This window comes from Lepisma saccharinum, chromosome 30, assembly GCF_977018435.1.
Source record: "Lepisma saccharinum chromosome 30, izLepSacc3.1, whole genome shotgun sequence".
NCBI lineage: Eukaryota > Metazoa > Arthropoda > Insecta > Zygentoma > Lepismatidae > Lepisma > Lepisma saccharinum.
The window spans coordinates 24179340-24251428 of NC_139258.1; the positions used below are offsets into that span (position 1 = coordinate 24179340).

The 72089-nt window shown below is 38.5% G+C and overlaps 2 protein-coding genes and 1 long non-coding RNA gene across 4 annotated transcripts; 2 read left to right on the forward strand and 1 right to left on the reverse strand.

The window, feature by feature from the left end:
• Nucleotides 1-2066: 2066 nt before the first annotated feature.
• Nucleotides 2067-5677, forward strand: LOC145981898 (uncharacterized). The gene is made up of 2 exons (XM_083115390.1): nt 2067-2263; nt 4774-5677. The coding sequence occupies exon 2, from the start codon at nt 4788-4790 to the stop codon at nt 5625-5627; it is 840 nt and encodes a 279-aa protein (XP_082971516.1). The 5' UTR covers nt 2067-2263; nt 4774-4787; the 3' UTR covers nt 5628-5677.
• A 1736-nt stretch (nt 5678-7413) lies between these two features.
• On the forward strand, nt 7414-24913 carry LOC145981875 (uncharacterized). 2 transcript variants are annotated; one of them, XM_083115349.1, is made up of 4 exons: nt 7414-8614; nt 14473-14541; nt 21141-21230; nt 24579-24913. In XM_083115349.1, exons 1-4 carry the CDS (start codon nt 7535-7537, stop codon nt 24639-24641), a joined length of 1302 nt encoding a protein of 433 aa, XP_082971475.1. In that variant the 5' UTR covers nt 7414-7534; the 3' UTR covers nt 24642-24913. The 2 variants fall into 2 exon arrangements, 1 of the variants encoding a protein (XP_082971475.1); XR_014440997.1 differs by lacking the exon at nt 24579-24913 and having other exon boundaries at nt 7414-8594; nt 21141-21228.
• Nucleotides 24914-30014: 5101 nt separating this feature from the next.
• LOC145981953 (uncharacterized) lies at nt 30015-36298 on the reverse strand. Its single transcript, XR_014441005.1, has 4 exons — nt 36220-36298; nt 34100-34249; nt 32688-32759; nt 30015-30178 (listed from the first exon to the last, which is right to left on the reverse strand). It is a non-coding gene; the product is annotated as an uncharacterized LOC145981953 (long non-coding RNA).
• Nucleotides 36299-72089: the final 35791 nt, after the last annotated feature.

The following is a 72089-nucleotide window of genomic DNA, read 5'->3' on the forward strand; positions in this document are numbered from 1 at the left end:
ACACTTTTTGGAAAAAACGCGATTTTTATCAAAATGAAGCACGATAACAAACATCAATAACTGCCACTAGAAACCTTATTATGTCCGTAGCAATATCCAATAAAAAATATATGTAAATGTATTACACGTAATCAGATGGAGCTTGTTAAATTAACCCTTGCACTTGTGGCATCTCTCCCATAATGTGTGGAAGACATGCCTCTTTTAACGGGGTGAGATGCCACATGGAGTACAGATGCCACACTTAGTGAAAATGTGAAAAAAAATGTGATCAAAAACATCAATTTAAAATATAAATGAGTGGAAAATATTAGGTTCCTTAAATACTAAACTTCTTTAGAACTAAAATCCCTATATATAAGTAAAGGAATATGGTAAATGTAAAATGAATCAAATTTGTACATCTACCTTTTAAATTCTCAAGAATTTTATTTAGGAAACTAAGGCTAACTGAAAAAAAAAATTGGCAAGTCTTCTTTAGAGAGTACTGCTTACTTAAGAATATATCATACTGAACAAATAAATTCTCGTTAAAATAATATAGCCTAATTATCATGACAAATACAAACTCTGGATAAAAAAGATCCAGCAATTAGAAAAGGAAATCTGAATTTCTGAAATGTGAACACAAATAAATGTTTCAGTGAAATCAGATCCTAAAAATACTTAGCCTATGTAGCTAAATTTATCAAAGATATCCTGCTGTTTAACTCTGCCTAGTTATGTTTTCTATTCTTTCTCAAAGCTTATCTTTTACAAGCAATGCATGTCTCAACGTATGGAGAACATGTTTCATGAAACCATCGAGAACAATAGGTACACTGAATCCACTCATCTATTTTTTGGTCTCTTCGTACTTTTCCCAGCATTCACAGCACACCCAATCATTCCCAACTGCTTTCTTGCTGAAGTTGACCTTTTGGACAACTGTGGAACAGGACTTATTTTCATCAATATTTTGGAAGGTGTTTCTTGATGTTGTGGTGCAGAATGTGGCATTGGATCAGGGCAGGACGATGCGCCAGTAACTGGCGATGGAGCCTTGGACAAAGGTCTTTTTGATGCCTTGTTTCGTCCATCATCTGAAGATGCTGATGTTGTCCCTCTTGTCTGCTCTTCTCCTTGTGATGTCTCTTCCACTGTGGATGGTCGAACTTCTGACATGAAGTATTCATCTGGAATCTTGTTCGGGTTAAAGGAAAATAATCCTGTTACCTCCCATCAACTTACAGCATTTCCCACTGTTGCTCCTGCTTTCCAAGTATTTCCAACCAGCTGGCCTATGTCAGTTCGCTGAATTTTACGTTGCCGGTTCTGGCTGCTAACCATCCAGGCATGGGCCTCTTTCTAGAACCTTGTCATCAAAGACTTAACCAATATCACCCTTGCTTAGTCTAGAGACAGCCTCCTTTAGAGTTTCTTCTGTCCATTTTCCCGGCTCTGGGCCAGGTTTACGAACATATACAGTTGGCATTTTGATTCTAGGATCAGAAATAAAGAAAACTAAATAATAACTCATACATTTTAAGAGTAACACAAATATTTCAACGTTTTTTTAACCTCATTTGATATTTAAATTTTTACTTCAGTATTGGAAGTGTGGCATGTAAGTACGTACCTACATTAAAAGTGTCATCTCTCCTTTTTGCAGGGGAGAGACGCCACACACCGTGAAAAAATTTGAAGATCTAGAATTGCCACTTACCTCACAAAATCACATATTGAATTACAACGAAACGAGACACTCTATCCTCCTTCCGTGTCGCAACTACAACTAACTTAGCGCACACACCGGTAGCAGTGCCATCTGGCGGACTGTTTTGTAAATAACGTTTTCAAGTAGTGTGGCATCTCTCCTGAAATTACCCTATATAGTATATATACAGTAGTATATACGTATAAACTATATTTTGGTAGTATATCATTTTTATTTTTTGTAACATAATTGTGGAATATAATTTCCTGGCATTTGCTCTGAAGGCGTTAGACTTAACATTGTTGCTAGACCAAAAGGAAAACATGTAGCATTGTTAAAATGAGATTCTGTTTCACGGGAACAAGAAATGCTAAAAGTTTATTACGCTAGGGAAAAATTGTAACCGAACTAACACAGGGTCTTATCTAGTTTGTAGTATTTTGCTTTATCATTGTACTGTTTCAATGTTAGGATTTAAATTGTAAAATTGCACAGTTGTAATTACTTTTTACCAGGACATCTTTTAAAGGCGAACTTAAAAAACTCAACGCAGACTTCTTGTCCCAGGTAGGATTAGAATTAATTATGTCGTACTGATAACAGAACGAGAAACAGATTCTAGTCGATCTATAATCCTAAATATTGAAGCATAGAATTTATATGAAACTCTTAAATTTATTTTGAATGTATAGGATTCTTACTTATTAAGGTAATCTGACTCAAAACCCTTAATAAATACAGAAGAACGCCTTAAAAAGTAAAATAAGGGGGGTTGTCTTTGTCACTTCACTAAATACGTAATCCTGGGTATAAAGTCCGTCAACAAAGTGGTCTTCTTCAACCCTTAACAGAAATATGGGCTTGTCCGAAAGGTGAAAGACCGTAATTGAAGCGAACATCCTCTGAGAATGGTCTCGCAGTTCGGTCTTGAAGTCGTGGACTGGAAGTGAAATTCTTTCGAATTGCACTTCGACTGCAGCGCCAAATACGATCAGTAGATAAAACTGAGGACACCTTGTTTTTCCCGCGTTTTAAACACTTGTTATTCACCATAGAAATCACACAACATTTAAAAATGTTCTTATACATAGATACATTTCCGAACATTAGAAGTAATTCAACTAACAACTTGCTGGCTTTCTAACAAACAACGAGTGCAGGAGTCACGTGATCAAGCCAGCAACGATCCTTGCTCCGAGCCGTGGTCTCGATTGCTTGTTTAATTGGCGCTTTCGAAATGCTCTACGTGACGTCACTTCCGTCAAGATCATAATTCAAGCCTGTTCTTTGTACCTTTCGGATGCAGCCTATGTCATCAAGCACAGTGCCGGATCTACAAACCTTGGGCCCCCCGCAAAATATTAGCAAAGGCCCCCTCTGCCTAATTACCATATTATATATGTATATATTTATGTATACACATAAATAATGTGTGTGTGTAATTCTTGATCTCATGTTGTCACATACAAGGGCCTACAAGTTGATTCAAAAGTCCCTATGAAAAGTAATGGATTTAGGCTGGGTACAATTGAGGCGTTGTGGATTCGAAGGGTGAACTCAACAAACGTACTTTCTGAGGGAAATGAGTTTCAAGTTGTCAGGCACAGTGCGAACTCCACTTAAACTTGGTAACAGTAGATCGGAATGTTTCATGCGTGATTTCCAAAGTTTTTTGTGGAGTTCGCACTGTGCTTGACAACTTGAAACTCATTTCTCTCACAATGCACGTTTGTTGAGTTCGCCCTTCGTAACCGCAACGCCTCAATTGGTCTGATAGAAACAGGTTACACTATTTTTCAATGGGAAGAGCATGAAGACTACAGTATTTCCATGCTTCTTCCTCTATTCTCGCACACATTCATTCAGAATATACCATGAGTTTTCCTTCATTCATTGTCGGATTGAAACAGTAAATACTGAAATAGTAGACGCACAAGCACAAGAAAGATACTCAAACTGAGTTATAGTTCCACATTATTGAATTGATTGATCAATTGAATTGTTGGTTTAAGTCCACTTTATGTACAGAAAGGCTAATCGGGACTGGACTTACAGTTTAAAGTATGATCCAAACCACTGTGCCATGTGCCTCCAACGGGTATCGAACACGCGACCCCTTCATTACAAGGTGACGACGTTACCACTACCCCATCAGAGAGGTCTCCCTCTATATTATTGATTTTGCCCATCTCAGAGCAAAATCCTGCGTAAATTTCCAACGTGTTGTGTGCGAAGTTTCTGTGTGCAAAAGTCATGTAACATGTTGAAAGTTATACATTGGGCCCCTTATAGGTGGGGGCCAAACGAGAGCTGGAGGGGCACTGGCACCCCGTCCTACCCCCTCCCCCAAGGTTTCGTCGCCCGTGGTGATGTGATATATATATGTTTTCTCACACCTGGAAAATGATACATTTGTTACAATCATGCAGTCATAACTTTTCCTGATTAAAGATAGCTTGAAGAAACCTTCGCCGCTGTATTTCTCATGAAATTCTAGCCTGATTTGATTCTAGTCAGACTACCATGCGGGAGACAAGGGGTGGGTGGTCTAAAGTCGGAATTTGTTCCGGATTTGTCCCAACATAAATCGGCTTCATGGCCCAACCAGCCTCAAAAAGGCGGCCGGAGCATAGTGCTGATCACATCACCTCCAAGATGTCCGATATCGAAAATATGTGAGGCGCCTTCATGGTACGGTGCTTATATGCACAGGGAACTTGAAATTCACCTTTACCTGTATATATTGCATTCGTTTCTGTACCCCTGAGTAACTAAGTTTATTTTTTACATACGCATATACGAACCCTCTACTATGTCGATGGCTGAGGGCCTCCCAAAAGCTTACTTGACTCCGGGCAACCCCCACACTGCGGGGTTTTGCGGCTTGTAGATCCGGCACTGATCAAGCATATGGTTTTGTAGTTATAACACCATGAGTCATTAACTAGCGCCACTTCGGCGAGAACTGAACACGCAGAAAACCTAGACCAATGCATGCAAATTGTTTTTCTAAACTATACTGACGGGGGAAGAAGAAACATGTAATCGATACAAAGTGCCTGACTGTTTACTTTCAGGTTGTCTGATCGATATGACGTCAAGGAACATGGTAGATTTTGAAGAAACAGAAATGGACGAAAAGGCACACGGGAAGGAGTTTATTAACACCGTCATCTTCTACATGCAAACGGCAGCTTACAATTGGCTCGTGGGTCTATCCTCCTTCTCATTTCTTCTGCTCATGCTGACTCTTATATCTCTGCTAGTTTATCGCAATAACCACTCCGACCGGCAGAGCATTTTCTTCGCCCTGTTCGAGGATCGCATCCGACGAGTGTTTCGCTCCCAGTCGGAAGAAACCCTGACAACCATCAGGACCGGAATCAACAGCATTTTGAGGGAGGAACCGGAAAGACCTTCGGTGATACTTCTTCTAGCCCCAAGCGGATGTCTTCTGACGGCCAACTGTCTGGCGAAAACACTTGCGTCGTCGGTGGTCGAAGTTTTCCTCCAGTTCCCAACTCCCCTGGACGATATCGTCCTCAGAGGCTCGGAGTTCTCGAACTTCGAGGATTACTGGAAACTCTACGAGTGTCTCAGCAACGCCATGGAGGAGAGCAAAGTGGTCGTGCTGCTGGAGTTCGAAAGGGTCCACCCCCACACCGCGTCCGTCTTCTGCCACTTGGCAGACGACGCTTACTCTCCTTACCCGCAATCCGTGGTCTTCGTCGTGTGCAACGTGTTGGAACATTTCTCGAAGGATCTGCTTAAGAAAACATCTCCTGTTCTTCTTGCCGAGTCTTTTCTTAGCGACACCTGGGAGTTGCGTTTGGAAAAAGATCTTCTGGCTGAGCTATTGTTGCGACTGACCGGAAGGACAGTCATTGTTGAGGAGGAGAAAATGGAATTGCTGTTGCAAGCTGGAGTTTGAATGAGACAATGCTGAAAAGGGGAAACCCATTTTGTAACAACTAAATAAAAATGAAGGTTAAGTTTGTATAGAGTCGGTACTGTACTCTTAAGCCACTAAACACGCCTAAGCTTGTGTCTTCGTTATTTGTAATAATCGGTTCAGATTTAACACTTGTGCAAAGTTTGGTGAAATAAACACATACCAAAAATTTTAAAGTATAGAAACAAATAAGAGAAAACATTTTGAACACTTTTTGTCACCCTGTATGAGGTTTGCTTTCATTATCCTGAGATAAAAATGGATTTTATATTCCTCGCAACCAATATTTTCAACTAGCGCAAATCTTGTGTAAGAACAAGTCCATGCCTATTCACGTAATAGTTCAGCTTGAACACTCTTACCAATTAAAGCAAATTTGAGTGACAAGACGACTTGCTGTGAAATTTTGTCCATGACAATATAAAAATCTTCCTCGTGTTCCTTCTTGGTTGAACCAAATGCACAAATATTGACAATTTTGTTGGTATAACTGAAAACTCGACAATATATTTTTGATGTCGGAAGGCTCAAAATCATAAGGAAGGCTCAAAATCATAAGGGATTCCTAGCGCGCTGCGACGCCAGGGGCCCAGGTTCGAATCCCGACCCTGGACATGGGTGTGAATGACCTTTCATCAGTTCCATCCTATCGTCAGCCATATCATCGTGGATTAGCCAAAAGTAGCAGAAAAGCGACACTAAATCATAAAAATCAAAATCAGAAGGAGCGTCAGCTTAATGTTTACATCTTTCAGTTGTCTCCTGCTCTGAAGATCCTAATTACCAAAAAACATTGGGTGATCTCAAATACTTGAGTTCTTATTAAAAAAATCTATAAATCCTTTCTTCCATATATCATGATATTAATGTGCACCAAGAATGTATCCTTACTTATTATTTATCAAAAAAAAAATGTTATTCCCTGATTTCAATAAGCAATCCATCACGAATCACTACAACAAATATAGGTATATATAGAAAAATTAATGAAGATAGTCATGGATAATTTGTACGGTAAAACTCATGGATCCCACTGTACAAAACCTAAACATCCAGTAAACATCAACAGTAACACAATTTGCTTCTAACAAAAATGCCATTTACAATAACACATTAACCATCGAAAGATCTTTTGGTGTGCTCTCTCTCTTGTCCACACATTACCTATCTTCTTCTTCTTATTATTTGAAGTTTCTTTGCAACACTCATTCATACAGCATTGTACAGTGGGATCCATTAGTATTACCGTGCAAATCGTTCATGACTATTTTTATTAATTTTTCTCTTACATCCTAAAATGTGTTTTTCACTACTTTTGGCTATTTTTTTCCTTTTTTAAATTCTTTTATTGTTACGCCATCTATTTTTGTAGGTAACGCCAACAATTACACATCCGCTAAAATTCAATGAGCTGTTCTTTCGAATGGCATCGGTATAAATTTCGTAATATACATAATTAGAATTTTGTGGTCGTTTATAATCACGGAATGTTTTTCTGGACACGCTATATAATAATAACAACACGACCCCATGAGCCTACATAAGTTGGCGCCACTGTGTGGGAGGAACCTTGAGCTCGTACAAGTGCACGTGGATAATAGGTAGGTTCATTATTTGTCTTTATGGCACGGTCATAAGTACAATGGGAGGGGGACTTAATGGCACATGCATGAGAGCACACAGAAGGTGAAGGTTTCCTCTTGGGAATCAATATGTGGGCATACAGAGGTGTTGCATATGTCTCCCGGCAACCATCGATTAAATATAAACCGTGAAGAGTTTGTTGTAATTTTAATATGTCCTGTCTCGCCTGCCTGGCTTGTTTAATGACCTCAGTGCTGTAATAAGTCAATCTTCTCTTTCCGAAGAGGTTGTTATGGACTAGAATGGCTCCTCATAAGAAGTGTCAGGTGTTGATATCTCCAGTGTTCCATACAACTAGGATCATCGGTTTGGCCCCACTGTCAGTGTTGAAAGGTGGATCGTCCACAAGCTATCAAAGCTCTTTTTTATTACTATTTTACTCAGTGGTGTATCTATTTGTCTTGACCAGTATCTATCTGCTTAGATTGCAGTGGATCTTTCAAGAAGTGGCGCCATCTAACATTAGGAATGTCGACAATTGGACATTTTTCGCCAAGGAAGTGTTGCTGCTTGTTAGCGGATTTCTGATTGGTTTGCTGTCACTGATACAGTCGTTCCAGTTGCAAACTCTGCTCGAGAAGGTTTGCAAAGTGGACGAAACTCTGAAGATCACAGAGTCACGCCAGAGGAAGACGTGTCGCTTCAGCGTCCTGTACCTTGCGTTGTATTTGGCGTACTTTATCGTGGAGAATGTCCTGTACGGTTTGGCGTTCCCGTACGGACTGACATGGAACGTGATCGCGTACTTTACGATGACAGGTTACTGGATCGGAGTGTCTATGCAGTTCGTCGCCTTGTGCCGCGAGATAGAGTCCAGATTCTCACAGCTGTCGGAGGAGATATTTGAGTGCTTCAAGGACGAGAAGCATTGCTACACGGAAGCCTTTCTGCACGAGCTGTCCTACGACGTGTACTCCTGTGAGGAGGACAGGGCAAAACGTGAACCCAAAGACGAGGTGAGCTCCATAGAACATCTCACCAACAACTTCATCCAGGTCTCCAGCTGCCAGGATGGGGTTCACGTACCCAAGATCCAAATCGAATCCGAAATACCAGATTCCGTCGACACTCTGGAGGAGATACGCTCGGTTTACGACTCCATGTGCGATGTTGTGGACGTTTTTAATCGAGCTTTCGGTATCCGTTTGCTGATGATTGTGTTGTACAAGTTCTTTGACGTAATCTTCAACATTTTCTGCTGCATCTACAAGGGAAAGTTCATGTTTGTACATCACCTAGAGACCACTCTGGTTGTCACAGCTGTTCTGCAAGTGACCCAATTCTTTCTTCTAGTATTTCCAGGTAACTGTGTTATGGCGGAGGTAAGTAGAATTTTCATATAACTATATCAATCGTATAATCAAATATGAAGACCAGTTGCACCGCAATATAGAAGTAGTATCCATTTAATGCTCCCAGATCTGTCTTCAAAGACTTCTTTCCTTCAAGTTCATCTGTCAAGACTCTCTGCCCTGTTGTTTCTTCTGTCGTTTAATTCTTAACACACATATTCACATGTTTATGTCCTTCCCTTCATATATATATCTCCCTTTTTGTCTCTCTACTCCCTCTTTAACATTTCTCCATTATACTATTCTCATTAATCTCCCTTTTCACCTCTCTCTCTCTTTTTATTTTCCCTTCCCCTCTCTCCCCCTCTGACTGCCTCTGCTATTTCTCTTTTTCATCCTCCTTACCCTACATTATTGCCTTACTTCTCGTATAAGTGTTACATGACACACTAATTTAAATCACTATTTAATCATTCTGATATTGCTAAGCCCCGCGACAGGTTAACTTTGCAGCAGGTTTAATGTATTAATCCACACGAGAACGGTGCTAAGAATCTTCCGCACCAGTCTCGCCTCAACCGCAGAGATGTTCATGTCGTTGACAGTGAGAAAATCGTCAGTATTGCAGCGGAACTATTTTCCGCGCGCACGTTTGGGTCTATACATGCGAAAAGTTGCTGCAAACTTAACCTGTCGCGGGGCTTAAGTCAATATTTTTTTTTACTTTTCATTTAATAATTAAACAACACCCTACTTTTAAAATTCATTTTTCTTGTACAGACCTCCGTGGCAGAGTGGATAGCACAGCGCGCTACAACGCCAGAGGTCTCGGATTCGAATCTCAGTATGGGCATGAGTGTTCTTTGTGAGAATACCTTCATTAATTTAATCATATCATCCTTATCGTCGCGATGAGGCCAAAGTGGCAGAAAAGCGACGCTAAATAATGAAAATTGAATCAACAAAACATCGTTCCAATACTTTGAGAAGAGCTCGATTTCGAGTCTATGAACACCTTGTAGTCCTTTTGTAACACTCTATATACCTCAGGGTGGAAGACCTCCTAGTGAGAGTATTGAGATAAAAAGGGATATTTTTTTATTGGGGAAAATTAATTATACCTGTGGTTAATATTATTCCTCTAATGTCACCTGTTGATGGTCATGGGCATGTGTATTTGTGTTTTCGTATTTGGTTAATCGCGACGACGATGATGAATATCGCATGGATAAAGACAAAGACAGCTTCAGGTCGATATTCGTAGTAGTGGCAGAAAATCGACATAAAAAAAGAAGCTTTGTGTGACGGGATGATTAATTGATTTGGTTTATTTTACTTCGCATTTCTGTTACTTTTTGGCTAGTCGCGAAGATGAGGATGAGTAATGATGATATATTCAAGGGAGACTCACGAAGAACACCTGGATTCGAACCCGGGATCCCATGATGTCGTAGCGCGATGTGCTAACCACTCCGCCACGGAGGTCATCGTCGGGATTAATACAGCAAATACTGTACATCCACCTTGGTGGCCGTTTGTTTTTGTGCAAACCACCACTTCCACCGAAGCTTAATTTGCTATTTTTTTTTTTCAAGTAATCAAGTAGCCCACTAAGGTAGATAATCAATATATTTTTATATTGCATCATACGGCACTTTACTGTTGCAAACAAATGACGTTTGCTCACATGAGTTATTGATTTAATGCGAAATAGTATTTGATGTAAGAAAACCGCACAGGTCATATAACTGTAATCATGCCTTGCCACTTCTAATCTCGCAACTTGTATAGTCACGGACACTTCTGGGTTATAACTAGACCTATAAATTGCCAAAAAACCTCTAAAAGACCTAAAAATATAAAAAAAGGACCTAAAAACGAAAAAAAAGTATAAATGTGGTCCAAATTAATTAATAACATCAGTTTTAATTACATATTTAATGAATAAAAAAATACATAATTCTGGTGGTATGGAACAGACAGTGCGAAAAAACTATATGAATGAAATGCATCTTCTTTCAGTCCAAAAATGTTTTTCTCTCGTTTCAGGGATGGTTCAAATATACAGGGTGTTTCAAAAAGAATAATCCGATTTAAAGAGGGCATATTAAGGAAACCATGAACATAGAATCTTGCGGGAAGTTGTAAAATGCATGTTGGAACATCAAGTTTTACTTACAGTAGGTTTTGATTTCTGCCAGGTAAGTGCTTTACTGGTGGAGCTCACTCGTTAGTCCGCATCAAGAAGGCAACTCAGCAACAGGAAGCATTCTACATGCTCTGCTTCAAGAGATGTGAGTTCGTTACAATTGTGCAACGTCGTATACTGTGAGCAGTAGGTGGTGCAGCACCGTATTTACAACGAAACTCACGCTGCACAGCTGTAACGGACTCACATTTGTTGAAGTGGAGAACGCAGAAAGCTTCCTGTTGCTGGGTTGCCTTCTTGATGCGGACTAATGAATGAGCTGCACCAGTAAAGCACTTACCTGCCACAAATCAAAACCTACTGTAAGTAAAACTTGATGTTCCAACATGTATTTTACAACTTACCGCAACATTCTATGTTCATTGGTTTTCTAAATATAGCCTTTTTAAATCGGATGATTCTTTTTGAAACACCCTGTATTTCTTTCTTTCTTTTTTTTTTATTTCCTTACTACAGAAAGGATGTTTAAGGGGTGATGAACTGATGATGATTCGAATTGAGAATGGGCAGTAAATACGTAGTCGAAAGAAGGTGAAGTTGCAAAAAAAAAGCTGTTAAGACCTAAAAAAAATTTAAAAAAGGACCAGTAACCAAAAAAAACGCCGAAAGAAGCAAAAAACAAAAAAAAACACCTTTTTCTGGCCTACAATGACCCAAAATGAACATATATTATGTTGGGCCTCGCCTTCGGACACTAGGAAAAAAGGGATTTTTCCTCAACTTCCGAGCTCTAGTCATAACAATTCCATTAACTTTCAATGGAATCGGTACTACCCAGAAGTGTCCGTGACTGTATTACTGACTTGGTTCCGAGTGTACAGTCACCGCCAATAAAAATGAGACACCTAGATCCTGAAATCCTCGCTTCCCTGCAAGGAGTTATGTGAGTTAATTTTAATTAGCAAATTTACAAGAAGTTGTACCATCGCCGTGTAGTTAGGCAACACATAACACCCTGCAGGGAAGTGAGTATTTCAGTATCTAGGAGTCCCATTTTTATTGCCAGGGACTGTACATAAAATGTAAGTCCATCAGATCCTTATGTAACCAACCATATTTTAATGTTAGTATTTTTATTATGATTGTCTCAAATCTATGACAAGGGTCGGTTGTAAAAGCGGTCCTAGAGACCGAAACACGCCTAATAAATAGACCTCGTATTTTTAGGTTCTAAAAGTATGCTTTTAGGTTCCTAAAATAGGCTCTAAAAATCCTAAAATAGGTTCTGAAAAATCTTAAAATAGGTTCTAAAAATCCTAAAATATATTCTAAAAATCTTAAAATAGGCTCTAAAAATCCTAAAATAGGTTCTAAAAATCTTAAAATAGGTTCTAAAAATCCTAAAATAGGTTCTAAAAATCTTAAAATAGGCTCTAAAAATCCTAAAATAGGTTCTAAAAATCTTAAAATAGGTTCTAAAAATCCTAAAATAGGTTCTAAAAATCTTAAAATAGGCTCTAAAAATCCTAAAATAGGCTCTAAAAATCTTAAAATAGGCTCTAAAAATCCTAAAATAGGTTCTAAAAATCTTAAAATAGGTTCTAAAAATCCTAAAATAGGTTCTAAAAATCTTAAAATAGGCTCTAAAAATCCTAAAATAGGTTCTAAAAATCTTAAAATAGGTTCTAAAAATCCTAAAATAGGTTCTAAAAATCTTAAAATAGGCTCTAAAAATCCTAAAATAGGCTCTAAAAATTATAAAATAGGCTCTAAAAATCTTAAAATAGGTTCTAAAAATCTTAAAATAGGCTCTAAAAATCCTAAAATAGGTTATAAAATCCTAAAATAGGTTCTAAAAATCTAAAGGCAGGCTAAAAAATCTTGAAGTACGTTCAAAAAATCTTAAAATAGTTTAAAATTCCTGAAAAATGCTGATTAGGTATAGTCACCAGCAATGAAATTGGGACACCTATATCCTGAAATACGCACAATCTTGTATAACGTTATGTGTGTTGCCTAACCCTACGGCGATGGCAGAACTTACCACTGGAAATTTGCTATTAAAATCCACTCTTCGCCGTATAGTTAGGCAAAAATCTTTGTTCATGTTATCCACAGTCAAACTCCGCAATTTTGTCTGTGAGGATCATTTTATATGCTGAAAATAATATTTCAACAAAAACATAGTCGGTGGTGCAAACTTCAATGCTGAAATGTTAGTTTGCAAGGTGTGAATGCCACAAAGCACCGAAGTGACGCGAAAGTAAGCAATGCTACACATATCAGACCACTTTGGATTGTACAGGTATCAGTGGCACCAGACATTCTGCTTTGTTTAGAGCTTTGAAAAATCACCATGCACTTGGAGGAAGGGAAATTGACAGAGAGTACGTTTCAAACACGTTCGTCATGGAATTTTTTCGTGACTAAACAATCAAATGCCTCTGTGTAACATTAAATTTCTGAGTTCATTAAGATAAAAGGTTATTAGAAGCTATGCTGTAGATACGTAAATTGTTTTCATGTTGTGCTCACCAATTTCAGAAGGCTTCACTGAGTCCAATGCAAATTGTATCACATGGTAATTTCACTCGAAAATTGAAGAATGGCACATTTTACTTTGTAACTTAAAAATGATCAAAATGTCACTTACCATGTTTCACACCGGAGCCCTTCAATTGATATTCGTATATTAATTTTTTTCTTATTTTGTGCAGTCCTTCGTCATTTGGCTAATCGCAACGATGAGGATGATTGACGATTAGATGAATTAATTTATCACGAAGAGGGACAAATGTCCAAGTCAAGACTGAATGTGCTCTGACCAGAGACTCAGTCAGAATTCCTTACATATCATGTAAACACGCATACTTGGCAAATAATTTGGATTTTTTCCCTTTCCTAGCCATACACCACGGTTCATGGTCATCAATATTAAGTGTAGGATATAAACGCCACGTTATATTAAAATTAGTTAACAGAGTATCCCAAAATAGTGTTTACATAATAACAAGAACACTAATAAGAGCAAGCACGAACTTTTGTTTGGTGTCACATACCTTAAAGTTATACTCGTAGATGTTCAAAATGACCACCATTGACAGTAATACATTATGTGTAATCTGAACAGATCGATAAACAGCAGATACGGTTTCTGCGGGAAGGAAAGCGTTTGTTGTCTCAATTGCATATCCCACGCAGGGCCTCCCCGATGGCGCAGTGTTAGCGTCGTCGCCTTGTAATCAAGAGGTCCCGGATTCGATACCCGGTGGAGGCACATAGTGGTTCGAATCCCACTTTAAACTGTAGGTCCAGTCCCGATTAGCCTTACTCTGCATAAAGTGGACTTAAAACACCAAATCAATCAATCAAGCATATCCCACGTCACTCAGTGTCTCTGGCTTTGTTGCGTACGTACACAGCATTCACCACAACTATGTTAAATCAGGAGACCTGGATGGATATTCGACTCTTCTTACGTTTCTCGAAAGAATACTTTCCCACCTCTGCCATTTTGTGTACATTAATGACTACGGCTTGGAAGGCTGTGACGGTACTAAACACATAAGAAGGCCTATATACTCTCACACATGCTCATCACAGACATTGCAGCTTTACAGAGTCCAGTCAAGTCACCTTTAATAGTTCAAAGAGTGTAAACATTATTTTGGGACACACTGTATTTGTTTCACAATTATCTTTATTTGAAATACCGTTTCTCTATTTTTCGATATTTCAGGCTCAGAAAGTTGAAGTTATGCTTCATAAGCTACGGAATCAAAGGCTACATACCTGTATTAAGGAGGAGGTAGGTATATTTCACTATTGTAGACTAATTCTATCTGTCCAACGCAATGCTGTAGTCAAGATTCTAGAAGTGGATAGCCGACTATTTTTTCAGGGTGGGTTGGGTATATACAGAGCATTCCCTGACATTCGCTACGAGACTCGGAGGCAAGCTGCCCGGCATCAGGGCTTGCCTTTCCCGGTAAACGGGTCAGCGACAGTTAGTAGAGTCGGCTATTAAAATTACAGTTTTCATATTGTGTACTAACCTTGGCTACAGAAGGTGTTGAAAATGATGTACCTCTGCTGCAACACATTCCTGGCATCTCTGAAGGAAATTGGCATTTACACGTGCAAGTTTGTCTACTGTAATTCTCCCGATTTTTCGTATAATACTCTCTTTTAACTCACGGATGGTGTGCGGATTGTCTTTGTATATTTCATTTCCCAACCTTTCTTTCCACTTTTATTCAGAACTGACCCTGTTACTCTAAACTTTTTTTTACGAGGTTTAATATAAGCGACTGTCGCGGACCCGTTCACCGGGAAAGACAAGCGCTGATGCCGGGCCGCTTGCCTCCGAGTCTCGTAGCGAATGTCAGGGAATGCCCTGTACAATGGTGTGCATGGATTTGTAAACTTCAGTGTGGGCTGGGCAAACTGCTGACTAAGAGTGGGTGATGCGGTATTAGAACCTTGACAGGGTCAAGACGAACATACGCTGATCCTCGTGCAGTGGTTACATGTTCAAAAGTTCTGGTGACTATATTCCTAAGTGATAGTGTAGTGAACAGGTATTGTATACCGCGTGGTATAATTGAACAAGTGCTATGTATACATCCATCCGGGTAGCCGGCCCGAACGGCCATGGATGGGAACGAAACCCTGGGTCTTGACATGGACACAACAGAACAACTTAAACCGCCAAACAAGCCTACCACACACCAGCCCCTCAGTCAAGTGCGGAGAAAAATTCCCAAAAACGACACGGGGATGAAATGGAGGACTCAAACCAGCTAGACTCCACCCCCGAACATCAACCCTTCTTCCCGATTATTGGTACGATAAAGACATGCCGGGACCATATGTCGTTCTCCTTGACGGCATTGAGAAAAACGAGAAACGACTTGCCGCAGGTAGTGTCGGAAACATTCTCCGAAAAAAAGTGCTCGTTAACTTGGTAGAGCAACGTGGTATCAACCGGGTCAGGATGACGTTCAAAACAGCAAGGGCAGCAAACAACTTCATGCTGCAGACTGCTTTACACCAGGAAATGTTGGTTAAATCGCGGGTGCCAATTTTACTCAGTGGCGGCCGGTGGCAACTATGATGGGTAGTGCCAACGTGATCAAGAAATCGAAAAAAAAACCCTCAGCAATGCCCCCGCCCTTCCTTGAGGTTGCGCCAGTGGCCAAGATGTTTATCCTCGTTTGGTAACGTGGAAAACAGCGTGTGTTTAAGTAATAACGTACTAGTCCAATTCATCTTCACTCACTAATCTATCTTTATACACTACAGGCACTTCCCTAAAAATATAACAATTACAAGAGGTAAGGAAAAACAAATCCTATCACCTTTTCCTCCTTCATGCACACGTATTCCAACTGGATGTCGAAAATATCTTTGTTATGAAAATAAATTGTCGAAATAGCAAAGAAAACTCACATCATCATATGATTTTTTACTTCTATATTTTTAAAAAAGTCTGGATGGCCCTCTTGGTGCATCTATATATTTTCAAAAATGTTCATTTAACTTTGGAAAAATACTAGGTTCGTTTCTCCAAAAGTAGGCAGAAATGACTACCCCAACGGGTCTTACAAATCAGTCATATTTAGCGCCTATTCTCTGAAGGTGGCAACTGTGTCAACACTGCGAAAATTTCCTCGCCGTGCCAAGAGAAGACGGCACTTTGTTCTCGGCTCATGGTAGAAATGTTCATCGCTGAGACATCTTTAACCCTCTGCACGTGTGTCAACTTGGTTAGGTCCATGGGTTAGGCCAGCTCTTGGGCGGCACGGACTGTTGCCTCACGAGGGTACGAACGAAACAGCTGCGATGCAGTGAGGAGGTTGGGGCGGTCGTCACGTTAGCTTGACCGATTGCAAGATTCGAATCTCCTTGTCTGTAAACTACCAATGTATTCATTTAACAATACTTGACGAGGTATGCGTTTCTTCTTAGGGCACTGCCATTGCACGGCGGCTCTACCCTTTGAGCCGCATCTGATTTCACTAGTTCAAGGGAGGGCCTGGCTTTTGGTATCGAGCATGATACCTCCGAACAAGACGTATTGGAAGGTATAGAAAGCCCCATCCGGGTTCTCACAGTCAAACGTCTGCCGAAGAAGATCTGGCGAGAAAATGGGACCTTTGATCTCGTCCCAACGAAACTTTTCTGTGTTACCTTCCGCGGGACCCAAATTCCTGATAAAATCATTATCAATAGTTATATACATGAAGTTAGACCGCGAACAAGAGCAGTCCTACAATGTTTACAATGTTTCAGGAACTCGCACCATCGGAGGCATTGCCGTTCTAAACCCATGTGCGCTAACTGTGCCAAAGAAAAACATGAAGACCAGTGCGAAAGCACACCTTCATGCATTAACTGCAAAGAATCACATTCTTCTTTATCCAAAATTTGCCCCCGCCGTAGACTAGAAACAGCTATACAAGACAAATGGCTGCAGAAAATATAGTATACCACGAGGCAAGAAGTCAACTCCAAGGGATCTTTATTCCTAATCCCACCAGGAAGGAAGTACTCCGCCCCAAATTTACAGGTGCTAACTTCCCCCCAATACGCCTCCCAAGGTCGGAACATCCGGTGGACCACACCAGATTCGAGTTGCCCCATTCCACACAAACGGTCAACTACTATCAGATATTGAAGCATACAGAAGCGGGGCTCACAAGGGATGAATTAGAAGTAGGGCATATTTCTCCTACCGATGCCATGAAACCGCCAAGTCGTTCCCCTCGACACCGTCCATCCAAAAGAAAAAGAAAAGACGAGCACAAATCCCGTAAAAGGAACACTAGCAAAAACTGGTATGACGACGATGAAATACTATCCGGAACCTCCAGTCCAACTTACGATACAGACAGAACTCGCTCAAAACCGATAGGACAGAAGGCTCGGCCTGCTGCTTTGTCGAGTGCATCCAGTTCGGTCACCAACAAATATGCCCTCGAGAAACTCAACCCCAGCGTGTATAACAATAGAGCAAAATCAAATTTGCAATTCGATCTTAGAAATGATTCCCAATTTATGGGACGCGGTACGGGACACAGAGAACAAAACTCGCCGAATTCAACTAATCAAACAAATACAATCTCTAACATCCAACCTCTTGGCTATTATAGAATACACGCCGTGACAAAACAAGGTTCGATAGATACCGGAAATGGAAATAATAGTACAATGGAATGTTAATAGCTTCTCCGCGAGCAAATTGGAAATACTAGACTTAATTGCCGAATATAAACCCCAAATCCTCTGTTTACAGGAAGTAAAAGGTATCAAACACGAACAATATCGTATCGCGCATTATAACATATACGGTACACCAACAATTAATCGGGGAACGGTCATATTCGTACACGAAAAAATACAACATACAGAACTCCCGATTCCGAATGACATAAGATTAAAATAAGATTTCCAAGCAGAATAGTAGCTATTCGCGTTTTCATTTTCCTACGAAGATTCACAGTCATATCGATATACATCCCTTCTAATACAAACTCCCAGCGTATACGAGCAAGAGACCTTCAAGAAATGGTGCAACACGGTCCTGGATCTATTACCCTTTTAGGTGACTTTAATGGACATCACTCCACGTGGGGGGATTTACATAACGATAGACTAGGTAACGCGATTGCCACATGGATCACAGAGAATAACCTCATACTCTGTAATGATGGCACCCCCATTCATTACCCTCTAAACGGAAATAATCCCTCTAGCATAGATCTGACGATAACGTCTCCGGAACTATTCATTCAGTTCGCGTGGTATAAAGATGAAGACTTAAGAGGTAGCGATCACACACCCATTCTCTTACGTCATCACAATCTTCGACGCCCAAGCTTGGATACCCGACAGCCACCCTCAGTAAGACGATGGAATAAAGCTTCCATGAACTGGGACGCATTCAAGACCACGTTTTCACGGAAGTCTACGCAAATTACATCATTCCACAATATAAACTCAGCTTACTCCAATCTCATCTAAATGATCACAGTCGCTATGGACCACAGTGCGACTCTTACCCGCTTTACTATCCCGGCCAGATATACATCCATAAGTTGGTGGACGCGAGATTGCGAAACCATTAAAATCAGAAACGACAACAACTCCGACAATATGAACGACACCACGACCGAGAAAATTTGATTGAACTAAAACGCCTCCAAGCGAAAGTAAAAAAAAAAAATCTTCATGCGAAGAGAGAAGCATGGCAAAATTCGAAATGATTGCATAAGCTCCATCTGGCAAAAATTTAATTCCATTAGCAAACCCACCAAAGTAAGGTGAAAACTCTAGACCGAACTTGGGAAAACGTTAACACCCCCTACGGTTAGCTAGGGCTACAAACAAGACGAAAAATTAAACGCCATAATCACAGATGATTTTCCTTCGGCAACAGAACTAGAAATCCGAAATACACTGGACTCCTTCAAAAATACCGCACCCGGATATGGCGGCATTACATGCCGAACGAACGTATCCATCTCATTGTAAAAATTTACATCGAAATATACCGCCTCGGTATTCTCCCCACAACTTGGATCAATCATATCGTAATTCTAATCCTCAAACCATCTAAGCCTCGCAACAATGCACAATCGTATCGCCCCATGGTATTAATTTCGGTACTCGCCAAACTTTTTGAAAACACATTACAACATCGAATAAACTGGGCACTGGAAAAGCAACAATTCCCCCCCCCCCAACACAAATGGGATTCAGGCTCAATCACGGCAGTCAAGATGCCGTATCCACGTTCACAGTAGCAATACAAAATAGTCAGATAACTAAAGATTATTGTTTTAGCCTGTTTACAGACATTGAGGAAGCCTACGATTCTGTTTCCATCCCAATACTACGCAATGTCTTAATTAACTTACAAATACACCCTTCCGTTGCTAATATTATCTGAATTTATATAATGAACGAAATCTTGTCTTTTGGTTCGATGATCGAGTGGACGGGGCCGAAAAATAAGAACCCGAATACCACAGGGGTATCCCATAAATATCTCTGAGTTTATTTTGACAGAAAACTAACGTGGAGACCCCACATTGAATACATCAAAGCAAAGGGGGGAAAATTATTAATATATTACGAAGCATATCCACCACTAAGTGGGGAGTCATCCATACGTAATGTTGTTATTTTATAAAAAATGCTTTAGATCGCTATACGATTACGCAGCCCCAGTATACGGTGTTGCAAACACAACACTTCTGAACTCGTTAGATATATTACAACGACAGGCTTTACGTACTTGCCTCGGACTAATGCCTTCCAGTCCAAACGTGAGTGTATATATCGAGAACAATGAACAATCACTCACTCAAAGACGTAAAAAACTCACAGTACAATTCCTACTCAAAACAACTTCCTGTCAATGCGGAGAACCTAGCCAAACAATAACGCATCTGTTTTTTCAATGCCCCTTACGACAAGTCCATCGGGACAGTTATATAACACCCTCCTTCGCCTAGATGTTCCATTTCCGGTGTCAATCCCAACCCTGATAAGTCAGCCTCGACCGCCCATCATGTGGGCGCTGTATAGCGTATAGTGCAAGTGTCATAAGGAACAATGAGGAAGACAACAAGCAGAAGTAGGATCACATAAAGCAGTGCCAATGGCTAGAAACCGCAAAGGATAGGCGGTGTGAGCCAATATAAAGCAACAACAACAACAGTGGGTGATGCTCACTCTGGCCTTCTTATGCAGTAGTTACTGCCCTGGTCTAATATTATGCTTGATGTAGTCTATTTACAAGGAAACTTCCAACTTTTATTTCTCATCATATTTCAGTTAGAATATTCAGTACAGATTTCAGGAATGTGAGCAAATAAAAACTTGTAGAAATCAAGTTGATATTACTGTTAGTGTAAATGAAAAATAAATTATAACCTTCGACGAGAAAATTTTGGGATTTTAAATATACAGCAATGATTGAAATCTGTTTTTTCAAACTAAAATTCTTTAATATCTCTGAATATAACAGCAGATAAAACAATGTGAAGCATTCTAAATAGTTTAAATCGGACAGGAAATTACTTTGGTTTCTAATTTAGAATAATTTTATTCATCGACATTCAATCTTCAGGTTGAGACTATTCTTAGTTGAGCTTCTATTTTAGTAGTTTGATTATTCATTCATTTACAGTTAGCTGTATTTTAAAGTTCTTAGAACCAACATGAAAAAAAAAAAGGTTTATTCATAATCTGAAAATACAAGTTGTTTTCAGATTTAGCTATTGACGAAGGAATTGACTACAATATAAATTTAAAGTTATTAAGATCTAAAATATTTTATGAAATACAAATATGTAGTTTCATCCAAAAGTAACTGAGAATTTCATATTTTTTTTATAGGTTGAATTATTTTCGTCATTATTAAAACGAAGAAAGGTGAAGATCAATGCTTGTGGTGTTTTTGCTATTGATTCCACATTGGCATTTTGGGTAGGTATATCACTTGACATATTTTGAAAATATACTGGTACTTTCATCTTTGCAACCCTCTTGAAGTTTAAAATTATAACAATTTTAAAAACTAGTATATTGATTGAAATTGATTTACTTTATATTTTATGCAATTTTCATTTCATTCTTAATAATTTATATTAACTATGTTCAGAAATACTACTTCAGGAATGAAAAATTCATTTATATTCACATAATTACAGCGATATTTTACATCCTTCTGAAAAATATCTGTATATGTAAAACCAAAGTCATATCTGTCGCCTACCATTATTATTGAATCAACTATTTCATTTTTGCTTTTATCCAGGACCAGTTAACATTCGTTTGTGTTGTAAACAAAAACTTTTATTTCGAAGATTTATATTATTGTTATGATTAATTATACCAAAGATCTACGCATTTAATACACAAACAAGCTTAAATTTGATGAAAGAGAGGACTGTTATAGTCTACCTTACACAAGAGGTAGGTGGTCATCTGGAACATGAAGGGGTGAGTGGCTGTTTTTGTAGCTCCCCGTTAATCGTAGAGTGTTCGCCACTCATTGTACTGGGAAAATACTAGGGACGTTCAATATATAAGTTTCCCTGTGCTATAAAATATTGTATAAAGCAATGCCATTAAAAAGAAGCACATGGTTGACAAGCGCCATCCTTCGTCTACAAGGAACAACAATCGATTCGTTATCAGACGTGAAGGCGCATGCGCTCAAGGGCGAAAAGTAAATGCTTGTTCGGAAAACGCGGGCTCGCGTCATAAGGAGTTCAGAAGCATGGATGCTAAGGGCGATCTGCTTATGGACTTTTTGGAACGAGGAAGAACAATTAACGCTGACCGTTATTGTCTGGATAAACTGAAAAACGCAATTCGACATAAGCGACCAAGTCTCCTGTTAGCTGGTGTCATTTTTCTTGACGATAACACTCGGCCCCACTCGGCAGTGCAAACACAACACAAAATTGAAGAATTGGGGTGGGAACGGCTGCCCCACCCTCCATATACAGCTCCGATTTAGCGCCGAGTGATTTCCATCTTTTTCCGGTGTTGAAGTCTGAATTGCAAGGTTAACGTTTCGAAACAGATGAAGAAGTGAAGCGGAATGTGAGAATAGTGCTCAATAGCCAGAGCCCTGATTTTCTTGCAAAGGGTATGGACAAATTGGTGCAACAGTGGGACAAATGCCTGAATCCCTATGGGGATTATGTGGAGAAGTGAGGAAGGATCCTCCTACACATGAATGTATAGTTTTCTAATGTATCTTAAAAATATTTTTTACAGCATAGGGAAACTTATATATTGAACGACCCACGTAGCATTACCCATTACCTATTAATGCTATTCTCTCTTAATTGTATCGTACATGATCATTAGTAGTAACTAGTAGGAAATGTAATAATAGAGACAGTAATAATCTCTCTTGTTTTATCAGGGTGGCCACTCTAGCACCATGAAATAATTCAAGTATAATTCCCGGGTTTCAAGGCAAACTTTTCAAAAATTCAAGCGTACAAGCAGATATTTTCTATATTTCAACCTTACGTATTACCGCCTCTCACCACCCTTCACATAGACACACACAAATACGTATATTAACAATATAAGGCATTTGCGTGATTCCAATCCATCCAAAAATTCTAATTCAATTCAATTAAACGGTATGTAATTTAAATTTATAAATATTTAATTTAAGGTATGGAATTTAAATTTGCCATTTTCATATTCAGACTCGATGTATCTCTACAAACACAAGTCACAATTGCAACAGGATATACTAATTTACAAAAAAATGTTAATTTATAAGGATTTCAAACTCAAATTTGCCTATCAACTTCAATATATTATCTTGCAATAATCTTCCCTTTGTCTAATAGATTGTTGTTCTGCAAAGGACACTAACAAAGTAACGGAATTGAATTCTCTTTATTTTCCACGCACCTTCTTTTCCTTCCTCGACACAAACACAAGTTAAACTGTGAAAAACTTGCACCAGAGCAATTATGAATATGTATAAATTCAATTGGATGAATAAAAATTGCAATTTTTCACGTCTAAGGAGAAAAATTCACACAGAATGCACGCATAATTCCCGGAATTCCCTGTGAGTAGCCACCCTGTTTATACTATATCAGTATAAGGTGTGGCAATAAAGTTTCCGGACTCTTGCTGTAACTCTTTTATTGAAAAAATCAGACAATTGTAATATTGTATCCTTCAATGTAGTCCACTCCCCGATCCCTACCCCGCGCCACGAGGATCTTCCACTGCTAGAAGCAGTGTTGCAGGTCATTTTCTGATATGCTGTCCAAGAGAAGCGTCGCTTTGGATTTCACCGCATCCACAGACTCGAACCGGGTTCCTTTTAGTGCAGACTTGACTTTTGGGAAGAGAAGAAGTCGCACGGGGCTAGGTCCGGCAAGTACGGTGGATATTCCAACACTGGAAGGTTGTGATCTACAAAAAAACTTCTTCACAGATAGCGCGTTGTGAATTGGCACGTTGTCCTGATGAAGAATGCATGAGCCATTCTTCCACATGTCTGGTTTCCTTCTTACCCGTCCACGAAGGATCCCCAAACATTCATACGATACAACTGATTGACAGTCTGACCTTCAGGCACCAAATCAACCATCAATTTTAGCGACCTTCCCGATACTGACTTGAGTTTTCGAAGAGCGAGAGCGGCCTGATCGTGGATCGACCCCGATGCCTTCTCTACCCTCTTCAAACTTCTAAAACTACTGGAACACTATTGTGCGAAATAAACACTGATCTCCAGAAATTTATTTCAACTAATTGTAAGTTTCCGTGGCGGATTTCCCAAGTTTTGTGACATTAACACGTTGTTCTACTTTCGAACTTAACATGATTCCGACGGAGCTCAGATGCACAGTCCGCTTCTAACACATACTACAGCCAGACTGTTCCACGCATGTGCGTAAAAGTTTGTGCGCAGGCAGAGGACAGTCCACAGGCCAGTATACTACCCAGCTCTTTGTTATCGACGTGACCTGAAATGAATAAGAAAATCAATCCGGAAACTTTATTGCCACACCTATACAAGGTGTCCCAGTTGAAAATAACCCGGCTCGGATCAACAGTTACATGCCAAGGATCACAAGAAGAAATTAAATGTATCTTCTGATAACCTTGAGTGCTTACCACGTTTTACTTTACAATGGACTATGCCATTTTACTGGTGCAATATAGCCGTTTTTGCCTAATAGACAAATAATGTCTTTGAGCCGGGCTACATTTTACTGGGACACCCAGTAGTCTGATGTTACATGCTTAGGCATGCATATACATGTTTTGCTTATCTTGCAGATCATTGCACTTGTGATAACATACGTGGTTCTCCTTAGCCAGGCTCTTATTATAGGACATTAATGTGAAGCTCTAAGATGGATGTTTCTATTAAATAACAGAAGACCAGAAGCGTATTGGCTCAGCGAGTGTGGGCCGAGGCCCGGCAGCGTTGTGTGTGAGGTACCAGTTTAAATGCAAAATTGGACAATCAGTGAAGATCACCAATACATTTTGATATAGGCTACAGTTTCATTGCCATTGTGGGAAAGTGTATATTTTAGTGTTATATTCCCCCCTTTTTTTCATATATCCTACTTTTATTGCAGAAAATAAATACTATTTTTGAAGTTGTACTTTCATGTTGACATTTAATTCTACACTTATTCTGTTATTTACAAAACTCTACAGTTATTCTTAATTTTCGCTGTCGCTGTTTTACCTGTCTAATCTAATGAAACTAACATCTCTACGCTGGGAGGATCCAGGCAACATCGACGTCTACATTGTTTTAAAGGCAACAGTTCCCGTTGCGGTAGCCCTAGAACAGACGATTCCACGCAGTAGCGGTAGCTCAGTGGTAGAGCAATGGCACGGTATGCCAGAGACCCGGGTTCGAGTCCTGGTCGAGCCTGCATTTTTCGCTGAAAATTCTACGATTGCTGGAGATGTACCTCAGATCATACGCGGAGCAGTCGATAATATGGCGAATTAGGTTCTTGCAGACAATGGTTCAGCAGTTCTATTCATCAGGCGCCGACTTAGGTTCCAACCACGGTTGAGATTACACGGTCATATCCTAAATTCTCCCCCAAGTGCGACACCTTGACATGTTATTAACATTCAAGGACCAGACCGCGGTAATTGAAGATTTCACCTGTATTTATGTCCAAAGACTGCTGAAGATTCGATGCATGTTGCCCCCAACTACATCAAAAGACATCAAGGGATTCAAAGCAAGGCACTAAGAATAATCACAGTTGCAGATAGATTCACACCAAACATGCAGATCTATTATGTGACAAATCAGGATACCATCCACGAATTTATGCAAAGGATAAAGATGAAGTTCCGGGCAGCCCAACAATTGGGGACATGTTTTGACTACACTTATTTTGGACATATGGTTGTCAATTGTTCGTCGTGAATTTTGTACAGTTGTATTTCTGGATCTTTCTAGTGCATATGATGCAGTTCTTATAGATTTGCTTATATAAAAACTAAAATATCTCAATGTTTCTAAGCAATTTATTAAAAGTATATATCACAGAACAATTTATGTTTGTTACGGTCATCAACTTTCGAATGCTCGCACAACTTGTCAAGGACTTCCGAAAGGTGCGGTGTTAAGTCAAACATTATTTAATTTGTATACTTAAGATTTTGGTCAACAAGTATTGAAGTTAGCTAGATCACTGCAATACGCAGATGATATTGTTGTATACAAAAGCAGCAAGAATCTATCTGATGGTTAGAGAAAATAAGACTGGCTTTAAAAGAATTATGCACATGGTGGGATAACAATGGCATAAACATTAACGTAGAAAAATCATCTATAATTGTGTTCCATAGAAGAAGATTATAAACTCCACTTGTGTTAGACATTAATGTATCACACTTAAAACAAACTAGGGTACACAAATTTCTTGGCATTATGTTGGATCATAAATTGAAACGGAAAGCTCAGGTAGAACACGTGGAAGAAAATGCGCTCAAGGCGTTTAACGTTATAAAATACCTGACAGTCAAGAAAAAGTGGGGAGAAGATCCTAGACTACTGCATCTTGTTCATAAGCAAATGCTAAACTCAAGATTGGAATATGGCTCTTTCTTGATTAACAATAGCACAAGTCAACACGGATTTTCCTTTTTTGATTGTGACGGTAATTTTGTAAGTTGTGTACCTGAGTCCAAAAACGACTCCAGTTTTGTTCTATCACATACAAATTTTTAATAATTTACACATGTCTATGTAATAATAAGATGAAAAATACACAATATCCCAATAAAACAGCAATACAAATATTGATGTGAAAGTCAACAATCACTCATAGTTATTTTTGTATGTGCTTCAATACAAAAAAGGAAGGTTTTATCCGAACTTGGATTCTACTATAGCCTGTGCCACACGGCTCTGATGTTCCTGTACCGAACCCTCCGAAGAACCTTGAGATACTCCAATTTGAATGAAGTTCTACACCAGTTGAGTCATCTGAAGATTATGATTGATTGTGCAGACACGCAAGGCACACCACAATCTTTCACACAAAATGAACTCAATGATTTGGTCAGAGATTTAAATCTCCCAAAGGATGCTGCAGAACTTCTGACTTCAAGGCTGGGAGAGAAACCTGCTAGTTCCAGGAACATATGTAACAGTTTATAAACATCGCGAGAAATAAGTATAATAGTATTTTACTCAGGAAAGCTCTTTAGTATATTGAAAACACATTCCAAACCTCATAAATAAGTTAGGAGAAAAGTATAACATGGATGAATGAAGGCTCTTCATTTATTGAAGTTTGAAAGGTGTCTTGCTACATATCAGTAACAGTCCCTCATTCTGTCCATCTGAAGAACACATCTCGAGTGGCTACTAGAAAAGGTAAAGTACAACGAAAATGGAAAATGGGAAGGTGGTACTACTGACGCTGGAACAAATCAATGATAGCTGACTACTGTTTTTTTGCTGGAACGTGATAATCCTGTTACAGTACACAAGAGAACATGTCATATAAGAAGTTTTTCACTCAAGCGACAACGGTTATATTGACAGATCATATACGTGACCAATATCAATTTTCGTGATTTTTCCCTTTGAACTTCATATGTTACCATAGGCAATGTGACATGTGATCATGAATTTCATGTATGAATCTACGTATATCTGTACTATGGACACAATACAATGCAATGTGTATTTCATTAGAACATTACGTTGGTTGCATAGTTCACGTGTATTATACAATTGCAAGTTCAAGAATGTATATTTTATGTGTCATTTTAAAGAAACCTGATGTGATACAGCAAAATGGCAGTCTTTTTTTGTAATCCATATATCTTAAAGATGCAAAATCACTTATTGCATGTAAGAAAGGTCTGAAAGACTTTTTTTGTTGGCCTGTGTAATCTAAACTGGGCATTTTGGAAATTATCTTCAATATATTTTCATAGTTTATGTAGAATCTTTGACCTATGGAAAGGAACATCGAAAGAGGTTACGTTTCTTGAATTAGGAGAACCACCATTTCTTATCTTGCAAGAAAATTCTTAATGAAAAAGATGTCTTCAATATCTAGTACGATAATACCCAAATTTTCACTTTTACAATCCTTAATGTCATCAACCCGTACAGCCAGATATAAATTAAATCTTCCAATCTTATTCACAGCATACAAGTCGATTAAGGATTTCATACCGAGAGCTATTAGATTTTCAACGTCTCCGTGCTTTACGACAGACTATTTTAAATTAGCAACAGTATCTACTTTTCGTTCAATTTCCTCCATATTCAGATAAAGATACACTGAAAAAAATAAAGGTGTGGAAACTCACCTTTTGGGGTGAGTTTGGCTTGTCACAAATAGACGTCCCCAAAAGGTGAGTTTCCACACCCCATATTGGGGTGAGTTTTTTCTCACCCTAGTATAGAGTGTGTTTTCCCTCCCATAGGGTGAGTTTTCTCACCCTAGTATAGAGTGTGTTTTTCCTCCCATAAGGGTGAGTTTTCTCACCCTAGTATAGAGTGTGTTTTTCCTCCCATAAGGGTGAGTTTTCTCACCCTAGTATAGAGTGTGTTTTTCCTCCCATAAGGGTGAGTTTTCTCACCCTAGTATAGTGTGTTTTTCCTCCCGTAAGGGTGAGTTTTCTCACCCTAGTATAGACTGTGTTTTTCCTCCCATAAGGGTGAGTTTTCTCACCCTAGTATAGAGTGTGTTTTTCCTCCCATAAGGGTGAGTTTTCTCACCCTAGTATAGAGTGTGTTTTTCCTCCCATAAGGGTGAGTTTTCTCACCCTAGTATAGAGTGTGTTTTTCCTCCCATAAGGGTGAGTTTTCTCACCCTAGTATAGAGTGTGTTTTTCCTCCCATAAGGGTGAGTTTTCTCACCCTAGTATAGAGTGTGTTTTTCCTCCCATAAGGGTGAGTTTTCTCACCCTAGTATAGAGTGTGTTTTTCCTCCCATAAGGGTGAGTTTTCTCACCCTAGTATAGAGTGTGTTTTTCCTCCCATACGGTGAGTTATTCTCACCCTAGTATAGAGTGTGTTTTTCCTCCCATAGGGTGAGTTTGAGGGGTTCGTGAGGAAGAGGTAAATGATCTTCATTTAGTATAATAATGCTTACCTTTAACCTTGAAGAATCAGTCAGATATTTTCTATCTTATCCAATATGAATTCAGAATAAGATAGAGCAATCATAACTTCATTATAATTTCTTCCCAGATGGCAAATGTATCAAAGTAGAGAAATGCAATGTTAACTCTTGCATTGTGTAATATACGACATCACAGTGTAAACAGTGTTTCTTCATTTAATGCGTTCAGATTTTAATGTGATTAATTGTCTTCTTTATAAAAATAATACCATTCAATTCAGCATTAAAATTTGACAAAGCTTAAAAATCTTAGAGGAAACTAAATGCAGCACGCTCACCAAGGTATTCATGTAGAAGAAAAGCCATCCCTAAATTACATGAAGCTTGCAAGGAATATTATGTATCGATTTCTAAATCATACAAAAAAGCCGCAACTTTTAATGTACATACATATTTTCCAATAAGTCTTTTTTGAGACTTCCACTTGATGCTTAGAAGCCAATTGGGACTGGATATATGTACAGTCACATACACTGCTGGGTTGTAATGATTTAATTGAAAGTCAATGGTGCTGTTACAACCCAGAAGTGTCCTTGAGTGTACAATATAACATGAAGGGTATTGATCTTCAGAAGTCACACCTGTTAATTATAAAATAACAACTTTTTTCTGTACTGTTTGGAAAGCAACACTCATGCTCACATACATTGCTAGGATAAATAAATGACATACTTAACACAACAAAATACTGTATACTTGTATATCCGTAGATAAATTTTATGTATACGTTGGATGCAAGTATATACATACATGGTAAGGGGATAATCTCTGAAAAATACTACCTTGCCACTAAATGCATACACATTAAGCAATAATTCAACCTTACCTTTCCTTTGCTGTTGGTTCTGCACACTCAGTTCAATGCCACAATCATTACAATGTGAGTGATTTTTGGTGCTTTTAGAACCTATTTCAGTACTTTAATAAATTAATTAGAAACGAAAATGTACATTCTTAAGAAGGCAGAGCAAATTTAGTAGAAGTTATAAATGTTCATATACATAATTTTTAACCACTCTATTTCAAATACAGAGCTTAATTTTTTTTCGCCCCAAAGATTAGGTTGAAGAAATAAAGTTACCAGTTAGCAAAAAATTCAACTTTATTTACAATATTCGTACATTTCATCTTGCAATAATTCAACATAGTTCTCACAATTTTATCCAAAAAAAGAGGAATTTTACTTCATTGCTAAAAATTTGCATGCTGTATTCCTTTAAAATGTCTGTATGGAAAGGCGTCCATGATCTGAAAGGAGAAAAAATGTAAGAGTAAATAAGAATATAACCAAGAACGCATTTAGGTCAGAGTGTGATAGTTTAGAATGTACTTATAACATTTATGAGTCTTAATACTTCCCTGAAAAGTATACTAGTGATGTGTGCATACAAAGTGATTCAAGCTTGAGTAGCCAGCCTTCATGGATGAATGGTTACGAAAGCATGCTAAAACGCCTGGGGTGTCGAGTTCGAATCCCAGCCTGAGCACAGGTGTTCTTTGTGAGTGTCCATTCATCCATTCCATCATATCATCACTCATCCTCATGTTCGCAATTAGCCCAAAAGTGGCAGAAATGCGAAGAAAAATAAACAAAATCAATCAGTCAAGCTGCTCAATTGATAGATTGACTTGGTGTTTTAAGTCCACTTTATGCACAATATGGCTAATCGAGACTGGACCTGCGGTTCAAAGTGGGATCCGAACCACTATGTGCCTCCACAGGGTATCGAACCCAGGACCCCTTGATTACAAGGCAACGACCTACCACTGCACCATCGGGGAGGCCCTCAAGCTGATCAGTTTCTACATTGAATGCAGTAGCACTAAATTGGCAATTTATTTTACACAGCATTTCCCATAATATTTAAAGCTCGGGGGGGGGGGTTAAACCCAGTAACCCCCCTTGCGTGCGCCACTGATTGAATGAACAGGTGGAGGGACTAAGAGTATGTCACCCTATTATGCAAAGGTAATATAAACATGCATGCTTTTATTTCATAAGCAAGGGCCTATACAAGGAGGGTGATGATGGGGCTATAAACAGGCAGGAAAAAATAGCGAAATGAGGGCTGACTACTGGGCACGCCACAGCATATAACTGGAAATGGCACACTATCTTCAAAAGTAAGAAATTACTTTAGGATAATATTTTGTGCTGAAACATCGGTGTCGGGAGATGGAGGTGGAACATATCCGTTGACCCCCCCCCCAACCCCCTGGAATTGCCATCGGCCATTTCAAGTCACAAAAAGCAGAAGTTGTTATAACATAAATAATGTTTAGAAAGCTTTTATTGAAAAGTTAAAACTTAAAGATAAAACAGAATAACTGTGCATTTCAGTACACTAACTGTGTAAAATGTAAAAAAAAAATATATATATAGTAATAAGGAAAAGTTGTACTTGATATTCATTCATCTAGTAGTTCTCCCAAAGGATTTAATAATAGTAATAATAATAATATAATTTTATTTTTTTGTTATAATAGTTATTACTGTAAAATTATTATCATAACCATGATTCTTATTGTTAATATTTGTTCTACTATTAAGTTAAGTCAATGGATTGCCCCCCAATACACACACACAAACACCTTTCTGGTGTCGCCTAAGAGCTCAAACAGTACCATTCAATGTTGGTGTGAAAAATATTTTTTTTACTAATTTTTGAGTGTTTAGCTTTAGCTTTCTTTTGTTTCTGTTAGTTCTGCAGGGTGCGAAATCCTGGGGGGACAGGTGGATTTCCCACCACCAACAATCTTGGCCTTAAAAATCCCCCCACCAAAAATTTCCGGGGGGAAGATTTTTTGTTATAACAAACGAAAGATAAGCAATTACTTTTAATTTCAAATATACTGTACTAAGAATAATATCGAAACACACACACAAATTAGTGTAGTTGTGAGTATTGAATGCTTTCTCTCTCAATAAATCATTAACAAATCAACACCAATACGCACAATTAAAGTAAAACAAGAATGCAAGAAAATTATAACTATGAAATCTAATTGATTTATATTAACATAAAGCACAAACAAAACAAAAACTTACACATAATAAAAGCACTTCAACTATTTCATAATTTATAACATCTTTAACCAAGTTACTAAAGGAATTAGTTGGCTGCTTTACAATATCTGATATGTATAAAAGTAACAAATTAATTTACTTTTAATAATACACACATGTGGCGGAGGGGGAATGTAAATTAAGAACTTTCTTCCCCCACCAGTTTTCAATGATTTCGCACCCTGTAGTTCTGTCCTGTCAAAGTGTATGTGTAAACATCATGTAGCGAAAAGGCAAAAAGATTTTATTTATTCTGTACATTATACTAGCATGTAACAGGCACAGTGCCAGAAGGAGAAGTGAGTGGATGCCTCATTCCATCCCTTCACCCAGCAGACAAGAGACACATACCCTTGACAATTTTAAATATTTTCTATAGAAACAAGACATAGCTACATGAAAGTTCAACTCTCCAAAAATAAAAGCATGGATATGATTCTGTTTTCAAGTAGCAGAAATAAAGTTCTATTGAAAGTTTAGAAAGTATAGAAAGAAATACATAAAGATTATAATTTGTATATTTATGCTAAGGTGCATTTTGGAAATGCATATCCAAAGATTCTTAATTACAAAATGAAAGGTGTGTATGTATGGTTCGCACACGCAGCATTATATTTTACGTTCCTAGTTCTATTTATGTGATTCTGACATTTTCAGATTACATACAGGTTAATTGATTTATTTACTTACATTTCCATTTACAAAATCAGGATCATCTTCAAACATCAGATGTGGTTATTTTAGTTAAACAGCATTCAATGTCTGAAATAAGGAATAAATTTAAATTAGATTAATCTTGAAAGTAGCAAAAATTTAACTTCTTCAATACAACAGTTTATTGTACAACTATATTTGTTAATAGATGGAAGACTATTTGAAGCGTTCAAGTGGATTTAACATATAAAAGTTAATTATCATGCAAAGTTAGTATCATTTGGATCCCCCCAGCAATTTAAATTCTCCTAAGGAATGTCTATATATACAGTGGAAGATTGAATGAAAGAAACCCAGAATGATGAAAGTTTAGATACTTTTCAAATAAGAATTAATTTCTTTATCTGTGTGTTTTCTTCTACATAACATCTCAAAATGAATTTAATTTCCAAAGACAAAATTTGTATGTAGGCTTTTACAGGGTAACTGATAGCCAATAAATGTAGCATCACAGACCCTCACTTTGCAAGTTGAAAAGAGAAATCAAATAAAATGTATGAATCACTTACTTCATCCCACATCCACAAGAACACTAAATTGTACACAAGCAGCAATCGATTCTCAGAACTTAAAGATGCTGACACAGAAGTATATTTGCTGTGTGGTCTAGTCAACCATTTTTTTTCACTAATCCTCCATGAAATTAATTGTGTAACAAAGATATTAGGAAAGGTATGTAAAGAGTGAGATGCATAAATATTTCCCGGAGAAGTTCAATGCAGTTCAATTCCTTAAATACACGTGGGACGTCAAAAAATATTGAAAATTATGAACAACTTGCCTGGTAATATTTTAACATCTCGCTGTACACATTGTGTAATTAGTATGCCATATCAATTTCCAAATACTTCTTAAGACAGTCACAACAAAGTTTTACACTCCAGCCTACACTGTGTATAACTATTAGTACTGTCCTTCCCAGTGGCGAACACTCCCTTTGAAACAGAAATAACCGAAGCTATAAGACACCCACCCACCCTTTCCTATTTCCAGATTTGTTGTTTGAATTTGTTTTTAAGTCCACTTTATGCACAGAAAGGCTAATCGGGGCTGCACCTAAAGTTCAAAGTGAAATCTGAACCACTACCGAGTATGGAACCTCGGACTCCTTGATACATGTATTTATGTATGCATGTACTTTTGACACTTTAATTTTCTTTTCACACTCACTATGATGACTAAATGTTCAATACTAGCTGACCACCTCTAGCGTGCGCTACACCTGGGTACATATAGTGGTCGCCACTGGTCCTCCCACCTCAACATATAAGCTTACTTCCTAAGAGACCTCTTCATTTCAAGTTCCTACAGCTTAAAACTTATGAAAATAATGAATAATAAATTCCCTTGAAAAGAGAACAAAATTAGATTTGAACTACTCTACTTACATTGCATATCTGTGTAAACCCAACCCATGCAGGATCCTTGAAAAACTGCTATCGGTGATGAGTGGCGAAATGTTCAGTGTAGATTGGAACTAAGGCGAGTGTGTTTGTGGGTATTATCCGTATTCACTCCTCTCTATGCATGGCACATTCCTGAAAAGGAGTTGAAAATTAAAATAATACTTAAAATTTTATGTTACACAACCATATTTATGTGTAAAAGAAATCTAAGACAACACTCTAAAAGAAATTCTAGCTGCTGCTTGAAATTGTAAGTTTTCTTAACTTAAATTGTTAATGTTTAGAATCCCCCAAGGACCGAAAATTAGAAGATACTATGGACGCACACTACAGAAAACCTCACGAATATCAGCGTCTGAATGTGGGAAGGCGATCATTGCTCCCGAAAATTAATGTCAAGGTATATTTAACTTTCACGCCCTTGTTTACAATGTGTCTTTTTTCCTTTAAAAAATTGTGAATTAGATGCAATCGACTACAACGAATGAATGGAGTTTAAGCAGCAGCTTACAAATCTTATAAACTCTTACAGAAGCCTGTTTTGTAAATAATATTTCCCATGCAAATTAACTTTACGTCCCACAGTATCCCACTGCATTATTTTGGCCTCTTTACTTAAAAATCAATTACAAATCCCTCTGGGGTACGTTCCGACAGGCAATAACGAAAGATTATGAATTATGCGCAACAAGTTACTTTACAACTTTAGGAACATCACACACCAAACGAAGGTGCCAGTCGCAGTCAGAATAGTCGACACCAAAGGGGGCTCTAGCCCACAACGAAATATTTTTGGCCCATCTCCTCCTACCACAAATAGCCAACAGTTAAAAATTGGGATTGCTTACAGCGCAGCGAGAATCACACAAGAACAGAAGAACACAAAGAGAGAGAGTGAAAGAGACCGAAGATACATTGACAGCGAATGACAGAGAACATAAATAGAAGGAAATGGGAAAGAGAGAAGGAAGCGTAGAAAGAAAGAGACAAAAGGTAAAGAAGAATAACGGAAATGGAAACAGAGGAACCAAGAGAGCAGAGAAAAATTGAAACATATGAAAACGGAGAAAGAAATAAAGATGATAGAGAATCCTAGTAGCAGTGATAATTGTAGTAGGGTCAACCTTTGTAACGTTGTTCCCCCAAACATCCACATATTCTGTTTAAAGTAAGATTATCTTTCGTTTGTACCGGATTGTATAGCATTTACTTTCGTTTGCAACATTACAGAGTTCGAGTATTCACAAATTGAACTTGGGGGGGGGGGACTTCAGGTAGCCCGTACAGTTTTATCCCAGCGCATTTTTTCGATTGTACCGTAACGATTTGAGAGTAAATTAAATTAATATTTGAAATTCCCTCGCCCCCAACTTTAAAATGAAGGACAAAATCATTACGTTTGTACCATTGAAATAACTAAACTAAACAACTAAAAGCTCCCCATCATGGAGGAAGAAAAAATCAAGCAACTTCTTGGATAGAATTTCGTTTGTGCACTTGAAATTTTATTTTTTATCGTTATAGTTTTCCAGTTATTTCTCTCCAAAAATGGGAGTGGGAAGGACGGAAACGAACTTAAACCATGATTTCTGTCTCCGTAACCATAGGCGTAAATTGGCGGGGACAAGGACCCCCAAAATTTTCACATTTGTTAAAATCTTCAAGTTAGGCGACCTGAGGAGCAAAGTAATAAAGAGTAATATTTGTGATTTCGCTAGTTATTTAAATGTCTTAGCACGTCGAGCTGCGACGCCAGGTGTCCCGGGTTCGAATCCCGCTTGGGCATGGTTGTTTGTAAATGTCCATTCATCAATTTCATCACTCATCCCCATATTCTCAAAATTAGCCAAGAGGCACAAACCGCGAAGTAAAATAAAACGAATCAATCAAATCAAATCAAACCATCACGAATGCCAATCTTCGGACGAGAACTATTGAAAGGGCTCACACTGCATGCTAAACAGTGCCCTCTCACAGTGTACTGTCATTATTTCGAAATGTGAAACACATTTTGGTCTAAGCATTTAGGATAGGACAATCTGAGCATATATAAAGAAAACTTACAGTGTAAAAATATTGAAAACGTTATTGAACTTACTTACCTTCGAATCCTGCTTTCTTATCTTCACTTTCAAATACCCACTCAGCAGACAAACTATTCTGGCCCACGGCACAGACGACCTCACACAATGTCAACGGCAAGGCTATTCTGGGCCTGCTTGTCCCAGACGACCTTCGATTGGTCCACACGAAAAGCGCGCCGTATACGACGCGTGACTTGCAACAAAAGACACTAAAAGTGAATGTCCTTTAAACAAAGCAACGATCTTTGGGGGTGGGGGTGGTTTAGACAACTTTTGTGGCAGGCGGATCCACTGGGGGGGGGGGGGCGATGGGAGCGATCTCCATTCCCAACTGCCAGTTCTTGGATATGATATTATACCTGATATTTTTGAGACTCAAATGTTCCGACTTTTATCCCCAAATTTAAAAGGCTCGATAATATTTATAAAATAAATCAACCTTATGATCAAGATAAGCTAATCGAAACTGACACTACAGTTTAAATTTGTATTGAATCACTGTGCAATATGCTTCAAAATGAAATCGAACTGAGACCCCTTGAGGGAATAGGCTTTCGTGTTCTGTGAATATTCACTATATTTCTCATATCTGCTCATTCAGATTACATTGTGGCAATAGGAGGTCAAGAGGCATTATGATACAATAATAACCACCTATTCCAGTCCTCGACCTCTATTTTTGCAAAGGAATTCTCTATCTTCTAGAACACAAAATCAGCTTCGTTCCTGTTTACAGTATAATATGTTGTTTATATATAGCAGTGTAGTGTATGTTAGAATTGAGGTTCGGTGAGGTGAGGCATTCGAATGAAATTCGCCCCTCCCAGCTGTAACTTCTGGATCCGCCACTGGTTTGTGGCAATTTGAAAGCGCTCTGTGGATACCAAAGTCCTAAGAAAATAAAGGACAGAATTTCTCTCCTCCACAAATTGATTGAGCTGGTTTATTTTATTTCGCTTTTGTGTCACTTTTGGCTAATCGCGAAGATGAGGATGAATTGATGATATGATTAAATTCATGAAGGGACACTCGCAAAGAAAACACATCCCCAGACCTGGATTCGCTGCGCTACCCACTCCGCCATGGAGACCGGCTTTCCTTCACAGAGATAAGTACTTCATAATAATATTAATGTAGAATATAATATTGTAATTCTCATCCAGGAACGGCCCTATAGTAGGGGGGTGGGAGGATAAGGGCAGTTGATTCAGGTTCCGCAACAAACAACTTCAAACTTCCCCAGAACTTATTAGTTAATAGTTGACATTGATACTTTCTAATACACATGATTAGTTGACCAAAAATCTAGATTTTTACCCCCTAAAAAACTAATGTGAACATGAGAATGTTTTTTGACGCTTTTATATAAAGAAAACTTCAAACTTCGTTTATTGTGTAATGCTGGTTATTATCAGTTCGTTACAATAATCTGTAATTTAAATTTTATAATAATAAATGAGTATTTAATGTCTTATTGTTGAAAATATTGTCTTTGCATTTACTGTAGTGTCCTAATATACTGATTGGAACAAAGAACTCTAGAAAATATAACTTATATGGTGGTCGTTACCAAAGATAATGTACTCTTCCTGCGGGATTTGTAAGCAATAAGTTCTTCTCAATAAGGGGACCCCCACGGACAGGGTGCAGAGCTGTGGTGCAACGCTCTTGTCACTTGGTGTCCAGGTTCGAGCCTGGGTGAGTGACTGTTGAAATAGCCATTTCCATAAGATAAATTATTTTCCTGTATTTGTACATATTGCCAATGGACACGAGAACTTGCGAAAAATAACATTTTTTAAAAATAATCCAGATAGTTAATAAACAAGCGCGAATGTGAAGATATGAAGGACGTATCATCCAGAATACAATAAGTAACTTCATTTTTTTTAACTAGTCGTTGAATGCAGGGTCTTGTACTACTAATAAAACTGTATCTTAGATAGTGGTAAGCAGGAATAATGCTGTTTTCTTTTCCTTCTCACTGGCAGGCAAACACGTCATTCGAGGTATTACATATATCGATTGCCTTCGACTGTTGACTAGAACAATAGAAAACCAGATTTTTTTATAGGAAGATCGGCCGTTGGTATAAAATTTATTATTACGTATTATGATTATTTTGATTGATTGATTTGCTTTATTTTACTTCGCTTTTGTGCCACTTTGGCTGAAACCGAGCACAATTTAAAATGAAGACAAGACCGAGAGTGACAGCCGTCTGTATAATCGAGACTTATACTGTCCGAAAGCCTTGTATTGTTCAAGGATTTGGTAAATCGTAGTGTAAATTATTTTTTGAATTCGTTATAATCAAAATTTCTATAATATGCAACTTGATTTACTTTTTATTTAAAGATGTTTAATTTTCTAAAACTTTCGTTTTTAAGTTATATTACTAAATGTCTTTGAACATTTCTTATATATTCATTATTGAGATAATCTAAACGAGACCGAGGCTTTTCCTTCGGGAAAGAAAGAGCAACGAGAACGAGTCTGCTTACAGCGACGTCTGGCGAAGAACGAAAGGTTCCTTCATTCACGACTCTCGTCTCAGTTTGTAACCTAAATTCATGTTGCACTTTTATTAATTTTTGTAAAAGTAATCCTATGTTCAATGGCATTGATTAACTTCAGTTGACCATATTTTGAGAAATCTTACGTGCCAGTATAATGCAAACTGTCAGAAATAAATGTAATAAGTTAGCCGTGACCGAGCACGTTGAATAGTAGACTCAAGGATTTTGCTACCGAATGCTTGACGGTCAATTAGTTGGCTTATGAAAAGATCCACGTATATATCCAAACCAATAATAATAATAATCTCTTGATTTAGTAGGTGACGTGCGCGTGGATTACAAGGAAGCAGAATTCTTTATAGGGGTGGTCAGGCCAACAATAAAATTTAAACAGTAATATTAATAACAATAATAATTATCATGCTTATGATTATTATTGTTATAAACTAATTGAAATAAACCAATTTTATTCCAAATGTATTATCATTACTATTATTATTATTATTATATCCTCCTTGGAGAGAATTTTCTTCTCGATCCACTTGATAAATGAATTTCCAGCGCAACAGTAACTTGACTGAGATGCTTATAGTCATTAAATTTTGTTATTAACTTCTATAATAATAATACCCGTGGCTCTACAGCCCTCGAAGGGCCTTGACCTATATCCCTGCTGCCAGGCTCCATCCCACAATCCTACCTAGAGGTGTGGAGATCTTCAACCAGTAATGGGGTGACGTGGGGTCAGCACGTCGAACCTCCAGCCGTTATAGGAGATATCCGTGACCGGGTTACACTACTCACTCGTAGCTCGCCAATTTCCTCACGATGGTGGGTTGCCACCGGTCCTATGCACAGGCCGAGAACCCAGAGACTGAACCCAGGCGGACTCGAACCCATGCCGTTGGAGGCCAAAGCACAGCGCCTTAGACCGCACGGCCACGGACGAGGACAATTAACTTTTGTACAGTTTGTTCAAGAAAAAGCTTTCAAAGCTATTTAGAAATTTTAATCACAGCGTTTATCAGAGGAATATAATCGTGTACCAGAAATAAAACATTGCTTCGACTTGTAATGTCATTCCCAGGGAAGACTTCAGGTTTGGTGCATTGACGCGTGACGCGCACAGCAAGGGGTTGCTCGTTACAAAGGAAAAGGAGAGAAAGTCCAGAAACGGAACTTTGGAGGATATTCACGTATGGTATTCAACACGTCGTTGCAAAATTTATTTGTTGCCACATCTACTTGAAGACAGTGGCTCAGAAAGGGAACCAGTTTGCCTCATTAAATGTAGCGTATATTTGGAAATGAAACAAGAATAACAAATTGGAACTGCGTTTATGGTATTATGTGCTCAATGAAATTAATTAGCTTAACCAAAATTTCTTTTGAATACTTAGATAAGCGGACCTTTTTAGAAACTTTTATGATTTTTGTTTATGCAGCTCTAAAGATTTCAAAAATATGGATAAGCATTTTAGGTTGTACATTGACTGTGATGTAGGGGTGGGGGAAAAGTAATGAAAGTTGAATGTCTTCTGGAGTTGCGGTCCCTTGCAAGGATAAAACGCAAAGTGGGATGAAACATTTTCTATTAGACTGTTTGTTGTTGGCGTTACCGCCCTTAGGCATACCTTTTGAATAAATGCAAAAGATAGTCGTTGGTGTAGTAAACTACGAAGCAGAGGGTTTGGGTAAAGTTTGAATATGTCCTTTTCTTTGTCTCATCAGTGTTATCCTCATCGTTACAATTAAGCCATTCGTCAAATTGCAAATTGAAGTATTCGTCACATGTCATATTGGTGGCGTACGTAAGTTGTTTGGCAGAGAACTTTAAAAAAAGAATTTCAAATGCAGGAAGGATGGGAATTCTAGGAACATGACTATAACACAGGCCCGTTTATTTCGGGGGGGCTCATCCTTATCACCACAGGCGTCGCCAGAAATATTTGCAGAAGGGGACAGGCCATTGATTGGTAGAAAGAATAATGACAATAATAATTATTACCAGTTTACCACGGTTATAATTATCATTTTACAATAACAACTATTATAAGTTATTGAAAATAAACCAATTTTAATCAAAATTATTTGTTATTATTATTATTATTGTGTAAATGGAGAGAGACTGCTACTCGATCCACTGTATGAGTGTATATCCAACACATTGTCCATTTTTTTTACATTTTGTACAGTTAGTGTACTGAAATTCATAGTTATTGTATTTTGTTATTATCCTTTACACATTCCGTCAGTAAAGGTTTTAAAAGTTTTGCCCAAATTTTACTCATAAAGTTTATATAGTATGACTTGTCACAAAGAAAACTATAAATTTTGAGAGCTGGTGGATCCATTTATTCTTTGGATTAAATGGTAGAATATAACAATATAAACTGGTTTCTCTATTATACACTAAACTTTTTTCGATCTAATGTTTAATCCTGCTAAGTAAGTAAAATTAATTACCTCTATGCACTATTTAAATTAGATATTTGTAGGATTTCGGGGCTTCAGCCCCCTTAGCCCTCCCCCTGGCTACGTGCCTCATAACAAGAAGGCATAACCCTTCTCTTATGGTCATAATCCTTTACGATAATCCCAGTGACTTCGGAAATATTAAATTTTTAATTGTGGTGGGGTCACATTTTAAACATTAAGTTTATTTTACATCTCAGCACAGAGAATTGTCTTGACGCCTCTCGTTAAATTTACTGTAAAATAGTAAGGTTAAACAAATTATTTAAGCGTTAAAAAATAATTCTAATTACATTGAGTACTCAGGATGTGTACTCCTGGTGTTATATCTGTAATCTGTGTTTTGCATAAGAGCTTCCTCCTAGCCGAAAAAAGTAATGAAATAAGAATAGGAAAAGTGTAATGCAGCCCGACAGATAAGCGTTATGAATGAACACTAGAAATACCGACTCCAAGTAACAAAATTTACTTCTCCAAGATAACATTGATAATGAAGGCACATTATATTTTCATGAGAAAATAACTACAAAGATGCAGTCATACAGGTTCGAACAACAAGAAAGAAGAAATATTGTAAACAAAAAAAACACAGTTTTTTATGCCTTAATTTGTATGCACTTGCACGATTGCATATGTCACACGTTCTTTCAGGCTATAAACATGTATTTCTTTGTTTAAGTGAGGAAAAATCATATTTTTCTTTCGGCTTAAATTTTGTTAATTACTGACGTAAAGCAGTGAAATTGTACTTGAAAATAAGAAATGACTATTCAAATAGATTATTCCTGAAATTTACATGTAACATACAGGTATTTATTTCGTACACTTTCTAATTATTAAAACATCACAGGGATCTCAAAACTGACAGGTTTATTCCAAGGTCCCTCGACCGCTAGTTTCCCCCACACGAACAACGTCGACGGACTTTAGGTTTTCGACCTATTTTGAAAGTATTTCACGATTTAGTCACTCGAATCAGCGCCACTTGCAGTACAGCGCCTCTGCTGAATATTTAGAGAACTGCTACAGGGTGGTAATTTGTTGGGAAAAGGGTTCAGCAGGTAGAAAAAATTGCCTCGTTGAGCCTGGCAGGGGGTCCAGGACGACAAACGTTGTCATGTCGGCAAAATTCTTTCGCTATGACAAGGCCTGTGAGTGGATTTTCAGTGGGAAAGTTTGTACATGTGGCATCACGGTGCAGCCGAAACTCACCCAAACTCACTGTCACGACAGATCTGCACTCACCCTAGGGTAGGGAGGAGAAACTCACTCAAAAGGGTGAGGATTCCGAGTATTCTGACCTTCGAAGCCTCCAAAGAGCGAAACTCACCCCAAACACACCTTTTTTTTTTTTGCAGTGTACACGAACGTCAATGCCAAATATTGTGAATAACATATTTATGTAATATGTTCATTCTGTAGTGCATGAACATATGCATACACAGATGCATCAAAGTCCGCAGCTGGTAACACTGGAGCTGCAATATATTGCAATAATCTTATGGAATACAAAATCTACACATATACCAGCAGAATTTTCAATATTCACGGTGGAAGCATTTGCTATTCGTCAAGCGTTGGATCGTTACTGATTCAGCTCCAGTCTTACACTCCCTGGGGTCGATAACAGCTGATTACTATGTCAACTGGAACATTGTTAACATAAATCTTTTGTATCGCAAACTAGCCAACTCAGGTTACAATATTTCCATTGTCTGGACTCCTGGACATACATCCATAGAAGGAAACCACATAGCAGACGCATGCTAAAACAGAAATATTGGAAAGTTGACAGAAACAATGGACAATTACAGGGAAAAACTTATGGGAAAAAGTACTATTCAATTCAACCACATATACTCAAAGAACGCTGGTATCAAGATATTAATCTTTCAAGATTTTTTAACAACCCTTCTTAGATGTCGGCTTAATTACACCCTTGCACCTAAAGACCTGTACACTAGGAAGATTGTGGAATCCCCAATCTGTCAGTGTGGTGAAACTGAAGGAATACCTGATAATGTTATATTTGAATGTGGTCTCAACAAAACTCGGCGTGATTATTTCTTAAGAGAACTAAAAGAAGCAGGATATAATGGGCCATACGCTTTGTCAACACTTTTGAGGAATCCGCCTAAGAAAATAATATATATATATTTACCAACTATACTTGTAAAGGGTTTTCCAATAAGGACGGGTCGATGTTGGCAGCCTGTGGCGGCCATGTTGTTTTGGTGGCGTCTGTCTAATCTGTTGTTTATTTTTCAGGCACTGATGCCAAATCACTATGGCAAGTTACACGATTGAGCAGCGCGTCCAAATGATAAAACTTTATTATCAAAATGAGTGTTTGTTAGTGCAAACCTTGCGCGGCTTGCGCCCATTTTACGGCAGACGCAGTGGCCCTTCAAAGTCGACTCTCCAATGTTTGGTGGCCAAATTCGAGACGACCGGTTCGGTAAACAATCAGCCAACACTCGTACGTCAAAGGAACGCCAGATCGGCTGAGAACATCGCCGCGGTCTGTGAAAGTGTGCAGGAGAACCCGATGCAGTCAATTCCTCGCAGTGCACAAGAACTCGGCCTTTCGCAGACTTCAACTTCGCGAATTTTGAGTCGGGACTTGAGCCTACACCCGTACAAAATTCAACTGACCCAGGAGCTCAAAGTTAATGACCATAGACAACGCCGTTTGTTCGCTGACTCGGCTTCGGAGCGTTTGGAAGAGGATCCCAATTTTGGCCGAAAAATCATCTTTAGCGACGAGGCGCATTTTTGGATGAATGGCTATGTTAATAAGCAAAATTGCCGTATATGGGACGACGCCAACCCACACGAGGTTCACCAGGTGGCATTGCATCCACAAAAAGTTACTGTTTGGTGCGGATTTTGGGCCGGCGGCATCATTGGTCCGTACTTTTTTGAAAACGACGTTGGTGAGGCCATCACCGTCAACGACGAGCGCTACAGAACGATGATAACCGATTTCTTTTGGCCCAAATTGAATGATATGGACGTAGACGACATGTGGTTCCAGCAGGACGGCGCTACGTGCCACACAGCGGACGCCACGATGGACATTCTGCATGAACGAAGTGAGGGTATGGTTATTTCTGGCAGAGATGACGTGAATTGGCCACCAAGATCGTGCGATTTGACCCCGCTAGACTTTTTCTTGTGGGGTTTCCTGAAGTCGCAGGTCTATGCCAATAAGCCGCAATCGACCGATGCCCTTAAAGTCAACATCACCCAGGCCATCGCTCAAATTCAGCCAGATCTATGCGGCAGAGCCATTGAAAATTGGATCACTCGGATACGTGCCACCGTGAGAAGCCACGGCGGACATTTGAACGATGGTATATTCCATACATAATGGCATACATGGGCCTTTCAAATAAAAAAATAATTTCGTTCATACCTCACACACAGCTTGTTTTATTCCATTTCAACATCGACCCGCCCTTATTGGAAAACCCTTTATTAGAAGAGAAAATATTGTATTATAAAATTATGAAATTGTAAAATTATGAAAAACTAAATATGCTGACCAAGGCAGTAATTTATTTTATAAAAACATAAACTAACGTAACGTTTCAACCTTCTAGCAAGGTCTTCCTCAGACTCTGTATCAAGTACAAAAGTAACCAGATACAACAAAAGGGCATTATATATACACAAACATTACTCCCTCCAGACTATTTAGAAAGTTGTTTGGAACTTTCTAGCAGATGACTTTCACTTGCCAACTTTACTTTCACCTAAAAGGCTAAACACAATTACTTCCATATAGAATGTGGTTGGACTTTTAATCTCACGCTCTTTTCCCTTCATTTTTCTTCCTTCTCTCCTCTTTCACTCTTGTCCTTTCCACTCTTTCCAACATCTTCTTCCATTCTTTGTTTAACTTCAGTCCCCCATTCCAGTTCATTGCGTCTTCTTCACCTTTCTTCTCTATTTCCTTGGCTTCCTTCCATTTTCTCACCAGCATTCTCTTCTCCCTTCCTATCTGCTTAGCCTCATCCCACTCTATGTCATGTCCTGTTTCTCTCGTGTGTTTAAATATTGCATTTCTCTCTCTCTTAAGTCGTACATCATCCCTATGTTGTTTCAACCTGTCTTTCAACCTTTTTTTCGTTTCTCCTATGTACACACTCTGACATTCTTTACATTTCACTTCGTAGATAATCCCTTCCTCTTCCTCTTCTCTGTTTTCCTTTTTCTTGTTAGCATTCCTCGCTATTCCTAAGATGCTTCTCCCTCCCTTCCTGTAAATTTTAATTCCCGCTTTCCTAAGCACTTTGCATATCTTTTCTGTGGTCTTTCCCATACTCCTTATTCCAAACCTACTCTCCTCTTTTTCTTTCTCTTCCAATTCTCACCTGCCCGTTTTCTTACTTCTTCTGTTTATGTCCAGTCTATCCTGCTTCTCATAGCCATTCTTTTCCAGCTGTTTCCATAGGCTATTTATTTTGCCTTCTTTTTCACATTCTTTCATGCATATTTTCTTGATTCTGTCCTCCATATTCTTTATAAAATTTATTTTTGTCACCTCACTTACATCACTTCTTTTGTGGCAGAATACCCCTGCTGCACACTTCTTCTGATGCCAAGCGGTTTCAATTTCTTGTTCTCTTTTAATACAATAAATTACTGCCTTGGTCAGCATATTTAGTTTTTCATAATCATGGAAACAAGGCTTAATGATGTAAAATTATCAAATGTGAAACAAATGGAACTGCTGCATAGCTGAAATGCTAAAACCAAATATATTTTTATACAAAAAAGAAATGTAAATCCACGTTGTTGTAGGTTAAAATACATATTTTATAAAGTCCAATCTTGGCATGTGTATTTCTGTTTATGTCATTAAGATTAAAACATAACAATAAGTCGAGGAGGCTCGGGAGTGATGTTTTTGGTGTTAAAGGGAGAGGTGGTCCCAAGCAGATTAAGGTAAGAGAAAGTCACCTTTCACTGTCTACATGTCAAAGTTCCGTTAACTGGTTTAAGGGAATAAAAGTTCGAGAATTAAGAAAGTATCTCCATAAAGCTACATACACCCCCTGGAACGTTCACAAGTAAGGTGGAAGTCAGCAAAATATATGGCGCATTCCATGACAAAGTGATCTCAATTTTTACAATTAAATGCACTGCTGTAATTTTATTCTAGGGTCAATCCATATGAAGTCATACAACCTGGTTGCTTGACCATTTTTAAAAAAGTTTATTTTTTGAGTGGTGTGAGCCTCATATTTTGACAGTTCAGAACCACTCTTATTTTATTTTTACTATCACCGATTTGAAGATGGCGGGCATTTTTTTTATCATGGCGCACGTCATTTTCTCCATTCGTAAGCATCAGCGGCAACTTTTTTTTCTCAGCTCTGGTAAGTCCTACGACAATGAGACAAAATCTGTGATGTTAAGCACATTATAGGCTACAATTATATTTCTGTGTAATTTTCTAAATATTATTCCTTCATAATAAATTTTAAAGTTAAATTTGTGTATTTTAATCGCTCAAAATGACATTTTCGGACATTTTTTTGGGGGGGGAAGGCAGTTTGCTTGACACTTGAATTTTTTTGTGCAAGTACCTGTGTACCAATAGAGTACGTCAAAATTATTTGAAGCTTGAGACTTTAATATTTGTTTTTCTACAGGGTCATAAACATGTACTTTTTGTTAAAAAATTCCAAGTTCAGGGTTAAATATCTCTGGTGGGCAGTTGTTTAAAAATCTGAAATTTGTACACAATACAGTACTTCAGGATAAGTAACTTCAGTAAAAATTTTGAGTTTGAGATTTAATTGGTTTAAGAGATACAAAACTGGTGAAAAATTCAATATTTTGTATTAAATGTGGTATGCCTAATTTCATTTTTTATTAACATTTCATGTTAAAATTCTGCAAATTGTAATTTGGAATGTCAATGTACAACATTTCAATCCTGAAATGGATCTACAATAAAGTATATATACGAGGGCGTGCTGAAAAGTAAAGCTTCCTATGTTTTTATTTTCTTTGTTACCTTGTAAACGCATTTTGGATTTTGAGCAACCACACATTGCACTTATAAGACTTTCCAGCTTCTCCATTGAAGGTTTCGAACTTCTATCGCCAGGGGGTGCTGAACTATTGCGAGAAAAATGTCAGCATGTAACCATGCAATGTTGGTGAAGCGCCTGAAGTAGCGTGCAGTGATCGAGTTTCTAACCGTAGAAAATGTGCTACAAATTGACATTCATCTGAGACTGAGTGCATTTTATGGGGATGAATGTATAGACATCAGTACTGTGCGATCTTGAGTTTATCATGCTCTTAACGAAAACCCCAGCTGAAGAGATCTTAGCTATGTGAGAGAATGGGGTAAAAGGCCACGAACTTCAACTGATGGAGGTCATCGGAATCGTGCTCAGCTTGGGTTTTCTTTATGAGCATGAACAGCCCAAGATCGCACAGTACTGATGTCTACACATTCATCCCCATAAAGTGCCCTCAGTCTCAGATGAATGTCAATTTGTAGCACATTTTCTGCGTTAAGAAACTCGATCACTGCACGCTACTTCAGGTGCTCCACCGACATTGCATGGTTACATGCCGACATTTTCCTCGCAATAGTTCAGCACCCCCTGGCGATAGAAGTTTGAAACCTTCAATGGAGAAGCGGGAAAGTCTTGTAAGTTCAATGTATGGTTGCTCAAAATCCAAAATGCGTTTACAAAGTAACAAAGAAAATAAAAACATAGGAAGCGTTACTTTTTAGCACACCCTCGTATATATACTTTATTGCAGAGCCATTTCAGGATTGTAATGTTGTTCATTGACATTCCAAATTACAGTTTGCAGAATTTCAACACAAAATGTTAATAAGAAATGAAATTAGACATGTCATATTTAATGCAAAATATTGAATTTTTCACCAGTTTTGTATCTCTCAAACCAATTAAATCTCAAACTCAAAATTTTTACTGAAGTTACTTATTCTGAAGTATTGTATTGTGTACAAATTTCAGATTTTTAAACAACTGCCCACCAGAGATATTTAACCCTGAACTTGGAATTTTTTAACAAAAAGTACATGTTTATGACCCTGTAGAAAAACAAATATTAAAGTCTCAAGCTTCAAATAATTTTGACGTACTCTATTGGTACACAGGTACTTGCACAAAAAAATTCAAGTGTCAAGCAAACTGCCTTCCCCCCCCAAAAAAATGTCCAAAAATGTCATTTTGAGCGATTAAAATACACAAATTTAACCTTAAAATTTATTATGAAGGAATAATATTTAGAAAATTACACAGAAATATAATTATAGCCTATAATGTGCTTAACATCACAGATTTTGTCTCATTGTCGTAGGACTTACCAGAGCTGAGAAAAAAAAGTTGCCGCTGATGCTTACGAATGGAGAAAATGACGTTCGCCATGATAAAATAATGCCCGCCATCTTCAAATCGGTGATAGTAAAAATAAAAAAAGAGTGGTTCTGAACTGTCAATATATGAGGCTCACATCACTCAAGAAATAAACGTTTTTAAAAATGGTCAAGCAACCAGGTTGTATGACTTCATATGGATTGACCCTCTATCTTGTGAGTAAACAATCTATAATTTTCATTTGGATAAAAATTCAAGCATTATAAATAATTTATTTAATAGTAGATGGTATTTTACATTTTTTGTTTGTTTGTCGTAACTTTCATATACACTGCTCAAAATAATTAGGGGATCAGGCAAAAATAAGTAGGGGATCAGACCAGATATCAAAACGTACGTAAGCATACTAATACCAGATCCTTTATTTCATTCTGAGATTAGTTACAGCAAGATATGCTGTCATGATACTTGATGTTAAAGACATTAATGACATGTGACGCGATATGACAATTAGAGCATCAGTAGGACAGCACAAGAAAAGCACAAAAACAGACCTAAACAATACAGCAAGTCTCCTCTAGTATAGTGTATGGTCTCCCCTAACGGCCAACACTGCTGCACACCTGCGTGGCATGGAATCCATGAGCTGGTCAATGAGCTGTTGGGGGTTACGTCACCTCTCTGCCAAAAAGGCAATTTCCAGCTCTGGACGAGTTGCGGAAGGCGCTGATCGAACTGCAACTTGTCGGCCTAGTGCATCCCAGATGTGCTCGATTGGATTTAAGTCTGGAAAGCAAGCTGGCCAGGGCAGACGCTCGATACCCTCCTGGTCCAGCATGTCGTCCGCCAACCCAGCTCGGTGTGGACGAGCATTGTCATCCATGAAACGGAAAGAATCACCAATGGCACCAGCATAAGGCACGATATAAGGTCGGAGGATCTCGTCTCTATACCTTCGAGCTGTCAAGGTGCCATAGTGGATCATGTGCAGGTCCGAATGTCCACCAATACTGATTCCTGCCCACACCGTCAGCCCACCGCCACCATATCGGGAGCGTTCTTGCACAAAAGCTGGGTTGTTTCGTGTTCCGCGTTCCCTCCAGATGAGAACACGTCGACTGTCAGGTTCCACACTGAATCGCGACTCGTCAGAGAACAGAACGGACCTCCATTCGGCATGTCCCCAACCACGATGTTCCTCTGCCCAGTTTCTACGGACTCTAGGTGTTGTAACGTTCATGAAACACACACCATGGGCCTACGTGCATAGAGGCCACCTTCATGAAGACGATTCCGGACAGTTTGCGATGACACTCTCCATCCCGTTGCTGTTTGCCAGGCACGTTGCAGTAGCGTTGCATTCTGCCCCCCTGTGCCGACGGGCTGTGATTAAGAGATAATGGCCCCCTCTCGATGTTGTTGCTCGTGGACGACCTTGGCCTTGTCTTCTGCGAACACTTCCTGTTGTTCCAAAACGATTCCATAGTCTGGAAATCACACTTTGCGACACTCCAATGGCGTGTGCTACCTGGCATTGTGACTGCCCAGCTTCAATCCTTACTATGGCTCTCCAAGCCATAGCTTCTGGTAAATCACGTTGGTGCGGCATTGCCTTTCTCACCTGAACCTTTGCCTTCCCCAACTGAACTGTATCACTAACCAGAAACGACTAGCATACTACTAGCACGCACAACTCCTCCCCTCTTACCTTCGATATCACCAGTGCAAAGGTCACGTCATGTTTAAGGCACTGGAACTTTCATTAACGGGGCTTTAGCAGCTGATTGTAGCTCATACAGGCGTTGACAACATATCTGGTCTGATCCCCAACTTATTTTTGCCTGATCCCCTAATTATTTTGAGCAGTGTAGTATTGATATTGTATTGAGTCCCACCATTGACAGCAAAAATGAATCAATTTCTCCTTTAACTGTTACATTTCGCCTTCAACTTCAGTAGAATATTCAGAGGTATATTACTCTCTCTCCCTGCCTTAAAGAATTTATTTTTCGTCACTTGAATATTCGCAGGTATTAAAGTTCTTATTAAGTAAAGGGGAAGTGTTTTATCTGTCCCATCCATGACATAAAAAATGTTCACCTATAGCTATAAATCTGAAAAAGTTTTCCAAGTGTAGTTATGTTTAATCAACAGTGTTTAGTTTCATATTTCATTGCACAGAAAAATGCTGCTTAAGTATTAGTAGAATAGTTACTTTAATATAAAAAAAATGTAGTATGTGCGTCCCACCCGTAACAATGGATTGGCCATTGTATACACGTTTTCTTTCTATAAATCGTCTATTCCTTTGGTAGCCCATCCCAGTTAAGGTCGTAAAATCCCATCAATAAAAAAAGCTATTGCGTGCACTTATCCATTGCATGAATCATTGATCTTCGATGATGATATGTATCAAGGTTGAAGTCCAAATTGCATGTCAGCTTATTCACTAATTTTGTTTTGACACGTGGTATCGAAGCCTGACATCGTACTCCACCTGATGACGTAGTTCAGGCTGCATGAGGTCTTCCCCATACATTTAGGCCAAGGTAAAAGTGTAGCACAAAGCACGTCAATATTATTGCATTTCTTTCTTCATGTGAATGTATCATTGTTTGGTACACATATATGAATTCTGGTATAGGCCTACACTACTGGCAAAACTCAAATCGTTGCGCTCATTAAAATAAACATTAATGAGGGCATCATTAGTGATGCGACGTACATTGCAACTAGTTCTACATGCTTTGCCTACAGTTTACATTGCCTTATGTTATTTACAACACTATTTTGAAACAAATGTTCTATATTTCAATCACATTGGTTAAGATCCAGATAAGAACAATACTGTTTACAACAAAAAAAAAAGTGACAATCAGGAAACAAAAGTAGTATTTTACATTAGACACGAGAATATTTGGTATATTATGCTTGTAACTTGGCACAAAATTGTTCATAAAGAAGGAACTTTGCACACTTCAACAATGTGATTGTTTTCAACTCTATACTAACCAAAGTGATTGAAAAATGGGTACAATTTCTCGAAACCAGCGTTGTAAGTTAATTTTTGGTCTACGTAAACTATGTAAAATAAGGCAATGTGAGCTACGCGTAGATTACGTGTAGACGACGCACGTAGACTATGAACGGTCGGCTCGGTACCAGGCTAGTCCATGGTTGCAATGAAAGAGTTGATAAGAAAAGGAGTATATGATGGTGATTGCGAAGCGTGGTCTAGATTGTACTGGCCGTTAAGTCATAGTTTGTCGCGGGATCGAACGACCACAACATGTTTTAATCTTCGGGTAGATATTCCAGCAGTTGGGTTCATGCGCGAGCTGAAGCGAGAGGTGTGCAGAACTAAATCGGGCTCTCGTGGGTTACTTTCCATTTCATTCATTTCCTTTACATCAACTTGCTATTGCCGGTCTCGTCTGTGTCGAACTGTGCGGGCCGACCGTTCACATTAAGTTTCGTCTTTTATAGTCTACGGCACTTCACACTTAAAGGCTCCCTTTGGAACTGATGACATATCGATATGAGAGGAGGGCGTTGAGAATATAAAACTTTACACAAATTACAATATCGAGACGAGACTTGTCTCGGTCTCGTCTCGATTTCTAAATCCTCTCGGAGCTCCTCACTTGCCTCATTAGCATTTATATTAACCAACATATACAACCTGTCTTTAAGACCAGTTTGACAATTTCCTACCATTCATTAGTGTTATCAGAGAGGCAGAGTAGCTAGGGATTACAAGGTCTGGCAATTGTTCCAAGGTGATTTGTCTCCGAGGCAACCAAGACATAGACAGAAACACTTCGATTACTAGTGGCTTGTCCCAGCATGCCATGATACATGCACATGCGAAACGTCATTAGTCGTGGAAGAAACAACAGAGTGCTCAGTGCAAGTGTTAAGCTGCAGTGGCATCATGAGTTACCACCTTTCAGTGCCTCTAGAGTTCCAGGTCTGCAGAGTCTTCGGTATCATGGCTTTTTCAAATGTAGGGGATGGAGATTCGTCGAACATGGAAAAATCTGATTGTTGGCTATGTTATTCCTTCTTTATTAATATGATTTATATGTCTGCAGCAGTTTGGAGGTTTCGCTACGTTGTGGAAGTTTTCACGATGGACAAACTTATAGTTATGTCAGCCATCACTTTCGGACTAAGGGAATTATCAGCCTATATAAGTTCAGTGGCCATCTACTTGTTTTCTTCAATGAAAATAACTAAAGTAGTCTCCACATACAGGAGCATCGCAACAGTACACTTGGAGATGAAAGTGCTGAGACAACGCAAAACGCGTATCGATATGTTATCAATCATAGATTTAGTCTTGTGTACATTTCTTGGATCTACAGCCTACGCGGCACTCTACTTTCTATTGACGCTTAATTTTCACATTTTAAACATCGTCTCCTATTTCGCTACGACATTAATAAACATGTTAATGCTAGTTCAGTTCGGCGTTTTTTGCTCATTGATTTCCGAGTGCTTCTCTAAGGTGAAAGACTCTGTCTCTGAGTGTTTCAAACCTTCACCTCGCGCCTTACGAGAATGTAGTGTGGTCATTATAGAAGTAGGGAGTGCTGCTGAAGATCAAAGAGACGAAGCTGCTGGCTTGGAGGTTCCAAACACTTTGGAATCCCTGGTGGAACTTCGCAACGTCTACAATGAACTGTGCGACATCACGGATCGCCTGGAGTCCGCCTTTGGTTACAGCCTTCTAATATTTGTGATCGACAAGTTGGTGGAGTGTGTGTGCAATATGTTCAATTCCATCGTCGCGTTACGTATGTTGAACCCCAACAAAGGAGAAAACAGCGATATACTATTTGTCCTAATTTCCTCTGCTCTGTCAATTACGTTTCCAATCGTAGCAGTCTTGGAATTGGTAAGATCTTGTGGTCCATTCATTAAGGTGGTAAGTAAGAGCAGTGCGGGAATTATTTATTTGGACGTTTTTAGGTGAATGATCCAACTGTTCACAGAAAATATTTATAATTGCACTATATTTTGTTTAGGGGATGATCAGTGGCGGCGATTAGGGGGGCGAGGGGAACGAGGGGGCAGTTGTCCCCCACTTTTCGCCACTTTCCCCCGCACTATGCTAAACCTTATCTACAAAGGAAAATATACTGCCTTTGCTCCCCCAGTGTTTTCACGGTTTTGGAACCCAATCGCCGCCACTGGGGATGATATATTATTCGCATTATTATTATTAGTATTGAAAATAACCAGAAGAAAACTATAATAATAAGAAAACTACATAATCAGGGGCGGCGCCACATATTTTCAACAGGGTGGGCAGAAACGGTATATTGATTCATTTCTCTTTCTTTCTCATCTTGTCTTCCTTCATTCTCGCTTTCCCTCTCTCCATCGCTTTCCATTCTTGAAATCTTTCTCTTAACTGATTTTTTCATCCATATTTATTTCTATTCTTCTTTCATTTCCTCTTTCTAACCCTAATCTCTCTCTATTCTACGTTTCAGTTACTTTCGCTTTGTCTCCGGCCAACGTTACCTGCGGAGAAGTTGCTTGTAATAGAGTCTTATGTGCAACGATACAGTCTAAATAAATGTGAACTCCATTTGGATTTTTTTTTTTAAATTTGGTTTCGCGTACCTGCCACTTTTGGCTAATCGTGAAAATTATCAACGATGCTAATAGAAAAGGTCGTTGATAGACAATGGCAAAGAACCAAACGATTTTGTTCATATTTCAATTGAATGCTCTTGGATATATTGTTTATATCATATTGTGGGATTAACAGAAAAAAGTGTTGCTTACTTGTTGAGGGTTAATGAACACTTTTCTTAAGAGGTTTTTGCAAGTGACAAATGTATGCGAATGTCTGGATCAAAATCAATGCCTTTATAGGAATGCTTTAAACACTTACGGAACAACCAATTCTTGGTTCATTCTACTGTTTGCCTGCACTAAAAAAAATCAGTAAAGAGCCTACTTTTCCACAAATGGGCTTGGGATGAAAATGAACAGTTCCCGACAATGCTGGTTCTCGGGTGAAAATCGTAGATCCAATGCAGCAATAGGTGAATCGAGGTTATGGCACAAATATTTCCCGTCGAAAGTACTCTTCTACGACGTTGCCGCTGCAAAGCTGAAACAACACAGGCATTCTCAATGTAGCGGCGGAGGCAAGCCATTTTCCATCCTTTGTGTCTGCGGCAACATTTTAAAGCTTGACAATCTGCACATTATGTTTGCAATGATTATATGTTAATAGTTTTAATTATACAGTCGATGAATATTGTACAACATTAGGCGAAACTCAGAAAAATGGGTCTATTTAGCCAAGTACGGTATTTAAAAGAATTACCTACTTAACAAAAAAAGAAGAGGAGAAAGAAACTAACATTCAGGAAAAAGCCAGTAGCTTGCACTTATGTAGTGGGGCCTATAACGACCAACTAAATTACTCTACTTATAGTAATATTTACAGCACAAAATACTTGATTTTAGAATACATTCGAAAGCAAATACGCGTTCCTTGCTAATAAGAAAATAATGCTTTTTCTTCCTCGCCGCCGTTTAATTGGCTGCACACTGGCTCGTGTAGAACTGACATTGGATGTCACTACAACCCTGTCCTCCAAGTGCCGTGAGCTAATAGGGCAGGCCATATTTGACACATGTACAGTGGGACGCATAAGTACTATCAATCAAATTGTCCATCATCATGTTCATGCACTTAGTTTTACCCAGTGATAGCTTCAAGAAATGAAACAAGACTCCAAACAAGCTGAAACAGCCTCTGAATCAGCAGCAGTGCCGGATCTACAAATCTTGCCCCCAGAAAATATTACCAAAGCCCCCCCTCTACCTACACCTACCTTCCACACACACACACACATTATATATAATGTATGTGTGAAATTCTTGATCTCATGTTGACAATGTTACATACATACAAGGGCCTACAGGGTGATTCGAAAGTCCCTTATCACCCTCTGCTGGGCGCAATTGGTCATGATAGAAACAGGTTAGGCTCAGGGGGAACCACATTGATGTATTCAAAGCGGACGTCCGCCATATTGGTGGCCGCCATGTTGAATTGAACTCAAAATTTTTAAATGGGAAGGGGGTGATGTGCATAGGCGCCGATTTCTTCAGAGATAGGGTGGGGGGACAAAGCTGAGTAAAGTATAAATACTGATTTCTTTCTGTTTGCGGGGGGGGGGGGACGGGACCTAATACACTCGAGTTAACCTTTAAAAATTTGTAATTACAATAACTAGCTTTGACAACAAAACTTTATTACCTGGACAAAGAATTCACTGTACTACTGTGATTATGTACCTAATTATACAACATAATACTTTACATGTAACTTTTGACTGAGAATTTGATTATCATATTCGCTTTATAATACTTAGTCCTACAATCCTTTATGAGAGTTTAATATCTTCACCCATATTTACATAAAAAAGGAATGTCTACGATAAAATTTTCATCCAGGCAAGGTCGATTTTTGGCACCCCAACTGTCCACCCTGTCAACCCCACCCCCACCTCAATTTTCTACGCTGATCCCACTACTTTCCACCTTCGGCCAATAAAAAATACATAATTGTGTTGTATATTTACGGTTTTAACGACCATGAATAATAGCCTTGTTTTTTCAATACCTTAATGTCAAACAACGCGTATATTGTAGATTGATATCAAAATTACAGTAGTCTCTTAGTTTAAATTGCTACATGATTTTGCAGTATACATTTGTCATTGAGAAGTAACTTCAATTAACGTTTCTCTACACAAATGCAACTCTTTACAAAACAAATATACATATTTATGTAATCAGATATAAGAATTTGGCTCTACTAAATCGGGACGCCCCGGTCTGGCGCCGTCGAGGGCGGTGCCCCGGGCAATCGTTTGGTTCGCCCGGCCCTTAAACCGCACCCCCCCCCCCCCACACACACATACACGTATTAATTTGAACGTTGGTTAAGCACTGGTATAAATACGTAACACTACAACTTTCTGCCACATCAATGCAGTATGAAGTAGCACACACATCTTTACAGGTACATATAAAAAACAAATACCAATCCTGATTATACAGGGTGTCGCAAAACTCTTTCAACAACGCTTGGGTGCTGGTAGATATCATAAAAACAAGTAACTTTTCCCTATAAAGTTTACCTCGAAAGCGCTTAGTTTCTGCGCTATAAGTGCTTAAAATCTATCCTGTACGTATGCAACCCAACACAGCAAACGCTTGCTCTGACAAACCACCGGGGGCGCGTGGCAGGGTTGCCACTAGCGTCCCTCGTTCAGAGAGACGACTTGAAAACATCAGCTTGGGAGTTTTGCCTGGGCAAAATACAATACACTAATGATACTGCGATGTTGTAAGAAGCATTTACAGTATTTATAAACTGACCAAGACAAATAATGGGCACACTGAAATTCAAGATTATTCATTCTAAAATATCTCCATAATTGATTGATTGATTTGGTTTATTTTAATTCGCTTTTCTGCCAACTTTGGCTAATCGCGAAGATGAGGATGATATGATGAAATAACAAATGACACCAATGTCTAGGCCAGGATTTAAACCCGAAACATCTGGCGCCGTAGCGAGCTGTGCTAACCACATTACCACAGAGTGTTTCGTGTATCACGCAATATCAACAATTGCAAAAGACACTTGAGATAGGGGAAATTCACGAACGAACAAATGTAAACATGATGTGTTTTCTGCTCGTTTCGAACACTCAGACTGTAATGTTATTACAATTTATTTGAAAATTATTCCTATGTGTGCTATCGTTATTGCTAATCGTGTTCGTATCATAAGGAAATAATTGCAAATCTCTTTTAATTTAATGATTGATTGATTGATTTGCTTATTTTACCTCGCTTTTTGTGCCACTTTTGGCTAATTTGCGAAGATGGGAATGAATGATGATATGATGAAATTTTTGAATGGACACTCACAAACATCCATGCCCAAGTCGGGATTCGAACCCAAGACCCCTGGCATCGTAGCGCGATGTTCTAACCGCTTCCCCATGGGGGCCGGCTTTTAATTTAATGAAAAACGTCGTTTAGACATGAATAAATTCAACACATTAAAACTAGTGCTTATTAAAAACCAAAGCCAAGAAATGCATATTTATATCAAGCGCTGAACTGTAAAGGGCACACGTATTGCACCATGACCAAAAACAATTTTGCGAACAGCAAAAGTCTATTGAGCCGCCTTGGTGATCGAGTACATTTAGTGATCGACACATGATCCCTCTATCGAAGGTTCCTGATATGAACTCCGGCCAGGACGAATATGTCACTGGATAATTCGTCTTCGTAGTTCCGATTCTTCTGAAAAGGGAGCAGGTACAGCACCACTACACCTATTGGTGCATTGAACTTAACGTAAAATGAACACTGTAAGACTGAATTTATAAAGTCTGTTAGTTCACTGCTCTTAAAGAATTATTTTGGCTCTTTGAACAATAGCAGCGTTAGAAAAATCAAGAACGAATATACTGACAAGAAAAGTTCATTTCTGTAGTAAAGGCTTGTTTTGCTGCAAATGTGATTGCAACCACCATGGCAGACATATTGTGTACTGCACTAGCAGCCAGCAGTTTTTGTTCGAATGCCAAATTAGGCATAGGTCTACATATGCCATTCTGTTCCATTATCTATCTATTATCCATCATCATTTATTATCCATCTACATGAACGCAATTAATCTGAAAAAACAACTTAAATAATTGGCCATAAAATAAAAATAAGCATTCCAATTGAATCAAATTCTTTACCGTAACCTTTCATCTTGACACTTGTTCACGTGACTAGAGAACATACAGTGCCTGAACACAATCTTTGTAAAACTATTTGGTTCTACAAGGCATCAAATATCAATGCGACGGAGAAAATTAGATATCACTTAAAGAAAACTAAATTAGTATCATTCTGTTAAACACAATGTAGTATTCACACGCAAGTAAAGTAATTAAATCAATGTATGGATGGGAAAACTTTGTGTGTTAATGTTTTTATTGGAGCTTGGAAGGAGAAATGTTGAGTCAGGCAAGTAGCTTTTGCTCAGGATGGTTGTGTAACTCAAAGTAAATGTTCGAACCTTTGACCTCTTACTTCAAGGCACAATCTACAACGGCGTATTAAAGATTGTCTAACTCTTCCGACAGTCTCTGGTTGTTCGCGTATTGTGGCACTGGCAGTGACAATACGTGCCACAAGATCTTCTGGGGAGTTTACAGGACTAGCATACACTAAGGTCTTCATGTGACCCCACAGAAAGAAATCCAGTGGGGACATATCAAGGGAGTGAGCTGGCCATGAAATTGGTCCTTCGCAACCAATCCAACGCCCTGGAAAGATTTCAGAAAAGTACTCGCGTACATGTGTGGTGTAATGTGCCAGGGCACCGTCGTGCTGGAACCACATTATCTGTCTAATGTTTAACGGAACTTCCTCAAGCAGCTCAGGCATGGTATGGTGAAGAAACACACGATATACCTTACCATTTACACGATCAGGTAGCAAATAGGGACCAAGTAAATGGTTGTCCATGATACCTGCCCACACATTTACACTGTAACGCTGTTGATGCCCATGTGCGAATGTTGCGTGAGGATTTCTTCTTGCCCACATATGGCTATTGTGCGTGTTAAATATGCCTTCCCGCGTGAAGATTGCCTCGTCAGTGAAGAGGATTCTTGAAGGAAAGTTGGGCAATAGTGCACATTGATCTAAAAACCAAGTCACAAATCGAACTCGATTACCAAAATCTTGTGGACCCATTGCATGCTCCCTCTTATAGTGATACGGGTGAAGTCCTTCGTCATGAACAACTCTCCACACTTACCGATGATCCAATCTAAACTCGTGACCAACAGATCTTGTACTGGTCTAAGGGTTATCGCCAAAACTCCGCAGCACTTCTTGTTCAAAATGTGGTGTCCGAACCCTTCGTCGTTTTCCTGTGTCATGCATCTGTACAACGAACGCCCCTGATTCTCTCAGTCTCTGGTCAATTGCTGTAAATGTTGGGTGGTATGGTAGAGCCCTCTCTGGGAAACGTTCCTGGTATATCCTTCTTGGGCTGCCCCATACGCCAAATGCATATGGGCTAACTCACTCGAGCTGTACCTGGGCATAGCTGTATGCTCTGTCTGTAGCTCTAACAGAATGGCCCGTTCTCGGAAAATCTGTGTTATCATTAACATCATCCACAATACGAAGAAACCTTCGGGGTTGGTGTCTACAGCGCCCGCGTAAGAAACACAGAGCAAAACGTTATGAGACCAAGGTCACAAATAGCCAACATACAATACTTACTTTAGAAAGCAGTGGCAATCTATAAATTTTAGCGATAACTGATATGCATGTAAAAATTATGTGTTTTAAAAGTGGGTTTCAAGAAAATTCCAACGATTATTTGCAATACTAGGAACATGCTAATTAAATACTCTCTCTCTCTCTCTTTCTCTCCACTCAAACTGGTTCATCTGAAATGCTCTGTTAAAGAAGTTGTAGGAAGAAATTAATATTTAATTGAAAGGAATTACATTGAGTTCAGTGCATTCTGCCTGTACTAGTTTGTTCCGCACTTCACGATATCATTTGATATTGGTACATCAAGAGAAATCCTCGTAATTTACACTCATTTCATGTGTGGGAATTAGTTTTCTCATTTTGTGTCTTTGCTTCGCATTCTTATCATCGAACGTGAAAAAAAATCAAAAGGAAACCATTGAGTAGACGTCATAAATTGTATCTATCATTCATTGTAGCAACTTGATATCAACATTGAAATGTAAGAGTAACATTTTCGGAAGGCACCAAAATGTCAACTTTAATTCACCCTGGAAACAACGTTTTGTAGCAAAACGAGCGAGATTCTGACATCTAGATGAATTTCCGGGATAATTCTTGTGAATTTCTATTCTTCTCATTGTACGCCAATTTTCTGCACTTTGAGGCAATTAGTAAATACGAGGACGAACGATCCAGTGACACCTTTGTCCAGGTCGGAACTCGTGTCCGGAATATTCCGTAGAAAGATAATGTGTTGATCACTAAACGTACTCAGTCACCGAAGTGGCTCAAGAATATTCATCTGCCGGAGATTTTTGTTTCTCTTCAGTATAGAGGTTTGCCTGCTTTTTATAACACACTCGATTCTCAATAGCGCTAGTTCACAATTTTGTAATAAAAAAAAATGCAATGACATTACAGTCTGCGTGTTCGAAACGAGGCAGAAAACACATCATGTTTACATTTGTTCGTTCGTGGATTTCCCCTATCTCAAGTGTTCCTTGCAATTGTTGATATTGCGTGATACACGAAACACTCCGTGGTAATGTGCTTAGCACAGCTGGCTACGGCGCCAGGTGTCTCGGGTTTAAATCCTGGCCTAAACATTGGTGTCATTTGTCATTTCATCATATCATCCTCATCTTCGCGATTAGCCAAAGGTGGCAGAAAAGCGAATTAAAATAAACCAAATCAATCAATCAATTATGGAGATATTTTAGAATGAATAATCTTGAATTTCAGTCTGCCCATTATTTGTCTTGGTCAGTTTATAAATACTGTAAATGCTTCTTACAACATCGCAAGTATCATTTATGTATTGTATTTTGCCCAGGCAAGACTCCCAAGCTGATGTTTTCAAGTCGTCTCTCTGAACGAGGGACGCTAGTGGCAACCCTGCCACGCGCCCCTGGTAGTTTGTCAGAGCAAGCGTTTGCTGTGTTGGGTTGCATACGTACAGGATAGATTTTAAGCGCTTATAGCGAAGAAACTAAGCGCTTTCGAGGTAAACTTTATAGGGAAAAGTTACTTATATTTATGATATCTACCAGCACCCAAGCGTTGTTGAAAGAGTTTTGCGACACCCTGTATAAAACAGTGTCATATTGAAAACAGAATATTTTCAACTTATGCTTGACTTTTCCCAACGGAAACAAAGGTGTCTATTTTGCGGGAGACCCAGGGTGGGTGATCTAAGTTCGGAATTTTCCGGCTTTGTACCCGCATAAAGCGGCTCTAGGGCCAACCCATGCTCAAATCAAATGCTACCCGGAGGGGGAGGGGAGTAATGGCGGCCGACGCGTGCTGCTGATCGCATTACCTCCAAGATGACCAACATCGAAAATATGTGGGCATCCTAACCCCACATACCCTAAATGTGCTTTTATGCACAAGGGACATTAACTTTACCTATATATATATATATATATACATTGTATTCGTTTCTGTTCTGTGCGCCCCTGAGTAACTACGTTTATTTTTTACATAAGCGAGCCTTCTGCTATGTCAATGGCTGAGGGTCCCCTAAAGGCTTACTTCCCTCCGCCCCCCGCACTGCTGAGTTTTGCGGTTTGTACATCCGGCACTGATCAGGAGCATATGTAAAAACAGATTCCTTAAAAGCGCGTAGGAAGCAAGAGAAAAATTAATGAAAATAATCATGGATTATTAATCAAGCAATACTTGTGCATCCCACTGTATGTGTGTATATGTGTTTGTGTGATGAAATAAAGAAAAATACAATACAAATTACCCATGACGTTTATAGTATTCCAATGTAGATGATGAAAGCCTGGATTTACATATGTTGAGGCCCGGAGATGACAACTTGAAGCGCCCCCCCCCCCCCCAATGTACACAGTTTCAGTTATAACAAAGTTCTGTCAGTTCTGTTACCACATTTTGTATGAATGGTGGAATTCATATTTTTATATCGTTTTCTTCTCTGCTATTTATCAACTAACTAACTAACTCCCTAGCCTTCTTAAACCCGAAGGTTCATGGCTGCAGCAACACAGGCCTTCCATCTGTCCCTATCTTGAGCAAGTTCTATATACTCTTTTCCATCCCTACCGATTTCCCTTAGGTCCATCTCAACGTTGTCCCTCCATTTTCGTCTTGGCCTTCCTACAGGTCTCTTACCATCAGGTTTTCCAACAAGAATCCTGTAAACTCCTCTTTCCTCTCCCATTCGTGCCACATGGCCTGCCCACCTAAGTATTCTTGATTTAATTATTCTAATAATATCTGGACATGAATACAAATTATGTAGTTCTAAATTATGTAACCTTCTCCACTCACCTGTCTCCTCATCCCTTTTAGGTCCAAAGATTTTCCTAAGGATCTTATTTTCAAATACTCTCAATTTATGTTCCTCTTTCAATGTAAGGGACCAAGTTTCACATCCATATAATACTACAGGCAAAATTACTGTTTTGTATATTTTAACTTTTAGTTTCTTAGATATTAAACGAGCAGACAAAAGTTTATGAAGAGAGAAGTAACATGCATTTCCTGAATTAAGCCTACTTTTTATTTCCTCTTTAATATAATTTTCATTTGTTAATATTACTCCTAAGTATTTGAATTTGGAAACTGGTTCAAACGAGTTGTTATCAATAATTAGATTTTGATTATTACCTAACACTTGGTTTCGGCCTGTAAGCATATATTTAGTTTTCTCTTTGTTAACTTCCAAACCTATCTCTTTAGCAGTTTTGAAAAATATTTTAGCATTATTCTTAATTGTATTCACATCATGCCCCAGTAAGTCTACATCATCTGCATATGCTAACAACTGAGTCACACCATTTAATTTTAGTCCTTCTTTAGTTTCTTTTATCTTCCTAACAGCATATTCTAAGGCAAAATTAAAGAGCAATGGATATAATGCATCTCCTTGTTTTAACCCATCATGAATTCTAAATTTGTCAGACATATTAATACCAACACGAATTTTACTTTCTGTTTCACTGGTGCATATTTTTACCATACTAACAAGCTTCTTAGGTATTCCAAACTCGACTAATATATTATATAATTTATATCTTTTGACCGAATCATATGCTTTTTTGAAATCAATGAATAGCTGATGGACATTTTGATTATATTCCCACTTTTTTTCAAGTGTCTGTCTGATGTGAAAAATTTGATCTGTAGTTGATCTGTTACGTTTAAATCCACATTGATAATCACCTATAATTTCATTAACATATGGGGTTAGTCTTGTTAAAAGAATGTTAGATAATATTTTATATGTTGTTGAGAGTAGAGTAATTCCACGGTAATTATTGCAGTTAATTTTATCACCTTTTTTAAACACAGGAACAAGTATGGATTCTTTCCACTGTTGAGGGATTTCTTCTTTATTCCATATTAAACAAATTAACTTATGAATTTGACATATTAATGAATTTCCACCATATTTCATTAACTCAGCTGGTATTAAATCAATGCCAGGTGCTTTGTTATTCTTTAGCCTTTTAATAGCATCTTTAACTTCAGTCAAGTTAGGTTCTGGAACTAAAAGTTCTGCAGTGTGGACTTCATTTACTTCTGATTTGTCTCCTACATGGACATTTAAAAGGTCATTAAAGTAGTTCTTCCATCTATTTAGAATATCGCTTGGGTCAGCTAGAAAATCACCGTCTTTATCTTTTATCAAGTTTACTTTAGGTTGCCACCCCTTTCTAAACTCATTTACACCTTTATATAAATCTCTGATATTTTTATTTTTGCTGTTTGTTTCAATTTCGTTAATTTTGCTTTTCAAGTAATCTCTTTTTTTTACTTCTGAACATGCGGTTAACTTATCGCTTTATTCTATTATAATTGTTTAGATTTGTATCATCAGAGTTATTTAACCACCTAAGTCTAGCCTGATTTCTTATTTCTATTAGATTATGACATTCATTATCAAACCATGGCTTACTTTTTCTCGGTTTATGGTATCCTATACTTTCTTTAGCTGCTGATTCTATTGGATTACGTATGTGCTCCCAATTCTTATTTACGTCTGTTTCATTTATATTTTCATCATCATTTAAATCCTGCAAAACATCAAATCTATTTGACAGTTTAATTTGGTAATCTTTGTTAATTCTTTCATCAGTAAACTTTCCTGTATCAAATTTTAGAACTTTTAGATTTTGTTGCTTATGATTTATCACTGAGAGTCTTTAGCAATTACTAAATAATGGTCACTGGCACAGTCAGCACCTCTATGTGTACGAACGTCAATTATACTAGTATGCCTTCTCTTATCAATGAGAATATGATCTATCTGGTTATGAGTTTTACCATCTGGAGAAGACCAGGTATATTTATGGATATCTTTATGTTTAAAAGTGGTACTTTTCACAATTAAATTCTTTGAGGTTGCAAAAGTAATCAATCTTATACCATTATCAATACTTAATTCATGAAGACTTTCTTTACCATTCGTGGGTTTAAATGCCTCTTCTTTGCCAATCTGTGCATTGCAGTCACCTAACAGAATTTTCATATCATACTGAGAAAATTTATCAAAGACCTGTTCTAACTCTGTATAAAAATCATCTTTAGTATTATCATCTTTATCTTCCGTTGGTGCATGTATGTTTATTAAAATAATTTTACACCACCTACCCTGTAAAACTGCATATGATATCCTATCATTAATAAATTCTACTGTTTTAAGAGCCGAGATAATTCTATTATTTATGAAAAAGCCTGTTCCAAAATTATGATTTTCAGTACCACCATAGAAAAAAGTATAATTTTTAGTTTTACAATTCCCTTCTCCTGGCCACCTAACTTCCTGGACAGCTACTACATCTAATTTATACTTAACTATGTCGTTAACTGTACACTGAAATGCCCCAGGCCGGTAAAGGCTCAGAACATTCCAGGTGCCTAATTTAATATCCTTATTCCTAACGTAGATCTTATCCTTAGTCCAGGGACCTCCCAAAGTAGTCCCCACCCGGAGATCCGAACGGGGGACTATTTTACCTCCGGAATATTTTACCTTGGGAACATCCATGGCCTTATATTGCTGTTTCTTGACATGTCTTTTTACAGTGCAGAGTTGTCAGCTCTACGCCTAACCCCCAATATGAATGGAGGAACTACTACACAAGACAAACACAAACACATTAGACAGCACAACTACTAGACAAGACAAACCCACATACAAGCACACCAGAACTACTGCACAAGACACACAAGCACATAACAACCACTACACAAGAAAAAACAAACGCAAAACTACTACTACAGAAGATTATGAATGGATGGAAGTAATCATCTTTTTCATGAACGTGAAGTGGAGATGTAATTACACATATATATTGTACATATCAACACGGTACTACATGATAAAATATTCAAATTTAAATAAGGACGGTTGTATCCCGTTTTTGTAAATTAACAAACTGTTCAATTTCAACGGTAGAATATTGTAAAATTTACAGAAACTTCTAACAGTGTATACTGTTTCATATCACAACCAATATTCGTTTTTCCCGATGTTTGAGCGTTCCTTTTGTAATTCTGCGGTAAGGATGTCGAATTGAACCTTCCTAATACAAATATGTATGATACTTCGTTGGAAAGGGTATGAAAATGATTCCAGAAATGTAGGATTTATGGTGAGGAAACAATTGGAAGTGGAAAAAAACATAGTTTTAAGTTTGAGGAACTGATTTCAATTTTCTTTTTTAAAATTTCAATACTCTAAATAAGATTTTCAACTGTTGTTCTTATCATTTTTTCAATAAAATCAATAATACTGCCAGAAATTTGAAGAATAAAAGTTATGTAGCAAATTTATAGTAAAGTGACCAATTTATGCTTTATGGAACAAATTTGCCTGCAATGCAGGATTAACTGGTTTCTTAGATCAGGTAAATCAAATCAGAGTTATAGACAACCAGGTTAACACAAAGCGACATTTTACTAGCAAGCTCGTAAGCAGAAAAACAATCTGAGAGCTCCTCTGAAAATTTACAATTTTAAATATTTCCCATAGAAAAGCAAGATAGTTGTAAATAATATAGACAACATAATGCCATTTGCAGTGGCGTGGCGTGACTTTTTCAAAATTTTCATACAGCACAAATATCCCAGGGATATCCATTGGATATGCACGTTGTTCAGATCAGATCCATGGATATTATGGATATCCATTGGATGTCCATTAGATATCCATTTCTGGTTATCTATTGGACGTCTAAAGGATATCCAGAACTGGACATCTAAAACTCGACAAATTCTTGATATCTAATACACAGCCTAAAAGTGCGTAGAACTGGCTGTCAGAAACATTGTCCAATTCCGAATATCCAATACTTCGCCAGATCTCTTGCAAAACTGAATATGCAAAACACATCCAATTCTGGATATCCAAAACATATCCAAATCTTGTCCAAAAATGGATATCCAAAATACATCTAATTCTGGATATCTAATACATATCTAGAACTGATCTAGAACTTGTTATCCAACAATGAACATAAATAGGATGTGTTTCGAATATTAGAAAATGGTCATAGTATTCCCGTTGTGTATACTTTCTCATACTTTATCTTGGAAGTGATCCGGAAATGTCCAAAACATGTCCATTTCTGGATACCATGTATGCGGACAAATGGATATCCAAGGGACGTCCAATGGATGTATATTGAATATCCAGAAGTTCCGACCCAAATATCCAAGGGATATCCAATTGATGTCTTTTGGACATAAATTGTACTGTGTGTGCTGCAGTGGCTAGATGGCACTGGCAAAATGTATAAAAGAAACTAAAGTTACCGTAACACAAATAATGGTATATTTGATTATAGATACCTATAATGAAAAATTGTGTTTTAACACGCTTAGAAAGATGTGTGAACCTTAAGCTACAAGGATGAGAAGACAATTTAATGCAGTGAATAAAAGTGAATCTCCCATGACCAATCCTTCTGCTTCATGACTATATAATCAAGAGCTATGTGCCGTAAAGACATCATGGCATCCGGGGAGGCCCAATCCCCGAGAATCAAGGTGGAAACCTAACGGTGACAACTGAAGCCCTGATTGTGCATCGCGAACTGTGCTGCAATCCACGTTTACAGCACTTTGTATTCTGCTTAACTGGAAGCGAACTGTGCTGCAATCCACGTTTGCAGCACTTTGTACTCTGCTTAACTAGAAGCGAACTGTGCTACAATCCACGTTTGCAGCACCTGAAATAACTCTGTCTCCTAATTGATTCGTCTTCGAAAACGATTACTTCGCTCACCATGCATAAAGGGCTCCCCCAACAAGTTGGGGGTGCAAACTCTCGAGACAGGATAATCCAAAAACAAGACCGAGGCAACTCAAGAAGCACTTCAGCCGATTCAAAAACACCCAGGGATCGCTCTCGATCTCCTCTTCAACTACCAAAAGAAACAAAAATATCAAGAACAAACACGCAATCCAAAGTTAAATCCCAGAGATACCACACAAATTGATGATCGAACTGAAGAAAATTCCACTGTCTACAACTTCCTACTACAAAATTACGACCCCAAGTACAGAACTCCTAAGTTGCTCCTTCAACAGTTACAAAAATACCTCCCCCGAGCACAAGTAGAACAAATTATATTCACCAGAAATGGCATCATTATCAAATCCAGAGATCCGCAATTTCTATCCACTTTGAGAAACAAAGTTTCGTTCGAAATTTTTGGACCACAGGCTGCTCTATCCCAACTGACACCCAAAACCGCCAAACAATCACCACCCCCAAACAAACCACCTCATATGTCAGTCGTTATTAAAGGCGTAGATCCAGAACTCGCTGACCAAGAAGTATTAGAAGAACTACGGTTGGAAGGGCATGAAGTTATAAAATGCGTTCGAATCCAAAACAACAACGGACCAACTTACCTGATGCGAGTAATAACAGATTGTGCTAGCACAATCGATCGCTTACTTCATGAAGGGGCTTATATATATCGCCAACGACATAGGGTTGAACCATCGCATTCAAGGGCACCTCTTCCGTTACGATGCGAACGCTGCCAGAAATACAACGTCCACACTACGGCAAATTGCCCCGAAACACCTATCTGTGGCTATTGTTCTGGCCAACACACAACTAAAGAGTGCACAAATCTGAATGCACCACCCAAATGTAACACGTGCAAACAGGTTCATCCCTCATATAGTTACCGTTGTGCTGCACGCCCAAACCCCGAAGCCTCACGCCCCGACCTAACTGTACCATTAAGAACTATAGACTCTACAACTCCACCACAGAACTCTCTGAAACAACCAGTGACTGTTGAAGATCTACTTAGATTTCAAACATTAACCCTACAAAATATCCACCCATTTCTACGCCAACATATATTACAACAGATAGTACAGACAGCTAAGACTCTTTTTCGTGTCCATCTGTTCGCTACATATTCTGGTCCACATGTACATTTTCAAATTGTACCACTGGAAACTGAAGTTTAGACACCTAACTGTTATTTATATAATTATGGCGGGCTATATACAATATAATTTTCTATTTATGAACATCCGTTCTCTACCGAAATATAAAGCTATATCCCAGGAACATCTCCTGGAAGAAGACATTCATTTCTTTGCACTGAATGAAACCCGTATCCCCAAAGCCACACCCCTCTACATACCCAGGTATTCCTTGCTACATACACCTGGTCCTACAACGGCTCAACGATTATGTGGTGGAGTAGCCCTAGGGATCAAACCAAAATTTCCCTATAGAACAAATATATTACCACCTCAATTTCCATACCAAGAATATTCTATTGCCACACTTTATCTCAAAAGCATAAATGTGACATTGGCTACTGTATATATACGACCCACTAGCCCTCTACCTACGGACTTCTTTCTTTATATCGCTACTACATACCGTCACTACTTCATACTAGCTGATATTAATATACATAGTCGAACAAATGCAGAACGAACAGCTTTCCACACTACCATCGATAATAATACTACAGGTATATTTCAAGATTTACCATCTGCAACTCGTCCAGAGAGTAACACAACCTCCGATGTAGTTTTTGTATCACCTTCCTTAGCTGACAAAATTAACATAGAAGTCCTTGCACCGATAGGAAGTGATCATGCACCAATTAAAATAACTCTACCAGTGCACCACTATACTCAACACAAACAGGTTCCTCCAAAGCGGATCTACGATTATAACAGAGCAAATTGGGAAGGTTATCGAGAAGATCTCTCCACTGTCTTTCAAAATCTCACCCCTCCAACGAACTCTAACGAATTAGATAAAGCTGTAGGAAACATCACGTCAGAAGTCAAACAAGCAGCAAGTACACATATTCCACAGATAACTGTGAACAGTTTTAAACCTAAACTATCACCTAAATACCTTCATCTAGTAACTGCATCACGTCGTGCCTATCGGGAATACGTACAAACAAGGAATCCTGAATGTCTGCGAGTTCACCGTCAATGGATAAGAACTGTCCATAACTACATAAAGGCACACAAACAACGTCAGTGGATCGACACTTGCAATCACCTTGATGCTGAAAGCCATCCTAGCAAATTCTGGAAACGATTTCATATGCTTACAGGAAAACATACAAGTACTACGTATCCTCTTCTCTCACAACAACAAGCTCTTACAAATGATTACGAAAAGGCAAATGAATTTGCACAAATTCTCCAAGACACATTTACTCCTCCGCTTCCGCTTGCTCCTAATAGCAGATTAGAATCTCAAATAACAAGGAAGGTACATCCTGAAAATAGACAACTGCAACCCAGCCCTCATCATGCTATCAACGCAAATCACCCTCTTACTACTTTAATTACCACAGATGATATAACAAACGCAGTCCGAAACAAAAGAAACACTGCCCCAGGGTTTGATTCCATAACATATGTTTTGATAAAGAAAGCTCCACTAGCAATGTTGTCATTTCTCGCCTTGATATACAACTTAATCCTTCGCACTGGATATTACCCTGTCGAATGGAAAGTGTCGAAAGTACTCATGTTTCCGAAACCTGATAAAGATCGTACAGATCCAAAATGCTATAGACCTATACAACTAACATCAATACTCAGCAAAATCCTTGAAAAAATTTTAGTCCGCCGATTACACTCTCACTTACTGTCAAATAATTTTCTCCCGATACACCAAGCCGGATTTAGGCCACACTTTAGCGTCTTGGATAACCTACTAAGACTCTCAAATCGAATCTACAACCAGTACAATACATCGAAACCCTCTTGTTTAATACTATTCGATCTTGAAAAGGCATTCGATAAAGTGTGGCACACCGGCCTCATATATAAACTGCATAAGTTTCGCCTTCCTCTCTGTTACATTCGTTTAATTTTCAACTTTATTACCAACCGAATGGCATATGTAACAATAAATAACAATATATCTCACCCTATCTTCTTGAACGCCGGAGTACCGCAAGGATCGGTTTTATCTCCACTGCTCTACTTACTTTATGTCGCAGATATTCCAACATTCTCTCAGGTGTCAACATACCAATACGCTGATGATACAGCTCTACTGGCTTGTGGTTCTACAATTCAAGCAATAAATCGCATTATGCAACCAGCTATTAATGTATTTCAACGATGGTGCGACACTTGGAGACTCACCATCAATAGCGCAAAAACTCAAGCCATAATATTTCTTCCTACAGGATGTCGCTCACGGATACAAAGAAATCCAAGTCTGTTAGATTTTAAGATCCGTGGCACACGCATAATACCAACCAACAGCGTCAAATACCTTGGTGTCATATTTGACACAAAACTAACATGGACACCACACCTGCAGAACATCAAAAAGAAAGCCAAAAACAGACTACAGCTGATGAAGAGACTTGTCGGCACGAATTGGGGACTTCGAGCAAACATCCTCCTAAATACCTACCTGGCCTTTCTTCGGCCCGTACTTACGTATGGACACACAGCATGGCTCTCAGCAGAGGACTCGTTCTATGAACGACTACAAATCATAGAGAGACATGCATGTCGACTGGCATACAGAATCAAACTACCAAGTCCAACTCGACTCTTATATACACGAATAAGTTTTCCACATATAACACTTCACCTAGAGGCATTGCGAAAAGAATATATAAATAACAGGATGAACAAAGAACACCCACCGCTGGTTCACACAATCCGTGAAGATGCAATACACGACTGCTACCCGTACAGATTGTATACTCCATTACAACATCTTTTAACTCTGTATACTCTGACCATCGGGCCCAGACATCCTGATTATGAACTATACACCATTCATCATCCACCACAATTACGACCACATTTATACCCTTCATATTGCAACTAATAATCAAACTACAAGAAAGGGTATTTATTTACTAATATAAGAATGAAAGTTGGGTGTTATATAATATAGCAATGAAAATCCAAGGTCATTTCAAGACCAGGTTAGTGTTCATTTCATAATCCCAAAAATAGAAAAAGTGCACTTAGCCTATCTATTATTATTATTATATATTTAAAAGTATCAGCTCGTACCGAAGAGAGGGACATAACCCTCTAAACGGATGAACGAAAAAAAAAGCCGTAAAGACATCAAGGTATAGGTATTCGTAAGTCGGTCTCTCTTGTGTCACGCATCGTGGGCCAATTACTCCAGGTGGAAGCCGTAAGTCTGGAACGGACAAACGGT

What these genes read in the sequence shown, in the direction of transcription:
- LOC145981898 (XM_083115390.1), top strand. Translation starts at nt 4,788, where the DNA reads ATGACGTCAAGGAACATGGTAGATTTTGAAGAAACAGAAATGGACGAA.
- LOC145981875 (XM_083115349.1), top strand. Translation starts at nt 7,535, where the DNA reads ATGGCTCCTCATAAGAAGTGTCAGGTGTTGATATCTCCAGTGTTCCAT. An exon ending in GTAACTGTGTTATGGCGGAG is followed by an intron (nt 8,615 to 14,472) that starts GTAAGTAGAATT and finishes TCGATATTTCAG; the next exon opens with GCTCAGAAAGTTGAAGTTAT. An exon ending in ATACCTGTATTAAGGAGGAG is followed by an intron (nt 14,542 to 21,140) that starts GTAGGTATATTT and finishes TTTTTTTTATAG; the next exon opens with GTTGAATTATTTTCGTCATT.